This window comes from Arachis ipaensis, chromosome B10 (genome assembly GCF_059453495.1).
Source record: "Arachis ipaensis isolate K30076 ecotype BB chromosome B10, ASM5945349v1, whole genome shotgun sequence".
NCBI classification, from domain to species: domain Eukaryota; kingdom Viridiplantae; phylum Streptophyta; class Magnoliopsida; order Fabales; family Fabaceae; genus Arachis; species Arachis ipaensis.
The window spans coordinates 35,750,051-35,822,139 of NC_142435.1; the positions used below are offsets into that span (position 1 = coordinate 35,750,051).

General features: G+C 35.4%; 1 protein-coding gene across 1 annotated transcript; it reads right to left on the reverse strand.

Annotated features, from left to right (window-relative positions):
- Positions 1-26,595: 26,595 nt before the first annotated feature.
- Positions 26,596-49,876, reverse strand: LOC148579680 (uncharacterized). Its single transcript, XM_088490922.1, has 4 exons — positions 49,730-49,876; positions 37,767-38,178; positions 26,707-26,869; positions 26,596-26,635 (listed from the first exon to the last, which is right to left on the reverse strand). Exons 1-4 carry the CDS (start codon positions 49,874-49,876, stop codon positions 26,596-26,598), a joined length of 762 nt encoding a protein of 253 aa, XP_088347048.1.
- Positions 49,877-72,089: the final 22,213 nt, after the last annotated feature.

Below are 72,089 nucleotides of genomic sequence, written 5' to 3' on the forward strand. Positions count from 1 at the left end.
TACTCAGAATCCTTGAAGTCCTCGAAAAATGAGCTTATAAACTTGAATCTCTAGATGGTACAATGTTACCTAACTCTTGGAATATTTTTTTTAAAGCAATATTATAGCTAAAAAGACAGGGATAGGCTTGTACTCTTTTTTCTACTCACAAGATTTTTTCTGAAAAGGCTTTTGCTCGGAGAGGTTTTAATGAGGCAAGCCTACCTGTGCCCTTGTAAACAAAGGTCATATCATAAATCATTATGGCCAGAGAAAGGTCAATATATATCTACTGTCTCCTTTTTCTGATATATATCAATCATGATTGGATCTATATCAATCATTATCTTATCTATCATTATAGATATATACAATCATTATCAGATCTATATCAACTATCTTCCAATCTATATCAATCCAAACTATGACCATCAACAGTCAACAAACTTAATCAAATTGAATAATTACAAAGTTTATCCACTTGCAATAAATTGTTCAATTCAAATTTGCATCGTTTTCAACATGCGTACTCAAATTCAATCATCACATCAATTATCAAACAAAGACGAGATGTTCTCGCTCTACTACCAAATCCTTATCAAACATAAGGGACCAATATATCAGTGGCAACTATTGCCAAAATTATTCAATCAAGTATCAATATATCAATTAATCAGATATCTATCTTTTAAGCAGAATTCAAACAGTCATCCAAAACATTATCCAAACAGATCCGTCTCAACCCACCACCCATTTCAAATAAGCCAAAACAAACTTGGAAAAAGACAAATCCAAGCTCATCAAACGACGATCATCTCATCAAATGATTAAGTATTACCAAAATAAAGTCACTTTAAAGGCTACCGATTACAAATTCCAAAACAAAGCCAAAAAAATTTTGCAAGATTTAAATATTTCAAACTACCCACAAGTTTCTAAAACAAACTACAACACATTAGTATGCTAGGTTGTCATCCCCATCCGCGGCAGCATCCTCGTCATCCACCAAAAGTCCATCACAAACCACTTTGCTCGGATCCATTACCGAGAAATCACCCTCAGAGGCTAATAACTTGGCTTGAGTCATAGCATGTTCAAATTCTTTAGCAAACGCGTCCAAATTCTCGGTCTCACAACCGCTCTCTATATTTTTCAGCTTCATCATAACTTCAATAACTTGGTTATTCAAATTGGAAAGATCATTTTCCTTTTTCTTCAACAACTCTACATCTCTGTCATGGCTACTCTTCTCCAATTTTAACTCTTCATCTTTTTCAGCCAATTTCTTTTTCAGATCCAAAATAATAATCTCTTTCAGGTCCAACTTCTCTTTCAGACTTACAGATTCATCATTTTTCAACAACAACTTCTTATGCCTTTCCTCTTGGCTCCGACCTATACTTGTCAAGCGAAAACCCAAAACCTAAAGCAACCCAAAAGTTAAAATACATACAACTCATCATTATAACAGTTTAGAGACAACAATTGGTTTTTCTTACCTGAAGATATTGGTTGATACCAATATCCCCGACCTTATCAATCAATGCAACGTCGGACGATGCTTGCACTACTTCATTAGCTACAACCATAAAAGGAAACCTCTTATCTCATACCGAGGAACTATCCCAGTTCTCGGCAAAACCACGAAGCTTCTCTTGCTTATTCATAAATGTCGACAGCTCCTCCAGTGGGATATCTTTTTTCTTCTCAGTAATATCATCACCTAAATTAAGAACATTGGTTTTCCTCTTCTTAAAAACAAAATTTTTATTTTTCGAAGCTGGCTGGTTAATTGATGCACCACTATTTCGTGGTACATTTTGTGCTTAATTGAGTGGATTTTATCCACTAAACGCACACTTATTCATATGATTTGTATGATTTTACAATTCCTTTCTAATTTTGTTCTATGATTGAAAACTTGCTTCCTAAGCCTTTAAATTGTGTATTTTTAATTCCCCTTTATACCATTTGATGCCGTGATCTATGCGTTAAGTGTTTTCAGGCTTTATAGGGCAGGAATGACTTAGAGGATGGAGAGAAAGCTTGCAAAAATAGAAGGAACACAAGAAATAAAGGAGACAACCAGCGAGCATCGACGCGCACGCATGGCTCACGCGTGCGCGTGATTTGGAAATTTGCACAGTGACGCGTGCGCGTACCTGACACGTGTGCGTGAATTGGAGTTTGCACGATGACACGTGCGTGTGCCTGACGTGTACGCGTGACACGCAAGAATGACCAGCGATGCGTACGCGTGACTGACGCGTACGCGTAACATGCGCTACCTGCAGAAATCGCAGAAAATGCTGGGGGCAATTTTGGGCTGAGTTTGGACCCAATTTTCGGCCCAGAAACGCAGACTAAAGCCAGGGGACAAGCAGAGACTCAACATACATTCAGACACAACTTTCATTCAGATAATTTTAGGTTTTAGATGTAGTTTCTAGAGAGAGAGTCTCTCTCCTCTCTCTAGGTTTTAGGATTTCTCTTAGGTTTAGGTTTATTTCTTCTCAATTCCAGGTTCAATGTTCCTTTAATTTAGTTTCTCTTCTACTTTTATTTGTTCTAGTACTTTGGTTTAATTATTTTTCTTGTTGATTCTCTTCTTTTCCAATTTGGTTTATGAATTTTCCAATGTTAGACTTGATTTTCTATTTAATGCAATTTGAGGTATTTCATATTTGTGATTTTAATTTAGCTTTTTACATTCTTAGCTTTGGTTTGATTAATTGGAGACTCTTGAGTTATCAAACTCCTTTGTTGATTGTTAATTGAAAGTTACTGGTTGATTTGGATCCCTCTAAAGCTAGTATTTCCTTAGGAGTTGACTAGGACTTGAGGAATCAAATTGATTAGTCCACTTGACTTTCCTTTATTCGGTAAGGGTTAACTAAGTGGGATCAATGAACAATTCTCATCACAATTGATAAGGATAACTAGGATAGGACGTCTAATTTTCATACCTTGCCAAGAGTTTTCTTAGTTATTAATTTAATTTCTTGCAATTTAGTTTTCTTGCTCCTTATTTCAAAAACCCAAAAAGATACAATCTCATAACCAATAATAACTACACCTCCCTGCAATTCCTTGAAAGACGACCCGAGATTTAAATACTTCGGTTATTGATTTTATTGGGTTTACTTTAGTGACAAATAATTTTTTTTGTACGAAAGGATTCTTTGTTGGTTTAGAAACTATACTAGCAACGAGAGTTTATTGTGAAATTCTTTACCAGCAAAAATTCGTTCGTCAAAATGGCGCCGTTGCCAGAAAATTGCAAACGTGTGCCTTATTATTGGTTATTGTAAATATTTGCTTTTTTGTTTCTTGTTAGTGTTTCTAGTTTTAGGAGTCTATTTTCTTTAATTTTTATTAGTTTTTATTTTTACTTGCTACTATGAATTCTCACCCCCCTTTGGCTATGAGTCTAGTTCAAATTATGTTGCAGAAAATGGATGCTATAATGAGAACATGCATCAAGGTTGGAACAATCAAAGATGGGAGAAACCACAAGGATTTGATCAACCCTCTTGGCAACAACCCCCTCCAATGCGCTATAACCAACAACCATTCTATAATGCATACCAAGACAATAGTTATGGTGGATCTCTTCGTGACAACCAACCTCCACCAAATTACTATGGTCAAGAGCCATTCCAGGATGCGTACCAAGATGATGGATATGTTGGACCACCTTGTAGTTACTAACAAGCCCCACCATATGCTTATGAACCACCTCCTCAACATAACTTTGAACCACTACACTCACAAGCCCCTTTCCACCATTCACCCCCATATGACCCTAATCCTTACCCACCATACCAAGAGCCTTACGAGCCATACTTCCAAGAACCACCACCTCAATATACACCATCTTCATATCCTTATCAAGATGAACCACCTTCCTATCATGAGCCCTTTCTCCCAATAAATGAACCCTCCTATCCACCCCAACATCCGTTGGATAACAACACACTTATCTCTAATCTCATTGGTCTCACCTCTAAACTCCAATACCTTATATCCCGCGGGAACCAACCCTCTACCCCCAATATTCAACCCTCAAGCTTTAGTGCACCACCGGCCTCCATGGAAGAGCACCCACATCCAGCAATCCAAGAGCAACACGATTCCAATTATGCTAGTGACATAGAACAAGAGAGAAGGGATCGTCGTAGGGACGAAATGGATCGGTTTCGCGAATTAATACTTCAAAAGAAGCTAGAGGAGTCTGATTTAGGTAGTAGAGACCCTTGAGGAAAGTTGTCATGAAGAAGAAGACATCAAGGAGGAGTCTGATTTTGTATTAGAGCAAGTGGAGAAAGCCAAAATTATCACAGAAGAGGAAGTGGTTGAAGACGTGAGAGATGCGAAACCTCCATGGGAAATTCCATTTATAGAGCCTCCTTCCAAGGTGTTTGATGTTGATATTGAGGAGGGTGTACAATCTCCAAGGCATATCATGGTTGAAGACTTTGCAGAGGTTGATCAAGAGATGGAGATTAAAGAAGAAGAAGCACAGCCTCCTATACCCTTGGTAGGCAATGAAGAAGAGATTGAATTGGAAGAAAGCTACCAAGAGGAAGCGGTTGAAGTTGAAGAGGCTTGCAAAGAGGTGGAAGTTGTCAAGGAAGAGCTCAAGGGAATGGAGCTGGAAATTACCTTGCCAGAGTTGTTGGAGACCTCTCTCCCAAAGCCATTACCATCTATTCCTTCATTCAAGTGGGTAAATCTTTCATCTCTAAGCTTAATTAGCCCAGTTGAATATGCTTTGCTTGAGACGGATGGGCAACTTAGAGCTCTTTGTGGCTATAAGAGTAAGAGAAAGATGGTTAGTGGTAAGAGTTGTAATGCAAGGTTCAATACGGTTGCATACTCAAAGTTGAAGTGCAAGGATTGGTGTAGAGCTCAATTGAATGGGTCTCAGAAGCTGTATGGGTGCTTAAATGAGAATTCAAAGGCTGAACCACCCGGATAGAATCATGATTATCAACTTACAGACGGGTGTAGAAACAAGATTTGGGATCCGGGCATACATGAGGATCGACTTCGGGAGCTCAAGGCTTGTGGAGAACTTTATCAAGGCTTGGTGAATTTATTTGGAGAAGTTGAAGCTTTATGGAAGTCCAAGCATTGGTGGATGTTCAGAGAGGAGTTCAAGCACAAGCCACCATGACAAGGAGCTCACCAAATGTCCAACTTAAGGATTTTAACTAAAAGTGCTAGGTGGGAGATAACCCACCATGGTATGATCGTCTCTTTTTATTCTTAGTTTTATTTTATTTTAATTTTATCAGTTTTAATTTGTACATTCTGCATCATCATCTGCATTCTGCATTCTGCATTCTGCATTCTACATTAAAAAAAAGATGGATCGACGCGCAAGGATCTACAACGCGCACGCGTCGTTTGTGTATGCGCAACTGAACAGAGAGTTGCGCAAGAGACGCGCGGGATGGGTGCATGGCGTACATGCCACCCCTGCGTACGCGTACCTCATGCGTACGCGTCCCCTGCAGAAAGTTCAACCCACGCGTAAGCGTCAGTGACGCGTACGCGTGGGGATAAAAATCGGCGTAAAGAGCACATTGAACAGAGAGTTGTGTGGCCATGGTGATGGAGTTGCGCGAGAAGGCACGCGTACGCATGACCGACGCGCACGCGTCAGTTTGCACATTTGGCCACCCACGCGTCCGCATGGGAGACGCTTACGCGTCGTATGGCTGTCTCTGTTTTCACGCGTACGCATGATGCCCGCGTGCGTGTCACGCCCTGTTTTTGAATTCTTGGTTCTTTCTTCACTCCTTTTTCCTTCTTTCCTCCTCCTTTCTTACTTCCTTCTTCTTCATCTCTAACATCTCATCCTTCTTCACTTACAGTCTATTTTATTTAATTTATTTGCATACTTTATTCATTGTATTTTCAATTTTGTGCATATTTTTATTTTTTTCTAAGTTTATTATTTTTCTGCTGGTGTTAGACATTCTTATTCAACTGTTGTATCTTTTCTGGTATTATTTTGGTGCTTTGTGACTTGTTCTAAACTATTGGGTATTATTAATTATAAGTCAATGATAATTTTTATGATACTGGTATTCCAATTGCATTGATATGCACTTATATTGTCTTTCATTACCCACACTCTCTCCCCATTGTGCAATTTATGCCCTATTCATATGCAATTTGCTTCTACTGTTTTCTCACTTGCATGTTGTAGTTACCATGTAATTGAGACCCTCATTATCTGGCAGTAACCCAACCATATATTATCTATTTTCTGTCCTTGTTTTTGGGTTACTTTTCTTCATTTTTCTCTTCTTTCAGGATGGCCACCGAGAAGGGAGAGGAAAAGCTTCTTAAAGGGACGACAGACAAGTCCACCTGCACAATCTTTTGAGAAAAGCATCAGTTGGCGCCACCCGTCCACTTGCACATCTTAGCATGCACTGAGGACAGTGCAATCCTTAAGTGCGGGGAGGTCAGTCCTTGACTTCTGGAGGTAACTTCTCTCTCTTAAACACCAACATTTGACTTTTTTTCTTTTGTTAGATATGATAGATTGTATAATAATAATTGTTTGCATGTATGTTTTGCTTGGTTAAAATAATGAGTTCCTTTTCAACACCCTTCTTATAGCATTTCACTAAATTAAATTAAAAATTTGTGTTAAACTTATTGAAGACTGTAATTTGGAACATGAATTATAGCTAAGAACACACAACCCGCGAGATTTTGAGCTTAATTATATGGTTACATTATTTAACCATGAATTTTTATTCTTGTGTGTTTTCTTCCCTATGATTGTAATCTATATTTTGTTCCATTCTATATGTCCATTGTTTAGTGTATTTACATGCTTGCATATGATTGAGGTCATCATTTGTTATTAGCTCACTTATCCCAAATAGCCTACCCTTTTAATCACCTTTGTTTGCCACCTTGAGCCTTTTAATCCCCATTTGTTCTATATTTTACCACATCACTAGCATAAAGCGGAAAAACAATTAATTACCTCGATTGAATCTTTGGTTAGCTTAAGTTAGAGGTTGTGTATTAATTAAGTGTGGGAAACTGTGGAAACTTGGGTTGATGAGAGTGTACAGTGTTTCATTGACAAAATATTAGGAATTTGGGTACCTATTCATGTGATACCAGAAAAATTAAAAATCCATGTGCATTGATATGTGATAAAATAAAAAAAAAACCAAAAATAATAATAATAATAAATAAATAAATAAGGGGACAAAAATTACCCCAATGTTAAATTTAATAAAAGATCAATGCATATGTGATAAAATAAAAGATAATTTGGTACATGAGTATGTGATGTAAAAGTGGGAATTATGGGTAGCTAGGCATGAATTTATAGTTACATAGTGTGTGTGTGTGTGTGTGTGTGTGTGTGTGTGTATGTTTGTTACGTGAGAGTTTAGGTTAGTCAAAGATTCATATTTTAGCTCACTTGGCCATACATATATCTTCACCCTTACCTTAGCCCCATTACAACCTTAAAAAGACCTCATGATGTGTGCATTGGTATACTAAATTTTTGTTGATTGGTTAGATGAAGAACAAAGTCTAGAAAGCATGACTAGAGAAGAGAAGAGTGATTAACCCTAGACACTTGAGAGATTTGAGTGCGTATACACTACTAGTGAGGGTTCAATGCTTGATTCTATGTTCCCTGCTTTCATAAGTTGTCTTCCTACAAGCTTACTTGTCTTTTATTATGTGATTTAAATTAGTGGAATCTGATTTATTTCTGTCTTGAAGAGCTTATTTACTTTTAACCAAGTAGACAGAATCATCTTAGCATATAGTTGCATTCATAGGTTGCATTGCATGAGTCCTGTTGTCCCTATTCATTCTTTCTATCTCCTTGAGCTTAGCATGAGGACATGCTAATGTTTAAGTGTGGGGATATTTGATGCACCACTATTTCATGGTACATTTTGTGCTTAATTGAGTGGATTTTATCCACTAAACGCACACTTATTCATATGATTTGCATGATTTTACAATTCCTTCCCAATTTTGTTCTATGATTGAAAACTTGCTTCCTAAGCCTTTAAAATGTGTATTTTTAATTTCCATTTATACCATTCGATGCCGTGATATGTGCGTTAAGTGTTTTCAGGCTTTATAGGGCAGGAATGACTTAGAGGATGGAGAGGAAGCTTGCAAAAATGGAAGGAACACAAGAAATAAAGGAGACAACCAGCGAGCATCGACGCGTACGCATGGCTCACGCGTGCGCGTGATTTGGAAATTTTCATAGCGACGCGTGCGCGTACCTGACGCGTGCGCGTGAATTGGAGTTCGCACGACGACGCGTGCGCGTGCCTGACGTGTATGCGTGACACGCAAGAATGACCAGCGACGCGTACGCATGACTGACGCGTACGCGTGACATGCGCTACCTGCAGAAATCGCAGAAAATGCTGGGGGCAATTTTGGGCTGAGTTTGGACCCAGTTTTTGGCCCAGAAACGTAGACTAAAGCCAGGGGACAAGCAGAGACTCAACATACATTCAAACACAACTTTTATTCACATAATTTTAGGTTTTAGATGTAGTTTCTAGAGAGAAAGCCTCTCTCCTCTCTCTAGGTTTTAGGGTTAACTAAGTGGGAGCAATGAACAATCTCTTCACAATTGATAAGGATAACTAGGATAGGACGTCTAATTTTCATACCTTGCCAAGAGTTTTCTTAGTTATTAATTTAATTTCTTGCAATTTACTTTTCTTGCTCCTTATTTCAAAAACCCAAAAAGTTACAATCTCATAACCAATAATAACTACACCTCCCTGCAATTCCTTGAGAGACGACCCGAGGTTTAAATACTTCGGTTATTGATTTTATTGGGTTTGCTTTAGTGACAAATAATTTCTTTTGTACGAAAGGATTCTTTGTTGGTTTAGAAACTATACTAGCAACGAGAGTTTATTGTGAAATTCTTTACCAGCAAAAATCCGTTCATCATTAACCTCCCCCTCTCCGTCCATCTTCTCAGGATTAGAGGATCACCCCTCATTCTCAAAATACTTTGTCTTCAACCGAGCTCTCAAGCTCACCGCCGATACCCCTATAACACCCTACCACACAGAGCTTTACGCCTAGTACGTAAATCAAATGTGGTAAGGCACTACGACCTCTAAAACAAAAATGCGTAAATAGATATACATGAAGAATAGTTTAACTCAGAGCCTTGGAAGAAAGGATGACCAAATCAAGACTGAAAACGTGTCACCCTCGAAAAGGCAATTGGATAGAAGGCTTATATAGGAAACCAAAGAGACAAGTATATAAACAGAGTTTCAAAAGATAAATACATAAGCAAGCTCTAAACTCGACCTACAAAGCAAAGGCCAGCTAGAATATATGTATATAGAACCCAAAAAAAAAAAACCAAAAGATAAAAATAAATCCTTTTTCTCCAAGTCAACCTCTAGGAGGGACAAAATACAAAATACAAGGTGGAGAATTTATACACATATATAAATATAAACAAAACACAAACACTAAGTCCCAAGAGTTCTTCGCTTCCAAAGAGTCTCCAGAATGCTCAGTGCGATCCTCGTGTCCTGCATCTGAAAACAACAATATATGTATGGAATGAGAATCAGAGGTTCTCAGCATGGTAATGGTGCCGGCATAAATAATATATAAGATACCGGAAAAGCAAGAGGCAATCCTAGAACTCCAACACTTAAAATTAAAATTTAAAAGGTAAACTAAATTAGAAATTTGGGAGGTTATCTAAGGTATCCAAGTTCTAATCCTAACTCTAAATTTACACTTTACTTTTCGTCTCCTCCAACCCTCTAAAAACGCCGGTGGAACTACCCTCGTCACACTTCTGCCAAACGAGGGATCTCTCAGTGTCTTCATAATCACTTTCAATCATTCTTCTTCATCATTTCTTACCCGGAGCAAGTGGACAATGCCACTGCATCTTACCTAGAATCACAACTCACACCTGGAGCAAGTGGATAACACCACTACATCTTACCTGGTCTCATATATATCAATCAATCTCATCATATCTCATTCAAAGTTCATAATTAACTTAGTTCTCCTTATTCTTCTTTCTCATAACCAACCTCATCGTCAAACACCTCTCAACTCAGCCACATTTCATTACTTATCATTATCTTCATTATTTACTTCTTATTCAACATCACCAATGCCTCATTAATTCAGTTAACACATCACAAAACCCCACCCCCGTATCTCTTCACTTTCTTCCCTCCCCATCCCCTTCCTCATACCCCTTTATTCGAACCCCCAACTCCAATCCCAACCCCGATTCTTCTTCTCTCCCTTTCCGCCGCCCTACTATCTCCGCCCCCGCCTCCTTCTCCACCTTCTTCTCCCTCTCCATCACCAACCTCAACCCTTCCTCTATTGGCATTGGCCTCACCTTCCTCAGCCACCCACGACGACCACTTTCTCGGCGATCTCGGCCCCCTCCTTAGCCCTCAATGACAACCATGTCAGCATCAGCCTCAACAGCGTCGTTTCAGCTCTGGCCACTGATTTGGGTCTTTTACTCCAGTGGTTTCAGCTCTGGCCGACGCCATCACGTCGTTCTCCATCACTGTCATTCCTATCCTCAGCTACAACTGCGACAGTGCCAGCAGCAGTAGCTTCCCACACGTCGTTAATGGATGGCAGCAACACCACCCCTCTTTTGAGTTCTCTATTTCTATCTTCGTTATTCCTTTCTTTTTATTTTTTTATTTTTGAAGAACATAAACATCATTTCTTTTTTTATTTTTTTTTAATTTCTGTTGTTGCTGATTTTGGATCTGAAATTGTGATTAATGATTATTGAATTATTGTTTAATCTGAAATTTTTGTTGGTTTATTTTGTGGATGTTACTGTTGATTTTTTTTGGGGCTGTTGTTGTTGCTAAAAGAAAAGTGTTGGGAGTAATGTGTGGGTAATAATAATTTAGGAAGATGAACGGATAATAGAGAAAAAGAAGGTGTGTTAGTTATGATGGCAGTGGTGATAGTTATGGTGACAGTGGTGATGGTGGTGAGGAAAGGGAGAGGGAGGAGATGCGAAGCGATGATGATGATGTGAAGTTAATGGTGAGGGTGTGGAGATTTTTTTTATCATTTTTGTTTAAGAGTAAAATTATCCAAAAAAAATATTGTTTATGAGACAAAAGGATAATTTTATAACGTTTTGTAACGTTGATGATGATTTTAATAACAAAAAAAAGGTTGAGGACGATTTTGATTTTGGTCTCAGACCTTAGAGACGAAAAAAGTACTTAATCCTTAATAAAATTATGTTATTATTAAACTTAGTATGTTTGGAAAAGATTAAAATGGTTTCAGTGGATATCTTTATTATTTTCAAACAATATTTATATTTATTAAAAGAGCAAACTACCATTTCTATCTACGAAAGTTTAAAATGCTGACATATCTACCTATAGAAGAACGAAATTACCATTTGTACCTATGATAAACATGAACTTTTGCTAACAAAACTATCCAAATCCAAAAAGATTATTTAAAATTCCCAAATTACCCTCTAATATAAACCATCTCTAACTTCTCCTCTTACTCCATACCACCACTTTTCTAATCCCAAACCCTACCACCACCCAAACTCTGCTTCACCACCACTTTCATCTCCAACTACCACCTTCACTCCAAACGCCTTCCGTGCCTCTCATGAATGTTCCAGAAACAACCACGCAAATCCGCCGCCTCTAGTATTCCCTCGCTCCGTATCTCCCCACGTTTCTTGTCGGAAATCTGATTACCCCGCTGCGTGAAACTCCTCCAGTGACGCCCATGACCGACTCTTTTATAGCACGCCTCAGTTTGGTCCAACCTATGCTAGGAATTCCGAGTTCGAAGGCGGACCAAGGCCGTCCAAGAAGTGATTGAACAAGTTCTGGAATTTATCGACGGTGCCTAGGGGCGCAAATTAGTGATAATCCTTTCACGTCCATGGTGTTTGTTGATGTTGCTTAGGACTAGGGTATTGTTAGAATCAGAATAAAATTTTGCAGAAATTTTGGATTGGTGGTTGCAGAGCGGAGAATTTGGGGATTTGAGTGCAATAGTGGAGTAGTGCGATAGGGAAAGAAACTAACGACAATGGTGAAAGCTAAGGTTTTGGATTTGGGAATGGAGAAGAAGGAATTGGACACCACCAACAATGCTATGCTGTTTTTCACCTACTCACGCTTCCTCTATCTCGTTCTACTGATCCAATTTCACATTTTCATTGATCTATTTAATTTAGTTTGCATTCTTGATTGAATTCCAAATGTCTATGATGCAGAACAAATTCTTACTATGGTACAATTGTAGAATACCTGGAGTTCAAAATCATAAAGGCTTGTCTTTAGAGATGGCAATGGCTATTGAGGTTTGGCGGCGGTGAAGCCGCACCTCTCCGTCACAGTGTCGTTTTGCGCTAATTGGTCCAGGAAGCTTGCGGATTTTGAATGGCGCCTAGTTAGGGATGAGAGTGGTGGTGAAGAAGAATTTGGGTGGTGGTAGGATTTGAGATTAAAAAAGTGGTGGTGAAGATAAGGGTAATTTAGGATTTTTAGGTAATTTTTTAGTGTTTGGATAATTTTGTTGGAATCTATATTTCATGGGTACAAATGGTAATTTCTTTTTTGTATGGATAAATATGTCAGCATTTTTAACTTTCGTGAATAAAAATGGTAGTTTACTCTTATTAAAATTTAGGATATTTTTATTAGTATTGTGAAAATTGTTCTCTTTTACTATTTGTATTATTAAAATTTTGATTATCATTTGAGTTGATCAACTGATTTAACTAAAAATTTTGTATAAAATTGTTCTATTTTCACAAATCTAACAAAAATTTTTTGCAATATCTATATAATTATGTGGTGAAAAAAAATTAGAATTATCTTAAACAGCTGAGTTTATGTTCGGTTTTTTTTTTTATATATTCTTTTAATTATTATTAGGATTAATTGTATTGTTCATATTATTATCGACTGATATTTCGTAAGGAAGAAAATAACATCAAAATTACCTACACATACAATTTCTTTCGTATATAAACGTGTATTTTAATTTAACATTATCGGATGTGAATATTAGAGATTTTTTTAACTTATTTGTTAAAAATATATATCACATATGATTCCGTGCAGAGGCTTTGACTAGTATATACCAGTGCAAAATAGAAAACGAAAAATCTCTACATTTTAAAATAGTCCTCTATTTAGATAAAATAATATATTAAAACTAAATATTTAAATGCCTGAATACATTCATGTTCAATAATCAATATACAGTTTTATTTAAACCGAAAATTATTTTGAATTGAATTGAATGAACTTTTTTTCACACACTCTTTTTGTTTTTTTCATCTACTCATGTTGAAAAAGCAATTTGGTATTATTGTAAGTAAGAAACGTTGAGAGTATACGTAAAGCAAGTATAGAAAAGAAAGAGTGAATGAGAAACATACATTCCCTCTTGGCAACACTCTCAATTACATTTTAGTCGTTAGATATACACCAAATTCCATTAATTAATGGAGGAATAATTCTGATTTGACGAATTGGAAAAATAAAATATCACCTCTTGTTGAGCACTTAATTACGAATGCAATAATTATTCTTAGACCTATTTATTTAAAGTTGCTTGTGTTAATTCAATTACTCTGATTGACATTATATGCGGGCCAAATCGCTATAGTAAATTTTGCTTTTTGTCTCCAATTAATCATGTTGGAAATTGCCTTTGATCCAACATCATATAACAAAGCATAAACTGAAAATTGTTGTAAAACAACTAAATAAATAAAGAAGATATAAAATAAAATATGTAAATAGAAGATTCTAGCATTAATATAATTAGTTTAATAATAATATAGAGTGAATATCCCATCCGGTCCTTAACAATTATCTCGAAAGGACAACGAGGCCCCCAAGAAAAAAAAACATCCAATCCGGCCTTTGATAATTTATTTTTGGGACTGATTAGCTCCTGTGCCAAAAAAAATAACATTGATTTTTTTTGGCACAGGGGCCTCGTTGTCCTTTCGAAGTAATTATCAGGGGCCGGGTTGGGTTTTTTTTTTTTTTTGTCAAGGGCCGGGTTGGAGTTTTTTTTTTTTTGTCAGGAGCCTCATTATCTTTCGAGGTAATTGTCAGGGGCTGATTTGGATTTTTCTCTTTATATATATACATTAATATTATATGTTGTAATATGTATATATATATGTAAAGATAGAAAGAAGTATTAAAAGTAAAGAGAGAAAGAATTGCATTTGTTTTATTACTGTAAAGAGAGAGAGAATGGAAAATATTTGTAATTGTGTTAAAGCCTCAGCCTTATTCCCCTATTTATACTAGTGAAAAGTTCCACTTTACAAATATTAGGAAAGCATGCACCGCATATCCTTTAATATTTGTGCTTCCCAATAGAACTTCAAAGGAAGAATAAATCATGCTGAGTAGATGGATATGGACATCCATATCGTAACACTCCCCCTTGGATGTCCATTTAGGATTATGCCTCGTTAAAACCTTACTAAAGAAAAACCTAGTGGGAAAAAAACCTTAGTGAAGGAAAAGAGTACAAAATCCTTTAGTGATAGGGACTGCCTCATTAAAAACCTTGTCAAGAAAAACCCAATGGGAAAAACCTGACCAAGGAAAAAAGAGTACAGTCTCCCCCTCTTGCCGACATCATTTAATGTCTCGAAATTGGCGCATTCCAATCTCATGTACCAATCTTTCAAAGGAGGATTTTGGGAGTGACTTTGTGAATAAATCTGCCAGATTATCACTTGAGCGGATCTGTTGGACATCAATTGTCCCTTGATTTTGAAGATCATGATGAAGAAAAATTTGGGAGAAATATGCTTTGTTCTATCACCTTTGATGTATCCGCCTTTAAGTTGAGCAATGCATGCTGTATTATCTTCTAACAGGACAGTTGGAGCTATCTTATGATCAATCAGTCCACATGATGACAGAATATATTGAATCAGACTCCTCAGCCAAAAACACTCGCGACTAGCTTCATGAATCGCCAGTATTTCAGCATGATTCGAGGAGGTTGCTGCTATCGTCTATTTCGTGGACCTCCATGATATAGCTGTACCACCATATGTGAACATATATCCTGTTTGAGATCTCCCTTTGTATGGATCAGATAAGTATCCAACATCTGCATAGCCAACTAGTTGTGACTTGGATCCATAGGGATAAAACAATCCCATATCAACCGTTCCATGAAGATATCGAAAAATTTGTTTGATTCCACTCCAATGTCTTCTGGTTGGAGAGGCACTATATCTTGCTAGTAAATTCACCGCGAATGATATGTCAGGTCGCGTATTATTAGCAAGATACATTAGCGCTCCAATGGCACTAAGATATGGTACTTCAGAACCAAGGATATCTTCATTCTCTTCTTTAGGACGGAATTGATCATTTTCCACATCCAAAGATCTTACGATCATTGGGGTACTTAATGGATGTGACTTATCCATATAAAATCTCTTCAAGATCTTTTCTGTGTATGTTGTTTGATGAATAAAGATCCCACTTTTTATATGCTCGATCTGCAGGCCGAGACAAAATTTAGTTCTTCCAAGATCTTTCATCTCAAACTCTTCTTTTAGAGTTTTTATAATTGTTGGAATCTCTTCAGGAGTCCCAATGATATTTAAATCATCAACGTACACAGCAATTATAATGAACCCAGATGTAGTTTTCTTTATGAAAACACATGGGCAGATATCATCATTCTTGAATCCATTTTTGGCCAGATACTCAGTAAGACGATTATACCACATTCGTCCAGATTGCTTTAGACCATATAAAGATCTTTGCAATTTAACTGAGTATAACCCTTGCGAATATTCATTGGATGGTTTAGATATCTTTAGTCCTTCAGGGACTTTCATATAGATATCTCGATCTAATAAGTCGTATAAATAGGCTGTTACCACATCCATTAAATGCATATTCAGTTTATTATATGCAGATAAACTGACCAAATAACGCAATGTTATCGCATCCACTACAGGGGAATACGTTTCTTCATAATCTATACCGGGCCTTTGTGAAAAACCTTGTGCCACAAGTCGGGCTTTATAGCGCACAACTTCATTTTTCTCATTTCGTTTTCTCACAAATACCCATCTGTATCCAACAGGTTTTACATCTTCTGGTGTACGGACTACAGGTCCGAAGACTTCACGTTTTGCAAGTGAGTCTAATTCAGCCTTCATGGCTTCTTTCCATTTTGGCCAATCATTCCTTTGTCGACATTCTTCGACTGATCTTGGCTCAAGATCCTTACTTTCATACATGATATTTAATGCCACATTATATGCAAATATTTCATTGACAATTGTCTTATTTCGGTCCCATTTCTCTCCTGTAAAGACATAATTTATCGAGATCTCATCATTTTCACAATTTTCAGGTACCTGAACGTCTTCTGGCGTTAACACTATATCAAAATTTTGGACAACTGCAGGTGTCTTTACTATGTCTTTTTCAACAGGAATCGTATTTACCTGTTTTCTCTTTCGAGGATTTTTATCTTTGGAACCGACAGGCCTGTCACGCTTCTGGCGTGTATTTGCTTCAGTGGCTATTTGTCCTATTGGGACATCAATTCGAATTGGGGCATTTTCCGCCCTGCCACGCTTCTGGCGTGAATTTGCTTTAGTGGCTACTTGTCCTACTGGGACATCAATTCGAATTGAGGCATTTTCTGCTGGTATATAAGATTTGGTTATCCTCTTTGTATCGGAAAATGCATCAGGCAATTTATTTGCTATTCTCTGTAAATGTATAATCTTTTGAACTTCTAGTTCACATTGCCCTGATCGAGGATCTAAATGCATCAACGATGATGCATTCCAATTAAGTTCCTTTTCAGGAAGCTTATTCTCTCCCCCTAATGTTGGAAATTTTGATTCATCAAAATGACAATCCACAAACCGGGCTTTAAATACATCTTCCGTTTGTATCTCAAGATACCTCACTATAGAGGGAGAATCATATCCAACATATATGCCCAATTTTCTTTGGGGTCCCATTTTGGTACGATTAGGTGGTGCAATGGGAACATATATCGCACACCCAAATATTCTTAAATGGGAGATATTTGGCTGCTGGCCAAAAGCTAATTGCATAGGAGAGAACTGATGGTAACTCGTTGGCCTCAAACGAATAAGTGTTGCGGCATGTAAAATAGCATGCCCCAAACCGAGGTTGGGAGATTTGTTCTCATAATTAAGGGTCTAGCAATTAATTGGAGGCGCTTAATAAGTGATTTTGCTAACCTATTTTGTGTGTGAACATAAGCTACTGGATGTTCAACACTTATTCCATTAGCCATACAATAAGCATCAAAAGCTTGGGAAGTAAATTCACCAGCATTATCAAGACGAATTGCTTTGATTGAATTTTCTGGAAATTGTGCTTTTAATCAAATAATTTGAGCCAGTAATCTCGCAAACGCCAGGTTGCAAGAAGATAATAAGCACACATGTAACCATCTCGAAGATGCGTCTATCAGGACCATAAAATATCTAAAAGATCCACATGGTGGATGAATAGGTCCACATATATCACCTTGAATCCTTTCTAGGAATTCAGGAGACTCAAATCCAATATTTACTGGTGATGGCCTTAAAATCAACTTTCACTGAGAACATGCAGCACAACAAAATTCACTAGTTTTAAGAATCTTCTGGTTCTTTAGTGAATGTCCATGAGAGTTTTCAATAATTCTCCTCATCATGGTTGTTCCCGGATGACCCAATCTATCATGCCAAGATATGAATTCATTTGGGCTAGTAAACTTCTAGTTTACAATGGCATGTGATTCAATTGCACTAATCTTGGTATAATACAATCCAGATGAAAGTGAGAGTAACTTTTCTAATATAACCTTCTTATTTGAATCATGAGTTGTGATACATAAATACTCATGATTTTCCTCATTCATTGTTTCAATATGATATCCATTTCGGCGAATATCTTTAAAACTCAACAAGTTTCTCAGGGACTTGGTAGATAATAGTGCATTATTTATTATAAATTTTGTTCCTCCAGGAAACAAAATTATAGCTCTTCCGGAGCCTTCTATCACATTGCCCGAGCCAATAATAGTATTAACATATTCATCTTTTGGCACAAGATGGGTAAAATATATATTACTTTTAAGAATAGTGTGTGAACTCGCACTATCTGCAAGGCAAATATCTTCAAAATATGTCCTTACCATTTTTTTTTCAAAAAAAAAAAAAACAAATGATAATAATAATAAAATGAGTAGAAGTACATGCACAGTAAAATTATTCACATGAATACTTAACAAACACATACATATATCAAACTATTCCATCATTGATCAAATAGCCAATATTTCCTTCAGGATCCTCAAAGAAATTAGATACATCATAATGAATGGTGGAATTTTCATAATTTGAAACAAAATTTGTTTCCTTTCCTTTGTCATCCTTTTTCAAGGATACTTGATAAAGATCAACTAGGTGCCTTGGGGTACGCAGGTACGTGACCAATGGCCCTTTCTACCATAACGAAAGCATTTATCCTCAATTGATTTACTTTGTCCGTTATTTCTTTCTTTATCCCACTTCTGGTGAGATCCTCTCTTTTGTGAACATAATTCATTTTCCTTCCATAATTTTTCTTGCTACCAAAGCCTTGCCATTTACCTCTTCTGGGGTTATGATTTGCCGCATTTGCTTCAGGAAATGGGACGGCGCCAGCTGGGCGCGCTTCATGATTTCTTAAGAACAACTCATTGTTGCGTTCAGCAACAAGAAAGCAAGAAATTAACTCAGAATATTTTTAAATTCTTTTTCTCGATTACTACTGCAGGAGCACATTCGAGGTATGGAAGGTCAAGAAAGTTTTTTCTAACATATCAGGTTTGAGGAAGTATCATATGATTGTATCTTTCTTCAAGGTCTTTAATTTCCACAGATCTGCAAGATCTTTTAATGTGAAATATTCATTTTTCAATCCTATGTCAAAATGACGACGAAGAAAAATCATGACTTTGGCTTTATCCTTCTGGGATGTATTATTTTCAGCCTCAATGGTATTTTCGAGATCCATTGAATCAAGATGGATTTCAACATCTATATTCATGATAAATAATTATTTCCAAATATATCAATAGCATTATATTCAAGATGAAAGAGTTTCGATATAATAAAAATTTGTTACATGGAGTCTTCCTAAAATTTGATCAGAGTCTCGTGCTGATAACGTGTTGTAAAACAACTAAATAAATAAGGAAGATATAAAATAAAATATGTAAATAGAAGACTCTAGCATTAATATAATTAGCTCAATAATAATTTATATATATACATTAATAGTATATGTTGTAATATGTATATATATGTAAAGATAGAAAGAAGTATTAAAAGTAAAGAGAGAGAGAATTGCATTTGTTTTATCACTGTAAAGAGAGAGAGAATGGAAATATTTGTAATTGTGTGTTAAAGCCTCAGCCTTATTCCCCTATTTATATTAGTGAAAAGTTTCACTTTACAAATATTAGGAAAGCATGCATCGCATATTCTTTAATATTTGTGCTTCCCAATAAAACTTCAAAGAAAGAATAAATCATGCTGAATAGATGGATATGGACATCCATATAGTAACAAAAATTAATTTCTTCTCATGAACTAACTATTTTTTATCCACTCCCTACTATTCTCAAGGCTGAACCAATCAGATTGTTATCAATTTTCTTTTTCGCTATTATGCACTTGATATGCCCTTCTTTAATCTGAGACGGTGATTTTGAAATAATTAAAGTTATTGGAAAAGGCTGTGAAATATAAAATAAAGCACATTTTTTTGTTTTGTTTTACTAACTAGTGATCTTCTGACTTTTGAGATTGTCTAACATATATTTGGGGAGACATAAGCAGAAAAAGTATCAACACAATGCTAATGTTTCTAAGGGATATAATCATTCATGGTCGGCATGCTCTTTTCCCTGTGTCTCTTTTTCCACCCTAAGTTATCATGTAATATATGATCCTATTATGCCATTCATATATCTCCATGGCCATGGTATATCTTTCTCATAGTACTCTCAATTTTTCTAGAAGACTTTTTTAATGCACTTTTTACTTTCCCATTAGTTTGTATTGTTTTCTCATAATACTTTCATTGTTGTAAGAAAATCTTGAGATAAAAGATCCGATCCATATATAGGTGTTGTCAAGTATAAAAATATACCACCATATTAATAGACACAAAAAAATTAGTCAACATACAATTAACTATCTATTTTTAAAAATATGGAAAACTAGCTCTCATAGTTATATTTATAGTTTAACTTTATGATATTATATTCAAAATTCATATATATAATCAAATTAGATTTACATTTATAGTTAAAATATAAATAAAGCACAAAACATAATGGTGGCTAATATTTTGTTTTTACATACAAAAAGTTTGATTATTATATTGTGAAAATATTTGATTAGTCTATTTCAAACATTTTGGCTATCCTAATATGATAAATTTAATTATTTTAGTAGTTGATTATTTTAATAGAAAATATATATATCATAAATATATATATTTTGAAAAATATATCACATGGAGATTTCTATTTTATTTAGTCTTAAAAAATATCGATACAATAATTCGTTAATCAACAATAAATCTTTAAATACATCGGTTTAGATTTAAGATGGATTAATTTTTTATTTGTCGAAGTAGCTAGGGGTTATTAAGGAAAACAAAAAAAAAAGCGTATTAATGAAAGAATAAATCTAATTATACTCAAATGATGATTCATTTTTCTTCTACATAGTAATAGTAATTAAGAAGGTTAAATTTTATGAAATTTGCAATTAAGTGCGTATAGTTTAAAAATTTTCGATTGGATCTCTATACTGTACTGTTTTAAATTTTGTAAATTTGTAATTATTAACTCATTGTTATGAAACAAATATTATAGTTAACATAATATTCCTAATCAAATTGAACATACACATACGTAAAGGCTAAATATCCCTAAACCTAACCGTCTTCTCATTTTCATAATATTCTGTTAATATTGGTATTTTTTACACGATAAAAATTTATTTCAAAACGATGTAAATATTCAATTGAAAATTTTTAAACTATAAAAACTTAAATGAATTTAGTAAAATTATGGGAAGAAACAGAATAACTTAATCTAATAAAAGAATATTAGTTTTTTTAATTTTGGAATTTTATTTCCTAAGATTTTCCTCTAAAAACGTTTAACAAAATTTGTGTTCATCGAACATTATTAAACCTCGATAGATGGTTCCTTTTTGAAGTTTTAACTTTAAGCCTTTTTCCCTTTATAAAGACAGAGAGAAGGGAAGTTTCCATTATGTGAAATTCTCCTATATTTTCAATTGGTTAGAGTATTGCTACAATATAGTAGGAGATTTAATGGTTACCTATACCATAATAACAGCATGATGAGATCAATGACTTCATTGTGAACTAAGTAAGCAATGGTAAAAAATGAAGAATAATTCTTGACCCCATCACACGAGCAAATGACAACAAAAACTCCGACATTGGCGAGTGCTCAGAAAGATGAACACTACTAATGATGATCAAGGAGGTTACTACTATTAACATTTTCACTTTATTAGAAACTGACATTAGATATAATAATGTCGGTGTACTATGCTAGGATTTGACACATTATAAGGAGGGAAAAAATATCATGATGATTAAGCAACACACAAACACCACCTGGAATATTACTGATTAGGGTGGTAAATTTGTAGCCATTGTGGGAGGATTTTTCCTATTTGCTTTTTTGCTTTTTGCATTATGGGGATGGCCCATGTCCCTTTGCAAACCTGCCATTGACATTTTTGACTTTCACGAGGTGACACATTCTGACATCAAACACGTGTCAATGATGGGCCATTTTTAGTGAAACAAATTAAAATTGTTTACGAAAGATTATATTTCGGATAACAAAAATATGCATAAAATAAAAACAAAAATTTAAACTCTTTTTTTGTTAAAGATTATCCATAAAAATATGTAATTACCAAGAAATTTTATAAGAAATTAACTAATGTATTAATTAATATTAGGTAAGTTTTTCTTTTATTATTAAAATTATTTTTTAATATTTATCTTTTTAAATGATTTAGAGTTTAAGATTTAGAATTTATTAGAGTTTATGGTTTAAGATACAAATTTAGAATTTAAAACTTAAAATTTAGAGTAGCTTCGTGTTAAGAGTGATGTTGGAAGGAAGAAAAGAAAAAAAAAAGTGAAAAAAGATATCGTAAATATAAATATAAAAAATAAAAAAAGTTTCAAATTATGGTGGATGAAATATTGTTTTTCTAGTGGAAAATATTCGTTTTCCTAGTAGAATTGTATCAATATTATCTAAGGCGTGGTGGTGAATTTGTGTCTGCTGGTCGTTAGGAGAATTTTAATTTTTTTCACACGATCCTGTGAATATGACATGATTTTTCAGATCCAATTCTGATAAATATTCAATTTAACATGTTGATGAGATGCAATTCAAGCTTTCTTTGATCTAATTCTCCTTCATGTTCTCTTGACATTCACAATTTATAGTAGTAATTTCTTTGTTAAACCCACGATTTCAGTCATATCTTATTGATGAACTGATAAGTCTTCAACAGTTTAAGGTGCATGTGAGTATTAGAAAAAAAGAACGCTTCATTTGCATGCCATGATGGCTGAGATTTCCTGTTTTAACTTTTAAGCATGACCATTCCTTTTGCAATAGCTATGTGACAACAATAGTCAAAAGTTGACCTCGTAACTTTTTTTTTCTTCTTCCTAAATTAAATTATTTTAAAGTGTGACAAAAATGCATATTCTTGAATGGAAACATTCAAAGTTAACGAAAAAGAATGATGTGGTAAACAAATTTTTTATACAGCAACTAATTAAGATTCTAACATTAATAAATAAGTCAGGTCACGCTTTTCTATTAATAGAGCAAATCTTTAATTATACAATGCCACATTTTTAACATATTTTTAAATTATTTAAAAGTATTTCAAAAATATTTTTATTAGCGTCAAGATAATTTAAGTATATTTTTTGTGATTTATCTTTTTTTTTTTTTTTTGATTTGAGTTTGCCCTTTAATTAAGAGATTGTTTGTCCTTTTGATAGTGGGCATTCACTATTACATATATGCTGAAATGGGCCTTCAATTGTTGTCACAAAGAAATGGGTCTCTTAGGCCCATTGTTAATGCAAAAAATATTGGAAACAGTATGTTTTCTAGTCGGGTCTCCAAAAAGAAAGTGCAGCAAGATAGTCAAAACGCGGCAGTGTAACCCTTTAATTTAACTATGAAACATCGTTAAATATCAATTATCAAGGTTGCAAGAATTGGACCGGTCAATAAATCGGTAAGTGTAACACCCTAACTACTAAAACTCACGCTTCCGGCTGCGCAACTCTGATAGCTCGGATATTACGACGACGCTTATACTATTTAATACTAAAATATGAGCCTGTTTAAACATTAAACCACAAAACCGCTCCAAAAAAAATACTTTCGTTCGGTAACGTACATCCATAGATACCATACAACTTACAAAACTCATAAAGAGTACATCCATATGTATATATATATAACATTACAAACATTATCCAATACAATTCCTATCCCTCTTACAGAATATATCAAGATAAAGGCGAGGGTACAACAAATAATGATCTAAAGCAATACAGAGCATATCAACAACTAAATAAACTCTGTTGACTTCTGCGCCCATATCCTGAAAGGGAAAAAATGTAGGGGGGTGAGAACATCATCCTCGAAAGGGTTCTCAGTAGAGGGTTTTTAGGAATTACTGTAATAGGATACATGAAGATAAACCGTACCAGTGATTAATAACCGTCTTATGCCTCTTTTCAAAAACAACGGTTTACAATAAAAATGAAGTCGGAAATCTTTTCTGAAAGAGGAACCATTCAATTCTCAAAAACTCAAAAGCCTTTCAAAAAGGTTTACCTATGCTGAAACAAAATAGCCTTTCATATTTTATTCCAAACAAAAAATGCAAAACCGAAATCAACAATCGGTTCATCTCATTCCAACCACGGCCCTAGGCCCAAACAATCCAACCATCAACCAATCACCACAGTCCAACAGAGTCCCAGTAGCAAACACAAATAGGAAGATGCAAGCACAAACAAACAGTTATTGCAAGTAGAACAATTAGCAATTAATCACATAGGCAAACCAAGTATAATATGCACACCCAAACAATGTCACATAGATGCATATGATGCATCCCTGTTCCTAGTGGCTAATGATATCATCTGTCGGTTATAGAGCCAACCCGACAAGTCCTGGTAGCTAACCATTGGACTGTCCCTCTGTCGCGCATCCCCAACTCGAGTTATACTCATCATAAACTTGATCATAATCATGATCCATATCCATCACCCTCACTGATGAATATTTACAGGGGCGAGCTCATCCGGGGATTTCACAGTGCCCGGCCACACTTACGACATAGGGTCAACAGAGTATCAAGTCTCAACCTGAAGCACGTGGTGGCTAGCCACTGCTACTGCCCAGGAAAACTCGTATCTCAGATAGTGGAAGTGCAAAATTACAATTATCAATATCTCAGCATATATGCATTCATTCTCAGCCATGGATCAACATCCATCTTAGCCATCCGGCTCACGGTTCAATCCAGAACCAGCCAATATTGATAAATCATACACAGCCATTCCGGCTCACGGTTCAATCCAGAACCAGCCAATATTCATAAATCATACACAGCCATTCTGGCTCACTATAAAACAGCACTTCCACATTCAAAATCATCAAATTCATGAAATCGGCATTTAAGCCATAAATCACTTTCTCAATTCATTTCACTTTGAAATCAAGTTTCAACTCTTTTCAGCCTTGGCTTTAAAGATCTCATTTCTCAAATTATCTCAGGCTCATAAGCCAATTTTTTACTCAAGGAAAATTCCCTTTTAAAAATAAGCCACTCTCGGCTTCCTCTTTCCAAAACTTCCAAAACCATGGAAAGTTAAAGATTCCTTTTGAATCATTCAAAATCACCCATCCAACAATGGGATTTTTGTAACAAAAGTTCCTCGGCAGAGTCCCAAGTCCTTAGGGGAGAATAGCATAACTCATTTCGCCAAATTCATTTAAAATCATTAAAACCTTGGCTTTCCGAATTGAGTAATAAAATAAGATCTAAGCCAAACCGAGTCATGTAATCATTTACTTCTTTCAAAGCCGTTTCCTTTACTTAGACAAAACCAACTTCGACCCCCATGATAAATTCTAGAACGTTTCAACTGTTCAAAATTGTTTTAGTCTTGCAAGAATTCAGAATTCAAAGAGTACTTAAAACCTTTCTCAAAACATTTCAAAATGAAACTTGTCAATAGACATTCAGGTTCTTTCAAAGTCATTAAAACTTCTTTAATTGAAACCCCCAAGTCAAATTCAAAGGCATAAACCCTTTTCACATCCAAACAGCTTTAAAACACAAGTTTCATCTAAATAACCTTCTCCTGAAAGAGATACAATGCCTTTCTTAAGAAGCAAGACTAAATCACAATTTCCTCTTTATTAGTTCATTTCGAAAGCATGAATCATCCTTTTCTCGATAATTCAAATAAAATAGTAGAAGTCTTTAACTCATCATTTTCCAGACAACATTTCAATAAAGACTTGGATTTTATAGAAATTTCGGCAGCATCTCCCCTAAAACTTGGACTTTTGCCACCCGGTTCGGGTCCCAACTAAACCGTTTCTCATTCCTTTTCAACAGCTCAAGACCAGAAATCAATTCAAAAGCAAGCTAAATCCAACAGTCGTCTCAATGGCATACCTCAAAGAAACCATTTCAAAAATCAACTCAATATCAACCGATTTAACTCATTTATAAAGCTTTAAAGAATCGGTTCAGCAATAAATCATTTATCAAAACCAGAGCAATTAAAGCAACCCAGGCTGAATTTCAAGAGCATTCTATCTTTCACATCATCAAAATAATTGACTCAATTCAAACCAATCCTCAACGGATTAAACTCATTTCAAATATTTAAAGAATCAACTTCAAACATTACATTTCACAAGCCACACAACAATTCAGCCAAACCAACATCCATAGTCATTCGAGTCAATCAATTGATACATAAGGCAGATACAATCACCAAATACACAATATCTCACATCAGTACCCATATGTAATAATTCCAATAATAAACTATAGTTTTTGGAAAGCGCCCCTACCTCAAAACGCAATTCCATAATCCAAACGCCTCATCAAGTCCATTTCCGCCTCAACTCGAACTGACGGCAACCAAAACCTCAGCTCCCAGCTACTTTCCCAATAACCATAGCAACACTAATCACAACATACAATAATCAGGACTCGACCCCACATTACCAAAACTCATATTCATTAACCAAACACAACCGAATACTAACGCGAGGCTTTTCGAAACATAATTTACTTACTGAGCTAGCGAAACGAAGCAGCCGCAGCTCCATATCAACCCGGCAGCGACTCCGTCAGCCACCTCAAGCGGCAGCGGTGATGAAAGACTCCGACAACCGCGACAGCACAACAACGTCATGGCGATAAAACCCAGGAATAGAAAGAAATGAAGACCAAATGCAAGGACCCTTACCGACAGTGGTTTTCCGGTGACTAAGCTGCGTTCTCCGGCGGCAGAGATGGCGGAGCAGCTCGAAACGGCCAGCAGCAGTGGCGGCGCTAACCCAGCACCAACATCCACCACCGTTTTCTGGCAACCAGAGGCACTGCGGGGTTGATGAGCGGATAATTTATACGCTTTTTGGCATTGTTTTTAATATGTTTTTAGTAGGATCTAGTTACTTTTAGGGATGTTTTCATTAGTTTTTATGTTAAATTCACATTTCTGGACTTTACTATGAGTTTGTGTGTTTTTCTGTGATTTCAGGTATTTTCTGGCTGAAATTGAGGGACTTGAGCAGAAATCAGATTCAGAGGTTGAAAAAGGACTGCTGATGCTGTTGGATTCTGACCTCCCTGCACTCAAAGTGGCTTTTCTGGAGCTACAGAACTCGAAATGGCGCGCTTCCAATTGCGTTGGAAAGTAGACATCCAGGGCTTTCCATAAATATATAATAGTCTATAATTTGGCCAAGAATTGACGACGTAAACTGGCGTTCAACGCCAGCCTTCTGCCCAAATCTGGAGTCCAGCGCCAGAAAAGGATCCAAAACCAGAGTTGAACGCCCAAACTGGCATAGAAACTGGCGTTCAACTCCACAAATGGCCTCTGCACGTGCTACACTTAAGCTCAGCCCAAACACACACCAAGTGGGCCCCGGAAGTGGATTTATGCATCAATTACTTACTCATGTAAACCCTAGTGACTAGTTTATTATAAATAGGACCTTTTACTATTGTATTAGGTATCTTTTGATCATCTTAGGATCTTAGGATCATCTTTGGATCTTTGGATTACCTTATGATCCTTTGATCACGTTTTAGGGGGCTGGCCATCTCGGCCATGCCTGGACCTTTCACTTATGTATTTTCAACGGTAGAGTTTCTACACTCCATAGATTAAGGTGTGGAGCTCTGCTGTTCCTCAAAGATTAATGCAAAGTACTACTGTTTTCTATTCAATTCTTCTTATTTCGCTTCTAAGATATCCATTCGCACCCAAGAACGTGATGAAGGTGATGATTATGTGTGATGCTCATCATCCTTCTCCCTTATGAACGCGTGCCTGACAAACACTTCTGTTCTACATGAAATAAGCTAGAATGAGTATCTCTTAGATCTCCTAACCAGAATCTTCGTGGCGTAAGCTAGAATGATGGCGGCATTCAAGAGAATCCGGAAAGTCTAAACCTTGTCTGTGGTATTCCGAGTAGGATTCAATGATTGAATGACTGTGACGAGCTCCTAACTCGCGATTGCAGGGCGTTAGTGACAGACGCAAAAGGATAGTAAATCCTATTCCAGCATGATCGAGAACCGACAGATGAATAGCCGTGCCGTGACAGGGTGCGTGAGCATATTATTCACTGAGAGGATAAGATGAAGCCATTGACAAGGGTGATGCCTCCAGACGATTAGCCGTGCCGTGACAGGGCATTGGATCATTTTCCCGAGAGATGACCGAAAGTAGCCATTGACAGTGGTGATGTATCACATAAAGCCAGCCATGGAAAGGAGTAAGACTGATTGGATGAAGATAGCAGGAAAGCAGAGGTTCAGAGGAACGAAAAGCATCTCCATTCGCTTATCTGAAATTCCTACCAATGAATTACATAAGTATCTCTATCCCTATTTTATTATATAATATTCGAAAACACCATTATCACTTTATATCTGCCTGACTGAGATTTACAAGGTGACCATAGCTTGCTTCATACCAACAATCTCCGTGGGATTCGACCCTTACTCACGTAAGGTATTACTTGGACGACCCAGTGCACTTGCTGGTTAGTTGTATCGAAGTTGTGACAATTATGAATTAAGATCAGAGCACCAAGCTTTGGAGCCATTACCAGGATTTGTTCGAGCCTGGAGATCACAATTTCGTGCACCAAGTTTTTGGCGCCGTTGCCGGGGATTGTTTGTGTATGGACAACTGACGGCTCATCTTGTTGCTCAGATTAGGTAATTTTCTTTTCGTTTTGTTTTCAAAAAAAAAAAATCTTTCAAAAATATTTTCAAAAATCTCTCATATGTTTTCGAAAAAAAAAAATAAAAAAATAAAAATGTTTTCAAAAATTTTTATTCAAAATTTTTAAGAATGAATTCTAGTGTTTCATGAAGCATGTTGAAGCCTGGCTGGCTGTAAAGCCATGTCCTATTCCTTTGGGAATGAGTATGTCAGGCGTGTCATGTCAGAATTACATGCTGAAGCTTGGCTGGCCATTGGCCATGTCTAGTGTTTTGGACCGGAGCTTTCATTGAAAGCTTGGCTGGCTAGTGAGCCATGTCTAATTCCTAGACCGAAGCTTTAGACTAACATGGCAAGATTCCTGGAATTCATGTTAAAAATTTTGGAATCCTTATTTTTCTTTTAATTTTCAAAAAAATCCAAAAAAATTAGAAAATCATAAAAATCAAAAATATTTTGTGTTTCTTGTTTGAGTCTTGAGTCACATTATAAGTTTGGTGTCACTTGCATATGCATCTTGCATTTTTTTTCGAAAATATCATGCATTCATAGTGTTCTTCATGATCTTCAAGTTGTTCTTGGTAAGTCTTCTTGTTTGATCTTGATGATTTTTTGTTTTGTGTCTTTTCATGTTTATCATATGCATTCTTGAATTCTTAGTGCGTAAGCATTAAAGAATTCTAAGTTTGGTGTCTTGCATGTTTTCTTTGCATTAAAAATTTTCCAAAAGTATGTTCTTGATGTTCATCATGACATTCAAAGTGTTCTTGGTGTTCATCTTGACATTCATAGCATTCTTGCATGCATCACATGTTTTGATCTAAAAATTTCATGCATTGCATTTTTTTTGTGTTTTTCTCTCTCATCATAAAAATTCAAAAATAAAAAAAAATATCTTTCCCTTTTTTCTCTCATCAAATTCGAAAATTTGGATTGACTTTTTCAAAAATTTTTAAATCAAATTGTTTCTCATGAGTCAAATCAAATTTTCAATTTGAAAATCTTATCTTTTTCAAAATCTTTTTCAAAAATCAAATCTTTTTCAAAATTCTTAGTTATTTTTGAAAATTCTAAAAATATTTTTCAAAAATCTTTTTCTTATTTTTATACCAAATTTTCGAAAATAACATAATCAATTAATGTTTTGATTCAAAAATTTGAAGTTTGTTACTTGCTTGTTAAGAAAGATTCAAACTTTAAGTTCTAGAATCATATCTTGTGATTTCTTATGAATCAAGTCATTAATTGTGATTTTAAAAAAATCAAATCTTTTTCAAAACTAATTTTATCATATCTTTTCAAAAATATCTTCTTATCTTATCTTTTTCAAAAATATCTTTTCAAAATATCTTTCCTAACCTCCTAACTACTTATCTTTTCAAAATTGGTTTTCAAAATTTGTTTCAACTAACTAACTAACTTTTTGTTTGTTTCTTAACTTTCTCAAAACCACCTAACTAATTCTCTCTTTCTAAATTTTCGAAAATATCTCCCCCTTTTTCAAAAATTTCTTTTTAATTAACTAATTATTTTTATTTTTATTTTTGATTTCAAAAATTTTCGAAAAAAAAAAAATATACTAAACATTTTTCAAAAACTATTTTCAAAAATCACTAACTCTTTTTCAAAATAATTTTCGAAAATTTTCCCTCCCCTATCTTATTCTATTTATTCATTCATATCCTAACATCTCATCTCACATCTCTAGCCTCCTCACAGTTGTGTTTCTTCCATTATATTACATTCTTTGTCTCCCCCTCTTCTTCCACTCACACAGGGATCCCTATACTGTGGTATAAAGGATCTCTATTATTATTATTATTTTTCTGTGCCTTCTTCTTTGTCATATGAGCAGGAGCAAGGATAAGAACATTCTTGTGGAAGCAGATCCAGAACCTGAAAGGACTCTGAAGAGAAAATTAAGAGAAGCTAAAATACAACAATCCAGAGATAACCTTTCAGAAATTTTCAAACAGGCAGAGGAGATGGCAGCCGAAAATAATAATAATGCAAGGAAGATGCTTGGTGACTTTACTGCACCTAATTCCAATTTACATGGAAGAAGCATCTCCATTCCTGCCATTGGAGCAAACAACTTTGAGCTGAAACCTCAATTAGTTTCTCTGATGCAGCAGAACTGCAAGTTTCATGGACTTCCATCTGAAGATCCTTTTCAGTTCTTAACTGAATTCTTGCAGATATGTGATACTGTTAAGACTAATGGAATAGATCCTGAAGTCTACAGGCTCATGCTTTTCCCTTTTGCTGTAAGAGACAGAGCTAGATTATGGTTGGATTCTCAACCCAAAGACAGCCTGAACTCTTGGGATAAGCTGGTCACGGCTTTCTTAGCCAAGTACTTTCCTCCTCAAAAGCTGAGCAAGCTTAGAGCTGATGTTCAAACCTTCAGACAGAAAGAAGGTGAATCTCTCTATGAAGCTTGGAAAAGATACAAACAGTTGACCAAAAAGTGTCCTTCTGACATGCTTTCAGAATGGACCATCCTGGATATATTCTATGATGGTTTATCTGAGCTATCAAAGATGTCACTGGACACTTCTGCAGGTGGATCCATTCACCTAAAGAAAACGCCTGCAGAAGCTCAAGAACTCATTGACATGGTTGCTAATAACCAGTTCATGTACACTTCTGAAAGGAATCCTGTGAGTAATGGGACGCCTATGAAGAAGGGAGTTCTTGAGGTTGATACTCTGAATGCCATATTGGCTCAGAATAAAATATTGACTCAGCAAGTCAATATGATTTCTCAGAGTCTGCATGGAATGCAAGCTGCATCCAACAGTACTCAAGAGGCATCTTCTGAAGAAGAAGCCTATGATCCTGAGAACCCTGCAATAGCAGAGGTGAACTACTTAGGTGAACCTTATGGAAACACCTATAACTCAACATGGAGAAATCATCCAAATTTCTCATGGAAGGATCAAAAGCCCCAACAAGGCTTTAATAATGGTGGAAGAAATAGGTTTAGCAATAGCAAACCTTTTCCATCATCAACTCAGCAACAGACAGAGAACTCTGAACAAAATGCTTCTAATTTAGCAAATCTAGTCTCTGATCTATCTAAGGCCACTGTAAGTTTCATGAATGAAACAAGGTCTTCCATTAGAAATCTGTAAGTACAAGTGGGCCAGCTGAGTAAAAGGATCACTGAAATCCCTCCTAGTACTCTCCCAAGCAATACAGAAGAGAACCCAAAAGGAGAGTGCAAGGCCATTGACATAAGCGCCATGGCCGAACCTGTGAGGAGAGGAGAGGACGTAAATCCCAAGGAGTAAGACCTCCTGGGACGTCCAGTGATCAATAAGGAGCTTCCCTCTGAGGAACCAAAGGACTCTGAGGCTCATCTAGATACCATAGAGATTCCATTGAACCTCCTTATGCCCTTCATGAGCTCTGATGAATATTCTTCTTCTGAAGAGAATGAGGATGTCACTGAAGAGCAAACTGCCAAGTTTCTTGGTGCAATCATGAAGCTGAATGCCAAATTGTTTGGCATTGATGCTTGGGAAGTTGAACCTCCCTTGTTCATCAATGAACTAAGTGATCTGGATCAACTGACATTGCCTCAGAAGAGACAGGATCCTGGAAAGTTCATAATACCCTGTACCATAGGCACCATGATCTTTAAGGCTCTGTGTGACCTTGGTTCAGGAATAAACCTCATGCCCCTCTCTGTAATAGAGAAACTGGGAATCTATGGGGTGCAAGCTGCTAAAATCTCACTAGAGATGGCAGACAGCTCAAGAAGACAGGCTTATGGACAAGTAGAAGATGTATTAGTAAAGGTTGAGGGCCTTTACATACCTACTGATTTCATAGTCCTGGATACTGGAAAGGAAGAGGATGAATCCATCATCCTAGGAAGACCTTTCCTGGCCACAGCAAGAGCTGTGATTGATGTTGACAGAGGTGAAATAGTCCTTCAATGGAATGAGAACTCCCTTGTATTCAAAACTCAAGGATCTCCCTCTGCAACCATGAAGAGGAAGCAGGAAAAGCTTCTCTCCAAGCAGAGACAACCAGAGCCCCCACAGTCAAACTCTAAGTTTGGTGTTGGGAGGCCACAACCAAACTCTAAGTTTGGTGTTGAACTCCCATATCCAAACTCTAAGTTTGGTGTTGGAGAGTCTCAACAAAGCTCTGCACATCTGTGAGGCTCCATGAGAGCCCACTGTCAAGCTATTGACATTAAAGAAGCGCTTGTTGGGAGGAAACCCAATGTTTATCTAATTCTTATTTTTATTGTTTTTCATGTTTTCTTAGGTTCATGATCATGTGAAGTCACAAAATAAATAGAAAAATTGAAAACGGAATCAAAAACAGCAGAAGAAAAATCACACCTTGGAGGAGCATCTGTCTGGCGTTCAGCGCCAGAACAGAGCATGGTTCTGGCGCTGAACGCCCAAAATGGGCAACTTCTGGGCGCTGAACGCCAGAACAGGCATGGTTCTGGCGTTCAACGCCAGAAATGGCACACAAATGGGTGTTGAACGCCCAAAATGGCCACCAACCTGGCGCTGAACGCCCAGAGTTGGGTACAAAGGCATTTTTACATGCCTAATGGTGCAGGGATGTAAATGCCTTGACACCTCAGGATCTGTGGACCCCACAGGATCCACTCAGGATCTGTGGACCCCACAGGATCCCCACCTACCTCCACTCACTTCTTCTCACCACTCTCTTTCACACAACCCCACAAACACTCTTCCCTAAAAACCTTCACCACTCACATCAATCTCTCTTCCCCATAAACCTACCTCATAAACTCCACCTACCTTCAAAATTCAAAACCAATTTCCCACCCAAACCCACCCATATGGCCGAAACCACATCTCCCTCTCCCTCTCCATATTTCTTCTTCTTCTTCTTCTATTCTTTTGTTTATTGCTCGAGGGCGAGCAATATTCTAAGTTTGGTGTGGTAAAAGCATAGCTTTTTTTGCTTTTTTGTTTTTCCATTACCATTGATGGCACCTAAGACCGGAGAATCCTCTAGAAGAGGGAAAGGGAAGATAAAAGCTTCCACATCCGAGTCATGGGAGATGGAAAGGTTCATCTCCAAAGCCCATCAAGACCACTTCTATGATGTTGTGGCCAAGAAAAAGGTGATCCCTGAGGTCCCTTTTAAACTCAAAAGAAATGAGTATTCGGAGATCCGACATGAAATTCAAAGAAGAGGTTGGGAAGTTCTAACAAATCCCATCCAACAAGTCGGCATCCTAATGGTTCAAGAGTTCTATGCCAATGCATGGATCACCAAGAACCATGATCAAAGTAAGAACCCGGATCCAAAGAACTATGTTACAATGGTTCGAGGGAAATACTTAGATTTTAGTCCGGAAAATGTGAGGTTGGTGTTCAACTTGCCATACATGGAAGAGAACGCACGCCCCTACACAAGGAGAGTCAACTTTGATCAAAGGTTGGACCAAGTCCTTATGGACATATGTGTAGAAGGAGCTCAATGGAAGATTGACTCCAAAGGCAAGCCGGTTCAACTAAGAAGATTGGACCTCAAGCCTATAGCTAGAGGATGGTTGGAGTTTATTCAATGCTCAATCATTCCCACTAGCAACCGGTCTGAAGTTACTATAGACCGGGCCATCATGATCCATAGCATCATGATTGGAGAAGAGGTGGAAGTTCATGAGATTATACCTCAAGAACTCTACAAGGTGGCTGACAAGTCCTCCACCATGGCAAGGTTAGCTTTTCCTCACCTCATTTGCCACCTATGCAATTCAGCTGGGATTGACATAGAGGGAGATATCCTCATTAAAGAGGAAAAGCCCATCACTCAGAAAAAGATGGAGCAAGCAAGAGAGCCCAGTCATGGAGCTCAAGAGGCGCAAGAAGCTCACTTCCATGAGATCCCTGAGATGCCTCAAATGCACTTTCCTCCACAAAACTATTGGGAGCAAATCAACACCTCCCTAGGAGAATTGAGTTCCAATATGGGACAACTAAGGGTGGAACATCAAGAGCACGCCATCATGCTTCATGAAATAAGAGAAGATCAAAAAGCAATGAGGGAGGAGCAACAAAGACAAGGAAGAGACATAGAAGAGCTCAAGGACATCATTGGTTCCTCAAGAAGGAAACGCCACCATCACTAAGGTGGATTCATTCCTTGTTCTTGCTTTCTCTGTTTTTCGTTTTCTATGTTATGTGCTTATCTATGTTTGTGCCTTCATTACATGATCATTAGTAGTTAGTAACTCTGTCTTAAAGATATGAATGTCCTATGAATCCATCACCTCTCTTAAATAAAAACTGTTTTAATTTAAAAGAACAAGAAGTACATGAGTTTCGAATTTATCCTTGAACTTAGTTTAATTATATTGATGTGGTGACAATGCTTCTTGTTTTCTGAATGTATGCTTGAACAGTGCATATGTCTTTTGAAGTTGTTGTTTAAGAATGTTAAATATGTTGGCTCTTGAAAGAATGATGACTAGGAGACATGTTATTTGATAATCTGAAAAATCATAAAAATGATTCTTGAAGCAAGAAAAAGCAGCAAAGAACAAAGCTTGCAGAAAAAAAAAAGGCGAAAAAAAATAGAAAGAAAAAGAAAAAGCAAGCAGAAAAAGCCAATAACCCTTAAAACCAAAAGGCAAGGGCAAATAAAAAGGATCCCAAGGCTTTGAGCATCAGTGGATAGGAGGGCCTAAAGGAATAAAATCCTGGTCTAAGCGGCTAAACCAAGCTGTCCCTAACCATGTGCTTGTGGCGTGTAGGTGTCAAGTGAAAACTTGAGACTGAGCGGTTAAAGTCAAGGTCCAAAGCAAAAGAAGAGTGTGCTTAAGAACCCTGGACACCTCTAATTGGGGACTTTAGCAAAGCTGAGTCACAATCTGAAAAGGTTCACCCAATTATGTGTCTGTGGCATTTATGTATCCGGTGGTAATACTGGAAAACAAAGTGCTTAGGGCCACGGCCAAGACTCATAAAGAAGCTGTGTTCAAGAATCATCATACTGAACTAGGAGAGTCAATAGCACTATTCGAAATCTGAAGTTCCTATAGATGCCAATCATTCTGAACCTCAATGGATAAAGTGAGATGCCAAAACTATTCAAGAGGCAAAAAGCTATAAGTCCCGCTCATATGATTGGAGCTATGTTTCATTGATAGTTTGGAATTTATAGTATATTCTCTTCTTTTTATCCTATTTGATTTTCAGTTGCTTGGGGACAAGCAACAATTTAAGTTTGGTGTTGTGATGAGCGGATAATTTATACGCTTTTTGGCATTGTTTTTAGTATGTTTTTAGTAGGATCTAGTTACTTTTAGGGATGTTTTCATTAGTTTTTATGTTAAATTCACATTTCTAGACTTTACTATGAGTTTGTGTGTTTTTCTGTGATTTCAGGTATTTTCTGGCTGAAATTGAGGGACTTGAGCAGAAATCAGATTCAGAGGTTGAAAAAGGACTGCTGATGCTGTTGGATTCTGACCTCCCTGCACTCAAAGTGGATTTTCTGGAGCTACAGAACTCGAAATGGCGCGCTTCCAATTGCGTTGGAAAGTAGACATCCAGGGATTTCCAGCAATATATAATAGTCCATACTTTGGCCAAGAATTGATGACGTAAACTGGCGTTCAACGCCAGCCTTCTGCCCAAATCTGGAGTCCAGCGCCAGAAAAGGATCCAAAACCAGAGTTGAACGCCCAAACTGGCATAGAAACTGGCGTTCAACTCCACAAATGGCCTCTGCACGTGATACACTTAAGCTCAGCCCAAACACACACCAAGTGGGCCCCGGAAGTGGATTTATGCATCAATTACTTACTCATGTAAACCCTAGTGACTAGTTTATTATAAATAGGACCTTTTACTATTGTATTAGGTATCTTTTGATCATCTTAGGATCTTAGGATCATCTTTGGATCTTTGGATTACCTTATGATCCTTTGATCATGTTTTAGGGGGCTGGCCATCTCGGCCATGCCTGGACCTTTCACTTATGTATTTTCAACGGTAGAGTTTCTACACTCCATAGATTAAGGTGTGGAGCTCTGCTGTTCCTCAAAGATTAATGCAAAGTACTACTGTTTTCTATTCAATTCTTCTTATTTCGCTTCTAAGATATCCATTCGCACCCAAGAACGTGATGAAGGTGATGATTATGTGTGACGCTCATCATCCTTCTCCCTTATGAACGCGTGCCTGACAAACACTTCTGTTCTACATGAAATAAGCTAGAATGAGTATCTCTTAGATCTCCTAACCAGAATCTTCGTGGCGTAAGCTAGAATGATAGCGGCATTCAAGAGAATCCGGAAAGTCTAAACCTTGTCTGTGGTATTCCGAGTAGGATTCAATGATTGAATGACTGTGACGAGCTCCTAACTCGCGATTGCAGGGCGTTAGTGACAGACGCAAAAGGATAGTAAATCCTATTCCAGCATGATCGAGAACCGACAGATGAATAGCCGTGCCGTGACAGGGTGCGTGAGCATATTATTCACTGAGAGGATAAGATGAAGCCATTGACAAGGGTGATGCCTCCAGACGATTAGCCGTGCCGTGACAGGGCATTGGATCATTTTCCCGAGAGATGACCGAAAGTAGCCATTGACAGTGGTGATGTATCACATAAAGCCAGCCATGGAAAGGAGTAAGACTGATTGGATGAAGATAGCAGGAAAGCAGAGGTTCAGAGGAACGAAAAGCATCTCCATTCACTTATCTGAAATTCCTACCAATGAATTACATAAGTATCTCTATCCCTATTTTATTATATAATATTCGAAAACACCATTATCACTTTATATCTGCCTGACTGAGATTTACAAGGTGACCATAGCTTGCTTCATACCAACAATCTCCGTGGGATTCGACCCTTACTCACGTAAGGTATTACTTGGACGACCCAGTGCACTTGCTGGTTAGTTGTATCGAAGTTGTGACAATTATGAATTAAGATCAGAGCACCAAGCTTTGGAGCCATTACCAGGATTTGTTCGAGCCTGGAGATCACAATTTCGTGCACCAGGGGTTTCATGGCGGCAGATCTAGCAGGAAAGGGACCCTCGGCGCGGTGGAACGGCGGCGGTCAGTGGCGCGTCGGCGGCGACTGGACGTAGCTCCTCCAGCTCGCGTCTCCTTCTCTCCCAGCGTCGCCCATTCTCGGCCTTGCTCCTCCTTCGAGTTCGACGAAAAGGGACCCACGGCGGCGCTGTGCTTCCTCCACGATTGCGGACCCGACGATGGCGCAGCAGTGAGGACGACGGAGCTGGCGGCCAGTCCCTCTCTGCGCGACACTGATAGAGCGGCTTCTCCTTTCCTTCAACTCGGACCTGACGGCGGACCCCAAGACGGTGCGACGGCTGGGCGGCGATCACAGTGCAGCCCTTCCCTCTCTGCCCGATCTCCCTTCTCAAGCTCCCTTTCCCTCTCTGCTTCAATTTCTTTCTTTCATGGGAATGGGAAGCCGTGCGTGTTGCGTTCTATTGGGGGAAGGGAGAAAGATCTGCTGCTGCTGTTGAATGTGTTGGTTTGAGGAAGAAGGGAAACCATGGGTGTTGCTCTGTGGGTGAAAGGGAAGACAGGTGGGGTTTCGGCTGCTGGGATGGAGGCCTCAGGGTTTCATTCATTTTTGAAAACTAGGGTTAAGGGCATTGTTGCAATTTCATGTAAGAGTAGGGATAATATAGTAATTGAAATCCAAATTAAATCCAACACTATTTGTACATAGAAAATACTATTTGCTCATCAATTTTACAAATTATTTCCAATAAAATGCCCAAATCCAATAACTAGAAATAATATAATTAAATCGTTTATTTTCCAAAACAGCAGTATTAATATTTTAAATATTAATTATTTAATCCAAACCATATAGAAATCTTTAGGGTAAAGTACTAAATTGGTCCCCTAGGTTTGGGCGTAATTCTGTTTTGGTCCTTAAGGTTTAAAGTGTTCTATTTGAATCCAAAATGTTTTCATTTAGCATCAATTTAGTCCCACAGTGAGGTCAAAATTAAATAATTAACAAAATGTCCTACATAACAACAGTTCAAGAACAAAATCGATAATCTGGAGAACAAGTACAAGCTCTAGAGGCACAAAATCAACCATTGATGCATCAATACATTTATTTATCATTTTATTTAGTTTTATAGAAAATATTTTATTTATATTATAAAAAATAATAAATAAATGTATTGATGTATCAATGGTTGATTTTATGCCTCTGGAGCTTGTACTTGTTCTCCAAATTATCGATTTTGTTCTTGAACTGTTGTTATGTAGGACATTTTGTTAATTATTTAATTTTGACCTCACTGTGGGACTAAATTGATGCTAAATGAAAACGTTTTGGATTCAAATAGAACACTTTAAACCTTAAGGACCAAAACAGAATTACGCCCAAACCTAGGGGACCAATTTAGTACTTTACCCAAATCTTTATTATTTCACAACTACCAACTTTATACTCCAAATATAGAAAATAATCCAATAATTGTGAAATTGGATAATAATCATAACTTATCTCAAATCCCATAAATCAAAACTTGCCTTAATTATCTTTAATAAAGTGATTTCCGAAATTAAGGCTATAAATAACCGTATGATTTGAGACTTGATCATAATAAGACTTTTCAAAGATTCTGGGTCTTACATTCTACCCACCTTATAAAAATTTTCACCCTCGAAAATTGATACAAAATGAAAGAAATTCCATAACAGTTCACCCTTGAACACATTTAAGGAATAAGCAAAAATATCTCATAATATAATCATATATACACTTTTTCAAATACTTTGATTGTTAGAAGCATAAGGAGGCAAAGGTAGGAGCATGGTCGCCAAGCAAACATTACAAGATAGGCTCAATGCAAAAGGTGACATGGTTCAAGCAGGTGATAGTAAAGCAAGGCATCGAAGGCTATAAAACATGATGGGGTTAAAACGACGTGCTTATCATCCGCACACTAATCTCATATTAACCTCAAGGCTTCAACTTTCTAACCTCATCAGGCACTTTTCAACCTCATAGCCAATCATAAGCCTAACACCCGCAAGCTCGTTTGCAAGGGACAAAACACCCACAACTCATCATAACATTACACACCTACCGCTTCACCTTTCATATACACATATCACGTCTTAAAGAACTAACGTATCGCGTTACGTATACGTCTACAAGTCGCACGTGATATCAAAACAATTCTCGAGTCTACTCAGACGGATACCAGATTTAGAACGGAGAGACAATTGTCAAGGACAATACTCATAGATTTGAAAGAATATATACAATTCCAGATAAACAAGGATGTTCAAACAATGAAGTTTGCTAGACACAATTCAATTGACAACTTCAAAGATAACCCTTGGATCAAGGAAATTCAATAGGATCAATAAGAAGAAAACCAACGCATTAGTTTAAAACAATTTCAAGCTGAGTCGAAGAAGTATGAGACTTACAGAAAAGAATATCTCAAACCCAAGACAAAACTCACAGAACTTAAGAGCATGATTAAAATTACTTCCAAATACATTGTTCATAAGAGAATCGAAAACTTGCGAAAAATCACTTCGCAATTTAGAAGAAAGCTCAATAGCAAACATTCCTCAAAAGGGCAACAAAAGCAATAACATGGCTTTGCTCTAGTTCAATTTCACATCGAAGTAGATTATGTAGAGTTTTAAAAACAAACTGTACACAGGTTTGGCTAAGAGCAAAAATATTTCCTCAACTATTTTAGAAAGATAGTTAGGTGCACAATCTTAACCAAAAGTAGTTCAGAAGACTCGGAAGAAAATCAAATGCTTGTTCAAAAATTTTCAAAGTTCATATTCAAACAAGCGTGTATAACATTCATAGCAAGGGCGAAAGAGGAAGTTAAACTCCTTTAGAAAAGAAATTCCGAGGTAGAAATTTGCTTACAATTTAGTAAAGATAATAAGTGGTGCGTTACAACGAATCGGTTCCCATTAAACAATGAAGCTTTTCAAAACTTCATTTAAAATAGTGTATGCCAACTTTAAATTAACTTCGCCAAAATTGAACAATGGTTTCAATCTCAATCAAACAACAGAAAATAAATTCTGTTTAAAACTTCTTACAAGAGAATTCAAAACTTCTTTAAAAAGTTCATAACAAGACTCCCAAAAGTGTTCTTAAAATCACCATCTCAGAAGAACATTCAAGAAGTTTAAGATGCACTAAAAAGGAGTCAAGCCTTGCAAGAAAGGATCTTAAACTAAAGTAGTCCAAACAAGATTCACTAGGCATGAGTCATCAAACAAGCTTTTGATTGATCCAAAAGAATACAAAAGTCATAGGAAAAGACAGCTCAATCATTAGTAATTTCTCAAAGGTAAATCTTTAACTAAAAACTCTTGTAGAGAAAATGAGAGAATAAACAATGCATTAATTTGAAACGAATCAAGCTAACTCACATACGGATGAGATTCACAAGAGAGGACAAACCAAGATCAATGGTAATTTCACAAGATGTAAAAGATTAGTTAAAAACAGAATCATGTATGACATTCATAGAGGTGAAAAGCTTAAGAAGGAGCGAGTCTGATCATAAGAAGAAAGCTATGAGTTCAATATTTTCAAAAGAACAACAATAGTATAAACCATGTAGTATGCTAAATCAAACTCAAATCAAAATGAATTAAGTAAAGTTTATCGAATGAAACTCAACCGGGATAAAAGTGAAAAATTTCCTTTCTTTCTAGAATTTTGAAAAATACCCCAAATACATAATTAAATGAAGATGTGCATTGGAACTATAGTAAAATTACTAGAAAGCCAAATATTTGAAGTAAATGCGGTTCCGCAAACCAATAAAATTACAGGTGAGGTATTAGAAATAAATAGTTGTTAAACTGTATAAGAAATCTTCAAAGATTCATATATAGATAAGTACATATCTAATCAACAGCAACTTTATAAAAATCTCAAAATTGGCTGTGATCACTGTCAAGTAAGAGAAAAACTGAATCAACAAGTTCTCTAAGAATGAACACGGAACCCGGAGTTAAAAGTCACAGCACATTAAGACAAGTTCAAGGCTATATCAAAGAATACATGAACCAAGAAGAACTCAAACAGAGAAAGATAGATACAACAAGGATTTCAAATAAGCATATACAATTAGGATCAAACAAGAATGCATATGAATAGAGGAATAGAGTTGAAGTATCAGACTACTTTTCAAGAGGACTAGCAAACAAGAACTTCATGTTAGGATATAAAAGAACAGGTCAACTCGAACAGGATTCAAGACACACAACTGAATCGCCTCGAGAAATAGTTTCTAACGTTCCCAAAACCCGCGATTCACTTTACTCAAAACTCGTATAACATCTATGATAACCCATCAATACCTTCATGTACATAATTCACTAGTATTAAGCCGGCCAAACTTAATACCAAGAATTATGCAATGCAAGACTAACAGCGTTAATCAATAGACCGTCATGTGCATAAAGCTCTAATTCTCGTCATCAGACAAGACCTAATACATGACAAACAATCAGAGTATGCATTTGAAGCATAGTCAGTCCACTCCTCAGGCTCTACAGGAAGAACTGCTCTGATACCATAACGTAACACCCTAACTACCAAAACTCATGCTTTCGGCTGCGCGACTCTGATAGCTCGGATATTACGACGACACTTATACTATTTAATACTAAAATATGAGCCTGTTTAAACATTAAACCGCTCCCAAAAAAATACTTTCGTTCGGTAACGTACATCCATAGATACCATACAACTTACAAAACTCATAAAGAGTACATCCATATATATATATATATATATATATATATATATATATATATATATATATATATATATATATATATATATATATATATATAACATTACAAGCATTATCCAATACAATTCCTATCCCTCTTACAGAATATATCAAGATAAAGGCGAGGGTACAACAAATAATGATCTAAAGCAATACAGAGCATATCAACAACTAAATAAACTCTGTTGACTTCTGCGCCCATATCCTGAAAGGAAAAAAATGTAGGGGGGTGAGAACATCATCCTCGAAAGGGTTCTCAGTAGAGGGTTTTTAGGAATTACTGTAATAGGATACATGAAGATAAACCGTACCAGTGATTAATAACCATCTTATGCCTTTTTTCAAAAACAACGGTTTACAATAAAAATAAAGTCGGAAATCTTTTCTGAAAGAGGAACCATTCAATTCTCAAAAACTCAAAAGCCTTTCAAAAAGGTTTACCTATGCTGAAACAAAATAGCCTTTCATATTTTATTCCAAACAAAAAACACAAAACCGAAATCAACCATCGGTTCATCTCATTCCAACCACGGCCCTACGCCCAAACAATCCAACCATCAACCAATCACCACAGTCCAACAGAGTCCCAGTAGCAAACACAAATAGGAAGATGCAAGCACAAACAAACAGTTATTGCAAGTAGAACAATTAGCAATTAATCACATAGGCAAACCAAGTATAATATGCACACCCAAACAATGTCACATAGATGCATATGATGCATGCCTGTTCCTAGTGGCTGATGATATCATCTGTCGGTTATAGAGCCAACCCGACAAGTCCTGGTAGCTAACCATTGGACTGTCCCTCTGTCGCGCATCCCCAACTCGAGTTATACTCATCATAAACTTGATCATAATCATGATCCATATCCATCACCCTCACTGGTGAATATTTACGGGGGCGAGCTCATCCGGGGATTTCACGGTGCCCAGCCATACTTACGACATAGGGTCAACAGAGTATCAAGTCTCAACCTAGAGCACGTGGTGGCTAGCCACTGCTACTACCCAAGGAAACTCGTATCTCAGATAGTGGAAGTGCAAAATCATAATTATCAATATCTCAGCATATATGCATTCATTCTCAGCCATGGATCAACATCCATCTTAGCCATCCAGCTCACGGTTCAATCCAGAACCAGCCAATATTGATAAATCATACACAGCCATTCCGACTCACGGTTCAATCCAGAACCAGCCAATATTCATAAATCATACACAGCTATTCCGGCTCACTATAAAACAGCACTTCCACATTCAAAATCATCAAATTCATGAAATCGGCATTTAAGCCATAAATCACTTTCTCAATTCATTTCACTTTGAAATCAAGTTTCAACTCTTTTCAGCCTTGGCTTTAAAGATCTCATTTCTCAAATTATCTCAGGCTCATAAGCCAATTTTTTACTCAAGAAAAATTCCCTTTTTAAAATAAGCCACTCTCGGCTTCCTCTTTCCAAAACTTCCAAAATCATGGAAAGTTAAAGATTCCTTTTGAATCATTCAAAATCACCCATCCAACAATGGGATTTTTGTAACAAAAGTTCCTCGGCAGAGTCCCAAGTCCTTAGGGGAGAATAGCATAACTCATTTCGCCAAATTCATTTAAAATCATTAAAACCTTGGCTTTCCGAATTGAGTAATAAAATAAGATCTAAGCCAAACCGAGTCATGTAATCATTTACTTCTTTCAAAGCCGTTTCCTTTACTTAGACAAAACCAACTTCGACCCCCATGATAAATTCTAGAACGTTTCAACTGTTCAAAATTGTTTTAGTCTTGCAAGAATTCAGAATTCAAAGAGTACTTAAAACCTTTTTCAAAACTTTTCAAAATGAAACTTGTCAATAGACATTCAGGTTCTTTCAAAGTCCTTGAAACTTCTTTAATTGAAACCCCCAAATCAAATTCAAAGGCATAAACCCTTTTCACATCCAAACAGCTTTAAAACACAAGTTTCATCTAAATAACCTTCTCCTGAAAGAGATACAATGCCTTTCTTAAGAAGCAAGACTAAATCACAATTTCCTCTTTATTAGTTCATTTCGAAAGCATGAATCATCCTTTTCTCGATAATTCAAATAAAATAGTAGAAGTCTTTAACTCATCATTTTCCAGACAACATTTCAATAAAGACTCGGATTTTATAGAAATTTCGGCAGCATCTCCCCTAAAACTTGGACTTTTGCCACCCGGTTCGGGTCCCAACTAAACCGTTTCTCATTCCTTTTCAACAGCTCAAGACCAGAAATCAATTCAAAAGCAAGCTAAATCCAACAGTCGCCTCAATGGCATACTTCAAAGAAACCATTTCAAAAATCAACTCAATATCAACCGATTTAACTCATTTATAAAGCTTTAAAGAATCGGTTCAACAATAAATCATTTATCAAAACCAGAGCAATTAAAGCAACCCAGGCTGAATTTCAAGAGCATTCTATCTTTCACATCATCAAAATAATTGACTCAATTCAAACCAATCCTCAACGGATTAAACTCATTTCAAATATTTAAAGAATCAACTTCAAACATTACATTTCACAAGCCACACAACAATTCAGCCAAACCAACATCCATAGTCATTCGAGTCAATCAATTGATACATAAGGCAGATACAATCACCAAATACACAATATCTCACATCAGTACCCATATGTAATAATTCCAATAATAAACTATAGTTTTTGGAAAGCGCCCCTACCTCAAAATGCAATTCCATAATCCAAACGCCTCATCAAGTCCATTTCCGCCTCAACCCGAACTGACGGCAACCAAAACCTCAGCTCCCAGCCACTTTCGCAATAACCATAACAACACTAATCGCAACATACAATAATCAGGACTCGACCCCACATTACCAAAACTCATATTCATTAACCAAACACAACCGAATACTAACGCGAGGCTTTTCGAAACATAATTTACTTACTGAGCTAGCAAAACGAAGCAGCCGCAGCTCCATATCAACCCGGCAGCGACTCCGTCAGCCACCTCAAGCGGCAGCGGCGATGAAAGACTCCGACAACCGCGACTGCACAATGTAATACCCGGTCTAACCGAAATTAATTAAATAATAAGTTAAATAGGAGCGAATATGGTTGGAAGATTTGGCAATTGGAATTTGATAATTTAAATATGATATTTGGATTCAGTGAATTTTTTCGAGTCGGAAAATATAGTTTTCTGCGTAAAAGCGCGCAGTAAAATTTTGACCGGCAGTACCGGCTGAGATCTGTCTGATACTACAACTGAGGAAATTGATTATGGGTAAATAAGATTAAGAAATGAGAAATTATAATTAGGGAAGGTAGAAATATTTAAAGTGCAATTTAGAGCGCTAATCTTAAAGGTTTTGGCCCAAAATTGGGCCAATGGGCAAAAATAAGTGAACCGGGCCTAAGTGGGCCCAAGACCCAACATATATAAACATTAGTTGTGAGCATTTCAGCTCATTTTACCCTAAAAAGAAGGGTTGGGGCGCTGATTTGAGAAGAGAGAAGAGAAGAGAGAAAACCTAACTCTCTTTGATCTTCAAACCACCATAACTTGAGCTACGGAACTCCGATTGACGAGCCGTTTGCGGCCACGCGTTGCTCTTCTCATCCTCTACAATTCTATCTAAGTTTGGTGGTGAGTATTTCGTTCATCTCTGTCCATTTTTCGAAATTCCCCACTGTTACACGTTTTTGGGTAGTTAGTGTTGAAATCTTGTGATTTTGGGTGTTTAGGGATACTCCAACATGGATTCTAAGTGGGTTCTATCCCTACTTCATATGGGCTGAGGTAAGAAGTGCTCAAACCCTTGTGACTTGTCATTTTTATGAGCCCTAGGTTGATGTATGTATGTGATATTGGTTATGTTAGTGTATTTGGTGATGTTGGTGCACAATTGGGAGATTGGTATTGCTTGAGGAGCTTTGGTGAGGCTTGGAGCTAAGGTTGGTAAAGACTTCCAAAGAAGAGGATCAATTGGTTTGGCTACAAGAGGTACGGTTTAAGTTTCATTTAAGTACCGTGTATTGTGATGAGAATTCCTAGGCTAGATGCCCCTAGGATTAAGATTGGATTGCGTAAATGGTTGGTGCTAATATGCATAGTTGGTATGTAATGTGAATTAATGATTGGGTTGAGGATTGTGTAGCCTTGTATGCTTGGTGTATTGAGAATTTGATGTACTGGGTAATGAGTATTGATTTGTGGTTTATCCATTTAAATTGTGAAATTGGGCCGGAGGCCGTGAATTTTGGGCCGGAGGCCGGGGAAAGGTAAGAAAGGTAAGTTGATGTGTGCATTGTATGATGACACAAGTGATTGGATGAATTTCAGATAATGAATATATAAATGATTGGGTTGGTTATTGAACAATAAGGTTTGAGGAGTTGAAGTGTGGAATTTGGTAAATTTGGGTGAAATTATATAGATGAGGCATGTTTGGTTTTGGTTGAGATATATTATGTGGTCATATATGTGATTATGATTATTGATGCCTTGGTGGTATTATGATACATTAGAGATATGTATGTTGTGATATATACTTGAGGAGTGATTAAGGTTGATTTGTGGGTGAAACCACGTGATAGTGAGTATGATATTGATTGTGTATAATGATGGTTGATTGGAAATAGTGTTGTTGAAATTTGGCATGAGGAAGAGTATATGATATGTAAATGTGTTTGAGTTTGAGAAAGTGTCAACGTGCGAGTTGAGGAGGCTTGATGTTAATTTTGGTATATTTTGATTGATTTCAAAGAAAAGGCTGAAATTGGCATGTTTTGATTGATTTTGAAAAGAGTTGAAAATGACTTGTTTTGAAAATGGCACTTTGTGGTTTTGTATGGAAACATGGTTTTGGGGCATACTTTGACGGGACATAACCTGGACTACGGATCTCTGTTTTCTGCCAAATCTGTTTAGAAATGAAATTGGATCCGGGATGTCCATGTCGTTCGAAGGACGGGTGAAAAACAATTTAAAATGAGAAAGTTATGTCCGTCGGAAGATTGGGGGTTGAATCTGTAAATTCTGCAACTTTTAACTTAGAAAATTTTTAGCAGAACGACCCTACGCGCGTAGGCACACCTGGCGCGTGCGCGCCGTTCTTCCAGAAAGCACCATCCACACGTGCGCGTGGTGTGCGCGGGCGCGTCGATGCGCTGTACCAAATGCCCAGCTATTTTCCAGAGAGTTGTGCCAGGGTCGTGCCAGTTTTGTGGCTGGGCGCAAGAGCACCCACGCGTACGCGTGGCTGATGCTTGCGCGCCGTTTGGATATTTTTCAACCCGCGCGTTCGCGCGTATGACTCTTGCGCGTCGATGAGTTTTTGGCCATCCACGCGTGCGCGTGGAGTGCGCGTACGCGTGGCCCTATTTTCATGCCAAAGTTGATTTTTGAGTTTTTAAAGCCAAATCTCATACTTCTAAGCCTCCGATCTCACCTCTTATGTATTAAATCATTATGATATGCCTACCAATGAGAAAGGAGCTAGGGGATGTGGTAACTTGCGAGTGAAGCAAGGGGAAAAGTTATGATCAAAGATGATTATATGAGATATGGAGGATGACGGTGGAAGTACTGTGTATGCCATGAGCCGGAGGGCTATATTTATTGATAAATAACCCGTTCTTGATTGGACCATGAGCCGGATGGCTGAGTTATTGCCGAGTTACGGCAAAGCCATTATGGATTATGGTTGAGTATAAAGGCATATATGATAAATTAACGAATATGATAAATGAATAATGATGAAAAATGTTGAATGTAAGCATGCTTGTGTTTTCTCTCTGGTTGTAAGGGTGACAGGGCACCGATACCCTCTAATGGCGACAGGGCGCAGATACCCTCTAATGGCGACAGGGCGCAGATACCCTCTAATGGCGACAGGGCGCATATTCCCTCTAATGATATTAATACGCAACAGAGAGACTGTGCCCGGGTTAGCTACCGGACATGTCGGGTTGGCTTGATAACCGACAGATGATATCATCAGCCATAGGGCAGGCATTCATCATTTGCATATGTTTGAATTGTTTGGGTTTGCCTATTTGTTTTGGATTTCTACATTATATATGCTAAGTTACCTGATTATGTGCTACTTGTTCTACTTGTACCCTAATTGTGTATTACTTGCCTGTATTGCTTGTGTTTGTACAACTGAGAGGCCCCTCATGTTGGTGTCGGTGGAGGTTGAGGGCTGTTCTTGATGAGATGAATTGATGATGCGATTGCATGATGATGGTGATCATTAGTTGAGATGATTTGAGCTCCCTGGGTAGACGCAGTGATGTGGTTTCACTAGTTCCAGGGAGGGCATGATATATTGATATAGAATTGCTGAGACAGCACGACTGATGATGGCTTTGTTTATGATTCTGAAATCTGATTCGTGGGAGAGTCAGCGAGTTGGGAGTCATATGAGATGTGATCTAGATTTAGTATTCCCTTACGACAGATGCCTATTTATAGATTAGTGAGAATCTAGGCTGGATACTTGGTGAAAAGGAGTTTAGGATGCTTGGTGAGTTTTTATTGCAGTGCATTGTATTTATTTGGCACTTTTACCGTACTGGGAACCCATGGGCCCGGGGTTCTCATTCCGTATATATCTCTTGTTTTTCAGATACAGGTCCAGGTGCTCAGAAGTGAGTTTGTGGGTCGTCTGAGAGACGGCGAAGATCTTTATTTCCTCTACTTTGTGTTTGATTAGAATCTCTCCACCTTTGTTTTGGAAAGTTTATATTATGTATTGAACTCTTTGAATTTGCCTATAGAGGCTCTCATGTTTCCTTCGGGAGAGATTAGGATATACTGTTGTCAACTAATTTCATAATGTACCCTAGCCGACCTAAACTTCGCGGGTCGCGACTAGTGGCTATTTACTTATGTTATATATATCTATCTGTTATCTATCTCTTAATCTCCTCTACGCCTTGTCCGTATATCGTTTTCGGCTTCACGGTTTATCTTTTGTTGTCGAAACGTGAAAGATACGTCTTCGCGATTTTATTTCTACTCTTTTCAGGCTTCTCGATTAATACTCCTTTCTAAATTACCTATATTTATTTATTAAAAATCCACCTGAGAGTCGTACCACCGTAATATCATTGACTTATGACTCGAGCATAAGGATTTGAATATTAGGGTGTTACACACAACAACGTCATGGCGATAAAACCCAAGAATAGAAAGGAATGAAGACCAAATGCAAGGACCCTTACCGGCAGTGGTTTTCCGGTGACTAAGCTGCGTTCTCCGGCGGCAGAGATGGCGGAGCAGCTCGAAACGGCCAGCAGCAGTGGCGGCGCTAACCCAGCACCAACATCCACCACCGTTTTCTGGCAACCAGAGGCACTGCGGGGTTTCATGGCGGTAGATCTAGCAGGAAAGGGACCCTCGGCGTGGTGGAACGGCGGCGGTCAGTGGCACGTTGGCGGCGACTGGACGCAGCTCCTCCAGCTCGCGTCTCCTTCTCTCCCAGCGTCGCCCATTCTCGGCCTTCCTCCTCCTTCGAGTTCGACGAAAAGGGACCCACGGCGGCGCTGTGCTTCCTCCACGATTGCGGACCCGACGATGGCGCAGCAGTGAGGACGACGGAGCTGGCGGCGAGTCCCTCTCTGCGCGACACTGACAGAGCGGCTTCTCCCTTCCTTCAACTCGGACCTGACGGCGGACCCCAAGACGGCGCGACGGCTGGGCGGCGATCACAGCGCAGCCCTTCCCTCTCTGCCCGATCTCCCTTCTCAAGCTCCCTCTCCCTCTCTGCTTCAATTTCTTTCTTTCATGGGAATGGGAAGCCGTGCGTGTTGCGTTCTGTTGGGGGAAGGGAGAAAGATCTGCTGCTGCTGTTGAATGTGTTGGTTTGAGGAAAAAGGGAAACCATGGGTGTTGCTCCGTGGGTGAAAGGGAAGACAGGTGGGGTTTCGGCTGCTAGGATGGAGGCCTCAGGGTTTCATTCATTTTTGAAAACTAGGGTTAAGGGCATTTTTGTAATTTCATGTAAGCGTAGGGATAATATAGTAATTGAAACCCAAATTAAATCCAACACTATTTGTACATAGAAAATACTATTTGCTCATCAATTTTACAAATTATTTTCAATAAAATGCCCAAATCCAATAACTAGAAATAATATAATTAAATCGTTTATTTTTCAAAGCAGCAGTATTAATATTTTAAATATTAATTATTTAATCCAAACCATATAGAAATCTTTATTATTTCACAACTACCAACTTTATACTCTGAATATAGAAAATAATCTAATAATTGTGAAATTGGATAATAATCATAACTTATCTCAAATCCCATAAATCAAAATTTGCCTTAATTATCTTTAATAAAGTGATTTCCGAAATTAAGGCTATAAATAACCGTATGATTTGAGACTTGATCATAATAAGACTTTTCAAAGATTCTGGGTCTTACAGTAAGATCACTGGTTTAATAGTTTACTGGTTCGATCGGAGTTCAACCGATTTAATTAAATATTAATTAAAATTATTAAAAAACTTATATATAATTTTAAATATATAAATTCAATAATTTCTAACTTAATAAAATTAAAAATTTTATAATTTTAGATGATAAATTATTCATAATTTAATATTAGAAGTTCACAAACATCAGATTATTAGTATACAAGGGTAAGGATAAATATCACATCTCAATTGTTATTAATATCTATTACAAAGAATATAATAAAAATTAAACAGTTGCAAAAAAGGCTAACCAAAGAATTGTTTAGATTAGCATTCTTTCAATGTACTGTTCTTGCAACCAAATATGACACCACCAAGTTGATTCTTTCTTAGATTTCGACAGAATGGAAAACTGGCCTCTTATTCTAGTGGGCAATAGGCTGTGTTTTCCTACTAGGAAGAGAAAAGATTTTTTTTCACTAACAAGAATCAGTGGCATAATCAAGTGCACAAAAGATATGTATCATTCAGATGAGCAAAGGTTCAAACACCTTCAGTGCATTATGTAAGTGTAAGTTATCAATTATCAATAATCATCTGGTGGCTGTTGACCACTTTGTGATTGTTCCATCTTTAACATACAACAAAAAAAATCATGAACAAAATTAACTCAGGAAAAAATATTGAACAGAATCATTCAGCAACTCACAACTCAGACATTCAATAAATGACTAAATTCAAAATCCAAATCCAAATCCAAATCCAGAGAATCTAGAAACAGAAAACCTAACCAAAACAATCCAAACTTAACCTCCAAACTAAATTCAAAACCACATGAGCAGCAATCCAACTCAGAACACAATCCCAATTTAGAAGCCAGAATCTTAGAAATTGAAACTGAAGAAGCAGTGACTTAATTATTACCAGAGACAGGGCAAAGGAGGAACGGCGGTGACAGAGTAAAGTAAGCTCGGAAGAGGATCATTTTGCGACGGCGAGTCCCCGAGCAGTGATTTCACGGCGAGGCTCTGGGTAGAGATTCACGGAGGAGAGATGCGCTTGAAGAGGATTGAGTAACCATTTGCGTGACTGACGTTAGGATTTTTGTCAGTAAAGAATTTTAATAAAACCGTCGCGTTGTAGATATAGTTTCTAAACCAACAAAAATCCCTTCGTACAAACATTTTTGGTTGTCACAAGTAACAAACTCCTTTTTAAAATTGATAACCGAGTATTTAAACCTCGGGTCGTCTTCTCAAGGAATTGCAGGGAGATATGTTCTTATTATTGGTTATGAGTCTTGTAAATTGGGGGTTTTGGAAAGAAGGAGCAAGTAATGTAAGATAACAAGTCGTTAAAATAATAAATAACAAAGCTCTTGGAAAGGTATAAGAACTGGAAGTCCTATCCTAGTTATCCTTATCAATTGTGATGAGAATGGATTTTTCTTCCACTTTGTTAACCTCTAACTATGAAGGTAAGTTAAGTGGATGAATTAATTTTGATTCCTCAGGTCCTAGTCTTTCCTTGGAAAAGGCTAGAGTTATTGGAACTTGAATTAATGAAATGAAGAAATCCAATTTTCAATCAACAATGAGTTTGATAACTCAAGTGTCTCCAATGACTCAACCAAAGCTAAAAGGGAAGAGAATCTACTTGAATGAAAGTAATTTGAATACATAAATTAAAGAGAGCAATCGTAATTCTGAAATACCTCAATTAGCACTAATAAAGATATCAAATGTAACATGGAATAGTTCATAAATTAAATTAGGAAAATAAATAAAAAGAACATTGAACCTGGGATTGAGAGGCACTCCTAAAATTAAGAGAAATCCTAAATCCTAATCCTAAGAGAGAGAAGAGAACCTCTCTCTCTAAAAACTATATCTACTCCTAAAATTGTGAATGTGAAAGCTTATTTGAATGAATGGATTCTCTGACTTTATAGCCTCTAATCTGTGTTTTTTGGGCCGCAAACTGGGTCAAAAATAGCCCAGAATTCGCTGGTTGCGAATTCAAACACGTTGATTTTTCGTCACTGCGATGCGGCCGCGTGGAGGACGCGTTTGCGTCGTCTAGCGTCAGGGCAACTATGGCATATTATATATCAAATCGAAGCCCCGGATGTTAGCTTTCCAACGCAACTATAACCGCGTCGTTTGGATCTCTGTAGCTAAAGTTATAGTCGTTTGAGTGCGAAGAGGTCAGGATGGACAGCTTAGCAGTTTCTCCAACTTCTTGTATTCCTTCCACTTTTGCATGCTTCCTTTCTATCCTCTGAGCCATTCCTGTCCTGTAATCTCTGAAAACACTTAACACACATATCAAGGCATCTAATGGTAATAAGAGAGGATTAAACATAGGGAACTTAAGGCCAAAGAAGCATGTTTTCAATCAAAGCACATAATTAGGAAGGCAAATGTAAAACCATGCAAATAGTATGAATAAGTGGGTAAAGAGTTGATAAAAACCACTCAATTAAGCATAAGATAAACCATGAAATAGTGGTTTATCAGTGACATAGAGGAGAAGAAGATCGACGACGAGGACAACGACGGCACCCTCTGTCACTGCCAATGACAACGATCACAGACGCGGGCTTTACGACGAGCACAGAGACGGTGAACACAAGAGTGGCGGCGGCTGGGGGTGACGATGGCTGGTGGGGCTTCGCGACGAGCAGAGACAGTGAGGAAGAGAAGAGTAGCGGCAGCTGGAGGGGCTGACGGTGGCTGGGGGGACTGACGGTGGCTAGTGGGGCGGTGGCTGGGAGCTGATGGTGGCGGCGGTGTTTTCTCTCAAAGGTTAGACAAATTAGGGATTTGGTTAGAATGTGAGAGTGAGACAGAAGGGAAGGTCGCGTATTTTGGGAGGTGGGATTTTTACGTTTTTTTTTTTTTTGAGAGAGAACCGGTCTTTTGACCCGACCGGTTCAGCCAGTTCACCGGTTAACCACCAGTTCGTCCGGTTTTTAAACCAATTTTTTGCAAGGCGATTTTGCGTATCAACCGGACCGGCCATAAGATCGGTTCCCGGTTAATCCGGTCGAACTGGCCGATCCGATCCGATTTTCAGAACCATGTTAAATATTGATACAAATTACTATTCATACCATTAGAGGCGAAGTTTCATAGACAGGAGGGGAGGCAGTGAACCCCAAAAAAATTTCTTTATAAAAAAAAACTTAAGAATACTCTCTCGCTTTAAAAATTTATGCCTTTTCCACTCCCTAGACTCTATGGACTTGCCAGTTTAGGCCATGGCTAATTATTATCATAAGAAAAAAAAAGCCTAATAAGTCATATGTAGTTTCTAATGTACACGTTTATAATTTTCAGATTAAATCAAAACTAAAAAATCACTTCTTTTTTCTCTTTCTTAACTCTACTATCCGACAAAAAAAAAAAAAAACAGAACAGTCGAGCAGTCATTTTTCTCTTTTCGTCTTTCTCTCATTTGGTTTACAAAAAAGTCATCGGATATCATTAAATTTATCGATGAATTCACCAAAAAAATTTGCCAATAACTTATTTATTGTCGGATTTAGTTGCAAAATAAATTTGACGGTATAAACCTCACTGGTAATTGCTCATTGGCAAATTTTTCGTCCGTCACTAATTACTGGCAGATTTAGCGGTGGATATAAACTTTTAATTGCGAAATTCTGGAGTTTGTTATCGTCGGATTTTTACCTCGGTAAATCCGACGGTAATATATTATTGTTAAATCCGCAGTAAACTTAAATTTTAATTTTTTTTAAAAATTGTTAGAAATTTCAATATATATTTTTAAACATTTAAATTTAATAATTTTTAAACTAACAAAATTCAAAGTTTTACGATTTCTTATAATAATTTGTCTATAATTTTTAGTTGAAAGTTCACAAATAAGTTTGAATCGCAAAGTCTACTTAATATACTAAAATTGGGTTTTCCCCCGACTAATGGAAGTGATGTGTCGATTCCTCATGAATCCATTTTTCTGCCAAAATGAACGTACCATTTTCTCTTCTAAGTTTATTTTATAAAAATATTTTTATTATAATTATACCATAATTAGCATTTAAGTAATAATGCATAATTATACTAATTTAAAAAAGTATCTTTATTATAGTTATATAAAATTAATATTTAATGCATTATTAAACTACTTATCAATTATCAATCAAAAATATTTTTAATAATAATAATAATAATAATAATAATAATAATAATAATAATAATAATAATATGATATGATAATGATATGAAGTTGGCCTCGTTTACTCTATTCATGATAAAAAATAGGTTTAATTACTCTGTTGGTCCTTATAGTTTTGCGAAATTTTCAATTAGGTCCCTATACTTTTTTTCCTTTTAATTGGGTCCCTATACGTTAATTTTTTTTTCAATTTAGTCCCTATTAACGTTAAACGTCAAAAAAATGTTAGTGAATTGTGAAATTACTTTTATACCCTTAGGGACCTATTTGAAAAGAAAAAAATATAAGGACTTAATTGAAAATTTGGTGAAACTATAAATATTCAATAAAAGATATTCCTATAATCTCTATTCAATGATTCTAAGACATGAAAAATATTCCTATAACCCTTTTATTTTATCACTATAACTCTTTTACTTATTTATATACAAATTGTACCAAAAGTATATTTTTTTTTTTTTACTTTTAAAATACCTTATCTTAAGAACCTAAAAAAAAAGAATGGAATTGGAATTGGAGCTACCAAAAGAAGAATGCACACAAAAGTAATGACAGCATAATAAACTTTACATTAATACTTAAGAGCATACTTACATCTAGTTTGGAATTGGAGGAATGCATCCACCAATTGATATTGTATACAAATAAGCAATAATCGATGTAAAATAAAATACTACAATTTTATGTGCGCCCTTTAGCAAATAAGCAAAAGATTATCACTATGAAAATCCATACTATGCCTAATGAATGCAAAATTGGGTGACTTCAATTTAATAGGTAGCTACTCATGCCTGTCTAAGAACTTCTCTATAACGACTGAGAATACCGCAAAGCCAGCACAACCAATACATGTTGCTTTTGGACCACCTACAATCACAAACCAACACCAAAGCATTTTGAAACAAAGGCAGAGAACAGATTTTTGAACTAAACAAGAAACATTTAAATCTTAATTGAAAACAGTGTATTCATGCCACATTTAGGATAAAAATAATTATAGTTCTTCAGATCATCCTAGGAATTTCTAACCCATTTTTATCCTCCAACCAAACATACTCTAGTATTAAATTTTTAAGGTAATTTGCACGTTCACAACTACAGATTATGTCAGAGGCAGAGCAAAGCTTGAAATCAATACCTTTCTAAGTTTATCAATCTCCCAAACAGAAGCATAAGACTAGAGATAGGGCTTCAAATCAATGGCTAGCCACAATTTTGTTCAATGGTTATCTAAAGGTTTAGGACCTTACCACCTAAGAATGCAAAATTCTTAGGCTTCAGTTGCCACTTCTCGTGTATAAACAGATTCTTCTAAGCACCAAAAACGTCAAGAAACTAAATTTATAAAGCAGAAATTAATCTAACTATTAGCCCTTTTAAGCAGATATGTTACATGCAATTAGAGCTACAAAGTACCCAGTTCCAGCTCTGATTAACTTTGTTTAGTTTCTCACCTAAATCTGGTTTCTCTGTCGCATGAGACAGAGAAAGCTTCTCGATTTCAGTTCCTAGACTCTGCAGAAATGCGAATCTGTCTAAAATCCAAATAATGGCGACATTTCAGAGCTTCTGTCTCCGACTATGGCTGTAAAATCCAGTCGGCCACGATCGTCCTAAAATGAGAAAGACACATAAGACAAAGAAGAAGAAGAGGGAAGGGTAGAGAAGGAGCTGGTTGTTTTGGTTTCTTTTCTGATAGAACGAAAATGGTGAGAATGAAGGTGAGAGAGAGAGGCTGGAGTAGAGGAGGGAGACAGAAAGGTGGAGGAAGAGTAAATGGTTAATTTTGTCTTTTTCAAAATAAAAAGGGAGACATAATTTATGAATTTAAAAAATTTGAGAGAATATTCAATTTAGGAATGGAATATTCTGTTAAATCAAACGGTTTTGTTATGGTAGGGATCTAATTGAAAAAAAAATTGTGTAGGGACCCAATTAAAAGGAAAAAAAGTATAGATCTAATTGAAAATTTTACGAAACTATAGGGACCAATAGAATAATTAAACCTAAAAAATAATGATTCTAATCATGATATGATATGATAAAATCATATAATTTTAACAAAACAAATATATGATGCATAACTAACGTAAATAATCAAAAATTACTTTAATAATAACTAATTTACATATTTATTTTTTAATAAAGCCTATATATAGAGTTTTTTTGTGGTACATGAGCCTAGATCTGAGAGTCAACTCATTTTCTTTAAATTTATTATTCTTCTTTTACTACTTCATAGAATGTATTCTTTGTTTTTCATCGAAGTTGATCTTTTTAAGGTACAATTTATAATTTTGTATAGTATTTTTTATATACTCATTTTATTATATTATTCTTTTCATAATTTAATGATTGTTTTTACTCCAACGTATTCTTTTTGTCTAATGTTCCAGTGCGATTGTCTTTTGCCTCAATAGTTTATAATGCATCACATCCATGAAATACCTCATTGAGTTGTATTCACTGATTCGGGTTCTAACTACATGGATGTAAGCGTCCAAATAAGAGGCAGTAAACTCTATTTTACCGAAGGATGGTTTGATCTACTCACATATTATGACCAACCTAATGGAATGTGGGTAAAATTATTTTTCTTAGGAGGAGCTCAATTTTTTATTGAGGAACTGTTTTCATGGAGCTTTGTAGGCCAAGTTCAAGTTTCATCCCCTCCATACTTTCTACGCCTGTCCGGAGATCTTCGAAGTGGAGCACATAATGAGATTGAATTCGCTCAATTTAAGTTCATTTTTACTAAATTTGTGTCAAACTTGGATATGCAATTTCAACGATTGGCAATATATTTAAATTTTCTTATCTTAAGTTTTTTTATATTAAAATAATTTTATAACATATTGTGATTTTTTTCAGAAATTACCGGCCCTCTTTTGCATCAATGCAATGCCATGGAGGAGAATAAGGGTCAGTTTAGTTTTTCGATGTAGCAATTCTATACCTTACCGTATTGCATGGATAGCAGATGATGAAACTTATTTAACAAAATGATGGTCTGAATTTGAACGAATTCTAAATGCCCAAACTTATGATGTTTCAGTTGGTTGTCGTTACAAGAATGACTCTAATCTATACGTGTCTAAGGACTAGAATAGATTAAATATTATTTAAGTAATTTAGTTCTTGTAAGACCCAGAACTTTTGAAAAATCTTATTATGAGCTGATTTCAAATTTATTTATTATTAGAGATTTTATTTTCAGAAATTATTTCTTTGAGAATAATTAAATCAAGTTTTAATAATTAAAATGAAGATTTTATTTAATTTCATAATTATTGAGTTATTTTCTATATTTAAATTATAACGTTAGTAGTTATGAAATAATTAATAATAATTTTATATGATTTGGACTAAATAATTAATATTTTAAAATATTAATACTGATGTTTTGAAAAATAAAAAAATTAATTATATTATCTCTAACTCTTGAATTTGAACATTTTATTGAAAATAATTTGTAAAATTGATGAACAAATAGTATTTTTATACATTATTATTGCTGGATTAAAATTTATTTTTAATTATTATATTATCCCCATTTTTATTTGAAATTACAAAACTACCCCTAAACCTAATTTTACTTAAACCCTAACCCTCCCCCACTCTTCTTAGCGCCGCACACTCTCATCAAACAACACATCATAGTTTCCCTTCACCCATGAAAGAAAGGGAACAGAGGAAGCAGAGGGAGGGAGAAGAGAGACCGGGAAGAGAGAGGAAGTCGCGCCATATCGCCATCTAGCCTGCCTCGCCACCGCCGCCGTCCTTGTCGCCAAGGAAGAAGGACGCCATCAACGCCGTTCAGGGAAGAAGGAAGAGCCGCACGACAGTCAGTGGAGGAGGGAGCCTCTGCTGCGTTGCCACCGCACCGTTGCCGGGCCTGGGTACTGCTGTTGAAGCCACTCCTGCCGCCGCTGCGTGAAGCTGCGCCGCCGTGTGCTGTCACCGCCACGTTTCACCGCCGTCGTCAAACTTCCATCGCCGTCGCCACTGTTCAACTCGCCATCAGGGAGAGCCACGTCCATCGAACCCTAGTCGTCACTATCGCCTTTGCACGCAAGAAAAAGAAGGAGCTGGTGCCACTATTGCCGTCGATTTGGAGTTGCCATAAACGCGGTTGTTTCTACTGCTAGTATTCATTCTTCTAATTGTTGGAGTTGCTGCGGAATGGGGCTACTGGAAGGGTGTTGCTGCTGCCAGAACCACCACGGAGGATTGCTAGAAATCGCTGCTGTCCTGTTCCCGTTCTAATTAGGTTCGACATTCATTGGTCTGGGTTAGCCTTTTCCCCTTATTTCTGCTCCAATTGCACGCCCTATTCTGCCAATCTCTTATTAAACTGCTTGTTCTTATTTTAATTCAACTTTGGCCTGTGCTCTGTTTTAAATTACCAGAGCTATTTCTGCTTTTCGATTCTATTGAGTTCGAAATCTTCATTTCGCTGCAACCATGATCTCTATTGTGGGAGCTAATGCCACCGCTGTCCTGGATGTGTTGAGATGTAGTGCCACTGCTTTCTTGGCTGAAATGGTTGCATGACTAGTAGAGGTCTAGCTAGCTATCTCACCACAATTCTGTCTTCGATTTCTTCGTAATTTTGACATCGAGGTAGGGCCTTTTCTAAAAAGCTATTTTATATTTGGAATTGTTATAAATGGATATTGATGTGGGAATTATATACTTTTTAGTGGTTGTACAAGTCGTATGTATTGTCTGGCTATTTTGGATGAATATGATTATATGTTTGATTGAATTATTGTTTGGTTTTGATAAATGGATTGTTGCTGAACTATTTCTTTAAAATTTTGGAAATGAGTTTAATCAGTTGATAGTGATTTGATCTTGAGACGGTTTCCTTGAGATATGAAAATGAGGTGAATGTTGGATTCAGTTTGCTTTTGAACTGATTTTGGGTTTTAAACCGTTGAAAAGGATTGTAGAATGGTTTGGTTGGAACCCGAAAAGGGTGGCAAAGTCCAAGTTTTAGGGGAGGTGTTACCGAAATTTCTATAAAAATCTTAGACTTTGTTTGAAAAGTTGTTTAGAAAGGTTTGGATTTGAGAAATTATATTATTTGATTTATTAAGAAAATAGTTATGTTTTCGAGTTTAATTTATTTAAGAAAGCTATATGTCTTGAGTTCGATTTATTTAGAAAGGAATTACTTTACCATTTTGAATCACTAAAGAAAAGTATTATGTTTTAATATTGATTTTAAATATAAAAATGGCTTATGCTTTTAGTTAGATTTAAGGATTTCGTTCAGATGAGCTGTTAGTGATTTTAAAGAAAATTGAACTTTTGATTGAATAATTGCATTTGTGACATTTCGGAAGAAGTCAGAGAATTGGTTTTAAGAAGGAACCTGAAAGTGGTTTTGATTTAAATGGATTGGCTCCGTTTCAAGCGAATTGGTTTTAGATTGGGTTGGGACTTGTGACTTTATATGATTCGATTTTATAATAAATTCTAGTTCTATTTACTTAAACCAAGAATCTATGACTTCAAGAGTTTCAATAAATTTTTAAGAATTTGAGATAGGTTGCCCTTTCCTAAAGTCTTGAGACTCTGCTGAGAAATTTTTATTATCAAATTTTGTTTTAGGATGATTGATTTTTGGATCTTTCAAAAGAGATTTTTAATTTGGCCTAGTTGCTGAATCGTTTGGAAGTTTTAGAAGGATGTTGTGGAAATGTGGGTTATTTTGAAAGAGGAAATTTCTTTTAAGAAAGATGGCTTATAAGCTAGAAGTGATTTGAGAAATGTGGATTTTTGAAGTTAAAACTGAGATGAATTGAATTTAATTTCAAAGAAAAGTGATTTGAGAAAAGTGATTTATAGCTTGAATGATGATTTTATGAGTTTTATGATGTTGGATGGTGGAAGTGCTATTATGTTGAGCCGGAATGGCTGTATATGATAATGAATTATGGCTGATTGTGAAATATGTTATGATATGAAATGGATGTATATGATAATGAATTATGGCTGATTGTGAAATATGTTATGATATGAAATGGTTGTATATGATAATGAATTATAGCTGATTGTGGAATATGTTATGAGCCGGATGGCTGAGTATGAATATGGATGATTATTGAGTTGATAAAGTGATTGTTGCACTTCCAATTATTTGAGATACAAGTTTCCCTGGGTGAAGGCAGTGGCTAGCCACCACGTGCTCCAGGTGGAGACTTGATACTCTGCTGACCCTATGTCGTAATTGTGGCCAGACACTGTGAAAGTTCCGGATGAGCTCACCCCCGTGGATAAACACCAGTGTGGGTGTTATGTATATGTATTGATGATTATGATTGAGAATAACTCGAGTTGGGGATGCACGACAGAGGGACAGTCCAATGGTTAGCTACCAGGACTTGTCGTGTTAGTTTTATAACTAACAGATGAGACTCATCAGCCACTAGGACAGGCATTCATCATATGCATCTATGTGACATTGTTTGAGTGTGCATATTGTACTTGGTTTGCCTATGTGATTAATTGTGTTTAATTACTAATTGCTCTACTTGAAGTAACTGCTTAATTGTACTTGAACCTTTTACTTGTGTTTGAGACTGAAAAGTTGGTTGTATTGTGGTGGATTGGCTGCTGTTTGGATTGTTTGGGCCTAGGGCTGTGGTTGATTATGAGATGGGCCGAGGGTTGTGTTTGGTTGTGTTTTTGGTTTAGAAAAGTATGAAAAACTAAACTGGTTCAGCATAGACTTAATGAACCTATGTTTGGAACAGCTTGGTCATTCATACTGCCTAAGAAAAACTTTCAAAAAGGCTTTTGGTTCATTTTATTGAGGAATTAATAGTTTTCTCTTTCAGAAAGGATTTTGAATTTCTGATATTAAACCTTTGGTTTTAAAAAGATGCATAAGACGGTTATTAATCACGGTAACGGATTTATCTTCACGTATACTGTTATAGTAATTCTCAAAAACCCTCTACTGAGAACCCTTTCGAGGATGATGTTCTCACCCCCTACAGATTTCTCTTTTCAGGATATGGATGAGGAAGTCACGAAGAGTTTATTCTGTTTTCCGTTTATATGATGTATTGTATTGTTTTAGATATTATGTTTTTCCTCGCCATTATCTTTATACATTCTGTAAGAATGATAGGAAATTGTATTAGGTAATGCTTGTAAAATTATTACTATGTATATATATAGGTATTCTTTGTAAGTAGGGGTGGCAAACGGGCCTAAACCCACCGGGCCGGCCCACGTAACCCGTTAAAAAAGGCAGGCTGGGCTGGAAAATTAGGACCGCCAAATAGCAAAAGCCCGCCTAACCCACACCGCTTAAACCGCGGGTTTTGGCGGGCTTTGGCGGGGCGGGGCGGACTTCCCCGCCGGGCTTAGTATTTTTTTATCAAGGGGTATTTTTATAATTTTTTTTTTGCCAAAATCCAACTTCCCCCAACCCAACTTACAAGAGAATAAAGATGAAAATTGAGTGTTTTGGATTATGTTTATTTTGTTTTAGAGACTATTTATAATTATGTTTTGGATTATATTTATTTTGCTTTGGGAACAATATTTATAATTATGTTTTGGATGAAAACTTGGTTTATAATTATGTTTATTAGATATTTATAATTACAAAGACTTTAATGTTTGTGAATATAAAAATTATAATTTGTTTATACTTTTAGAAATTATAATAGTTAAAAGTAAAAAATAGAAGAGATTTTTTTATGCTTTTATATATATTATTTAATAGTTAAAAGTTAAAAAAAAAAGATATTTGGCGGGCTGGGATTTTGGGACCGCCTCACTAGGCGGGGCGGGGCGGGGCGGGGCGGGCTTTCCCGCTTGCCACCCCTATTTGTAAGTATTAATATTTGTATGGATGTATGTTATCTATTAAAAAGTCTCTTGAGCGGTAATATGATTTAAGTTTTAAACAGACTCATATTTTAGTATTAAATATTATAAGAGTCGTCGTAATACCCGAACTATCAGAGTGGCGCAGCCGGAAGCGTGACATTTTGATAGTTAGGGTGTTACAGTTCTAATATTGGTATTTAATTAAATTCATTTTACATTAATTTAAATTTAAATTGTTGCCTCGATTTATATATTACGACTATTTTTATTGGATATGTTATTTTTAAATGTTTTAATGTAAGATTTTTTTCTGATATTTAAGTTTATTTTTTTTGGGATATATGTATCACCTTTTTTTTTTCTCTTTTTGTATTCTAGATTAGTAATGCAATTCTTAATAAAAGTGTACTTAAAACAAAAAAGAAAAAAAATATCACTATTTAAAAGAAAAAGAAAATGTACATGAAAGAAAATAAAAAGAAAAATTAAAATTATTCTATTAAAAAAAATTGTATACAGTTTGCGTATGAATGGGGCTGAAGCTTATTGCACGCATTGTAGAATATATATATATATATATATATAAAACAAAAAATATTTAATATATATGATTTAAATATTTTTATGTATAATTAATATATATGTATATATAAATAAAGAAATATTTAAAATTATTTAACAAAATTAATATATACGTATACATAAATAAAGAAACTATTGTAATTTATGAAGATTACACATGACTTTTTTTTCTTTCAAATAAATTTATTCTAATTGTATTACAATTAGCTCATGAATAATGCATAATTATATTATTTTAAAAAAATATCTTTATTATAATTATATTAAATCAATATTTAATGCATTATTAAACTAATTATCAATTATCAATATTTTTATTCATTATAATTATATTAATTGATATAGTTCTAATTCTGATTCATGTACAATAATTTTATTAGTAGATAATTATATTCACAATAATTCATGCTATAATTCTCACACATCCTATTAATGGTTCGTTAATTATATGGTTCTTTATCTTCTACTTTAATTAGTGAATAATAATAATAATAATAATAATAATAATAATAATAATAATAATAATAATAACAATAATATTGTATAGATACAAGATTAATTAGTTAACAAATTAAAATTTAATTATTATGTTTTGTTTTTTACTCATATTTTTATTTATTAATTATTTTAATTTTTATATTTATAGTAAATATTGAATGTAAAAAAGAAAAAAATAATATTGATTGTTATCTATTTTATTTATTTAGAGTTATAATTAAATTTGATATAATTGTAGCAAGTATCTATAATTAATAGTAACATGATACTATAACTTTAAGTTGTATAATATAATAAAAAAGAATATAGCAATTTATATTTGCTTCCTATATAACAATAATATTATATATATTTATATATATCTTCTTTTAGGTAGCTATTTCCTAAAAATATTGGCACATAATTAATGTAGATATATAACATATATACTGCGCAATTATCTCTATTGAATTAATCATAAAAGTTAATAAAAGATAATAACATAATTTTTACTTAATTGTAGCAATTATCTTCATTAAAAATTAAAATTGCTTTATTAAAAAAATTGTATACAGTTTGCATATGAATGGGACTGGAATTGGAGACTACATATCGATATCAAACATAAAAGCTTATTGCACGCATTGTGGAATAAAATATATATATATATATATATAAAAGAAAATAATTATAATAAAAAAGTATTTAATATATGTGATTTAAATATTTTTATATATAACTAATATATATGTATGTATAAATAAGAAAATATTTAGAATTATTTAACAAAATTAATACATATGTATACATAAATAAAGAAATTACTATAATTTATGAAGATTACACATGAATTTTTTTTAAATGAATTTATTTTAATTATATTACAATTACCTCATGAATAATGTATAATTATATTATTTTATAAAAATATCTTTATTATAATTATATCAAATCAATATTCAATGCATTATTAAACTAATTATCAATCATCGATATTTTTATTCATTCTAATTATATTAATTGATATAGTTCTAATTCTCATTCATGTGCAATAATTTTATTAGTAGATAGTTGTATCCACAATAATTCATGCTATAATTCTCACTCATTCTAATAATGGTTCGTTAATTATATAGTTCTTTATCTTCTGCTTTAATTAGTGGACAACAACAACAACAACAATAACAACAACAACAACAACAACAATAATAATAATAATAATAATAATAATAATAATATTGTATGAACACAAGATTAATTAGTTAACAAATTGAATTTTAATTATTATGTTTTATGTTTTACTCATATTTTTAGTCATTATTTATTTTATTTTTTATATTTACAGTAAATATATTGAATGTAAAAAAGAAAAAAAATATTGATTGTTATCTATTTTATTTATTTAGAGTCATAATTAAATTTGATATAATTTTAGCAAGTATCTATAATTAATAATAACATTATACTATAATTTTAAGTTGTATAATATAATAAAAAAGAACGCAGTAATTTATATCTGATTTCTATAGAACAACAATATTATATATATATATCTTCTTTTAGTTTTTTCCTAAAAATATTGGCACATAATTAATATAGATAACATATATACTGAGCAAGTATCTCCATTGAATTAATCATAAAGGTTAATAAAAGATAATTACATAATTTTTACCTAATTATAGCAAATCAAGTATCTCCATTAATGTGTGTGTGTGAATTGTAAAAATTATTTATCATCTAAAAAATTCGTACATAGTTCTTTTTCTGTTTATTATTTTTCATACCTAATGGCCTACGATTTTATCAACAGTATTACCTATAATAGATTATGTAATGAAAAAGTTGGAAAATAAAGGCGAGAGTAACGATTAAGATGGTCTGCGAGTGCTGTTACAAAATCACAGACATTTGGAAGATAATTGCACGATGAATGTGGTATATAGAGAAGTTTTTGAGAGCTTATAATGAAAAGGTAATAACAAAATCTCTTAATTAAATTTATTAATATATTAAAATTTATTACTGTCAATTTAAAAAATTAACAAATTATAAGTGCTAATGGATAATGTATTCTTATTGGACATATATAGCTTGAGAATATTAGAATTATCATAAAAATTTGTATTATTTTATTCTCCTGATAAACAATTTTATAATTACATTATTAATCATATGATTTTGTATACTAACATTGATATAGTATTGTTTCAGGTATATATTTTGCAGTCATCAAATGATAGTGTTGAGTTGTTACTTAGTGGGTTTACATTATTTATTGTTTATTGGAGAACTTTTTGCATTAAAATTCTCTAATAATTTATTGTTCATTTTCAGCTAATTTTGATATGATCTTACATATATAACAATTTGTTAGTGGATTTAGGTATTACTAGATTATTCATGGTCACATTCAGTATATATGTTTGATTTATTGAAGAAAGTAGATTACTAAAACCGGTTAATAACTATTTTAGAGTTAGTACAATTAACACTAAATTAAGAAAAAACAAATAATGCATCGCTCATTATGTTTTTATTAGTTAAATTATTATAATTCAAATTAATTTTAACAAAACAACTTAAAATTATAATTTCAATTTTATCACGTGCATGGCATAGAGTAATTACACTTGTTTATTATTAAAAAAGAGGAGAGAATTCAATTAAGTAGGAAAATCAGATTTAAAATGCACCAAACTCTCAAGTACAAAAGTTGAACGAAAGTAAATCAGAAATCAAAAGAGCAATACTGATGAGTATTAGAGATTATGTTATACTTATACTAACACATTACATAAAGAATCAACTATACCAAACTATTAATGATACTAACAATTAACTAATTTATCGTCCACAACATCAATCATACATTGTCATAAATTAAACCAATACAATAGTTAAATCAAACATTAATTCATAACCAATAAAAATTTTATTGTCAATTATCATTAATATTAATGATATGAGATAATTCTAAAAGTTGAAAAGTAAATAAGTTTTTTTAGTTATCAAGATTCAATCCTGGTTCTTCAATTAAGTTTGATGTTGTTTTGTAGAAATCAGCAACAGCCAAAAAGAGTCCAATAAAAAAATAACAAAGAATAGAAAAGATAAAAAAAACTACAGGGACACTAAATTAATAATCAATAATAAGCAGTATATTAAATAATGTGAAACCTATGTATGAGTTACTTGAAAGAGAATAAATTACTATATATACTCATTTTTTATTATTAACTTCTGCCTTCACATCTTCTAGCTTTTCGAGTCCATTATAAATCATTCTAATCATGGCAAAAAATAAGATGTGCCAACAAATCTATGATTACTATTTTATACCAAACAATACTTAATTTAATGCAACAACAAAATGTTGGTCTAGACTTAGAAAGATGTTCCACATACATATATAATTTGCAATGCATCTCAAATCAATTGTAATACTAGAATATATTCCATGGACAAACCAAAAAAACAGCACGGTAAACCACAAACATAGTGTGAACTAACCACAACATAAAACTAATATTAAGGCCACTAAAAATCAAAATTCTAACAAATAACTTGCATCAAATACTTAAGCAATAGTAATATAATACTCCAGATTTTTAGAAAAATTAAATAATAAATTATTTATAATTTATTATATTTATTCGTAATTATATTTTCAGAGGATTTTATATTAAACCGGCATTTTCTTATTTATGATTTATAACTTTAGAAATTGAAAAATAATGAGAGTTTTATATGCTTAATTTTGAATATTTAGATTTTGAGCTTTATTTTATAATTTTAAAAGAAATTGATTTTATTATCTCTAATTCTTGAAATAGAGTAATTATTTGAAAAAAAATTTGTAAGTTTATGAATAAATAATGCTTTCTTTTAAATATAATTTTGTTGGATTAAAATTAGTTTTTAATTACTATATATCCCTAATTTTTATTAAAATTAATTACCAAACTACCCAAAAATTCCCAAATTAAAACCCTAACCCTAATTTAACCTTAACACAACACATACTTCTTTACTCCCCAAAACCCTAGCCACACACCCCTTTTTCCCCCTCAGCACCAAACACACCCACACGGAGAAAATAAAAAGGGAAGGGAGAAGATAGAAATTGGAAAGAAGAGAGGGAGAGATATGCCAGGAGAAGAGAAGAGAGGAGGGACGTGTCACTGGCTGCTGCCGCCGAGCCTACTCCATCGTTGATCGTCGCGTTCTGCTGCAGTCATCGCATGCATCGCCGTCCGAGAAGCGCCGCTGAGCCGTCACGCTACTGTTGGGTTGTCATCGTCGTCAACTTTGCCAGGAGGGGAGGACGTGCGAGAGAGAGGTTACGTCGAGAGAAAGCAATGCCAAGAGGGAGAGAGGTCGCCATCTCTAGAGAAGCAGAAGGCGATGGAGGGAAGGAAGCCGCACCGTTTGTTGCTGCTTGTGCCATCATCCGTTGCTTCCAGTTGCTGTTTGTGTCAGTCGCCGCTGCCATGGTGGTTGTCACACCTCTGGTCGTCGAAAACCGCCACTGGACCCCTGTCTTTTTTATAATCGTTTTCATTTCCGAATCCCTTGAAATCGGTATTCTGTTCTAAGTTGTTAAAGGATCTGAGGTTTTGGTACCGTATGATCGAGTTTCAATTATTGCGTGTTGGTGAATTTAAGTGCTGCCGTGGCTGCGGATATAGTGGGGCTGTGGTTACGGCTGCCGCTGTTGCAGGCCGGGAGAAAAATGAGTCTTGATGTGTTTTGGAGTTTCCGAGTTTCAACAATCGAGGTAGGCACGATTTCTTAAACTCAATTTACTATCAATTGTTACAAGTCGATATTAATGTGAAAAATATATTTTTATGATTTTCGTAAGTCTTATGGACTGAATTGAATTATTTTGGATGACTCTAATAGTCTGTTTGATTGAAGTATTGATTAGTTATAGTGGCTAGAAATTATCATTTTTAATTGATTATGTTGAAGTTGATTTAAATTGTGATTTACTAGAACTGGTTTAATTTGCTGGTAATGAATTAAGATTTAGAAATGATTTGAAAAGAGTCAGAGAAATGGTCTTGATGGGACCCAAGAAGGATGGCAATGTTTGAGTTTTAGGAGAGATACTGCTAAAATTTTTATAAAAATTTTGGAAAGTTTTATTTTGGTTAATTTGGATTGAAGAATTATTTTATTTGATTTTGATTTATTTAAGAAAAGAATGAATTATGTTTGAGTTTAAACTATTGAGAAAAGAATTATGTTTTGAGTTTCATTAAGAAATTACATTTGAAAAATTTTAGTGAATTTTAAAAGTAATTGGTTTTTTATTGAATAATTCCATTTTGTGACGTTTTGGAAAAGTTGAAGAATTCGAATTTCGTTTTAGCAAAATGGGACGATCTCTGAGCCTTTGGGAATGTTTTAAATTTAAGAATGAAACTGAAATTGGTTTTGCTTTAAATAATTTGGTTTTGAAATTGGTTTAAATAATTTAGTTTTGGTTTAAATAATTTGGTTTTGGTTTAAATTTTATTTTGATCGATTCAAATTCAGAAGCTATGATTTTAAGGATTTTTAATGGATTTAAGGAAATGAGATTGATGATCGTTCCCCTAAAGTCTAAAGGCCTTGCCGAGGGGTTTAACTAATATATGATTTTCTTTTGTCTTTTGAAGAAAGAATTGGTTTTAAGTGAAATTGTTTTGAAGGTTTTGAAGAATGTTACAAAGAGGTGGTATTGGTTTAAAGGAAAAAGAGATTTGAGATTTGAATTACCTGGACAGTACGTAAGGGTTGTGGTTTGTCCCACTTGCTCCGAGTCAAGATTTTAAAAGATTGTAGTTTTGAATGTGAGCTTTGACCTGGCAGGGATCGTGGTGGTGTATTGCTTGTCCATTGTTGCAATGTGTGTGAGGATCATGGTGGTCTACCACCCACGGGTGTGTGTTTTCCAATTGAAAATCTTGCGAGGATCGTGGTGGTGTACTGCTCGCAATGGTGGGGATTGTGGTGGTGTACCGCCTACCAGTTTTCAAGAGGATGATATCTGGGTTAGCTACTGGATGTATCAGGTTCTGGCAAAGTAACTGACACGTGAGTTCACAACCCAGTAGGACAGGCATGCAGCATACTGTATTTATTTTCTTTGTCTGGGTTTGCTTAAGTGTTTTGGTTTACCTATCTAATGATTTCTGTCTAATTGTTATTTGTTATACTTGCTGTAATTGTTCTCTGATTGTGTTTGTCTTGTATTATTGGTACCTGTGATTCATTCTATTTTGGAATTGAATTTTGATGGTGATTTGTTTTGAATTGGACCGAAGGCCGAGTTGATTTGATTTGATTTGCATTAGATTCATAAATTTATTTCTCTCAAAGTCCATCCAAGCACTCTTTTAGATTATTTTTTGAATCAAATTGAATGGAATGCAATTGCTAAATTGAATTGAATTGAATTGAATTGAATTGAATTGAATGTACGCAGGTGTTCTGAAATGAATTGAATTGAATTGATAATCTCTAAATTGTAGATACATGTGTTTTGAACTTGATTTTATATAATGGATAATGTTCCATTCATTTAGTACTATACAGTTGATTCAACTTAATAACGTCTTCGGTTCATTATGCAGAAAGCTGTTTTGAATTTGATTTTATATAATGGATAATGTTCTGTTCATTTAGTACTATACAATTGATTCACCTTAATAACGTATTCAGTTCATTATGCAGAAAGAAGTTTTGAATTTGATTTTATATAATGGATAATGTTCTGTTCATTTAGCACTATACAGTTGATTCACCTTAATAACGTGTTCGGTTCATTATGCAGAAAGCTGTTTTGAAACTAAATACTGATAGAAACATTTTTTTAATAGTGATATATGCACTTTTTTGGTCCATCCATTGTATTAATTTCGGTTCATTTGGATTTTTAAGGCTATTAATGTTTGATAAATACCTTGATTTCCATTCACTGTGAACCCGGAACAAAACAACAGCCAAACAATTCCAACAGATATATACATTAACATTAGATTTCCAATAACATTTACATTCATATTCACATATATACATTGCAAGAAACAGTGTTTGCTTTTTTTAAACAAGTTAAACAAAATAGTGTTAATTACAACCAGTCAAACAAAGTATATCCTATTTACTATCTAAATCCCTAGATGTGAATTTACAATAAGGCTGGAGAGGGTAGCAGATGGCTTCGGGAGTCTTATTGCTTCAGATGCCCGAATCACTTGGTCTCTAATTTTGTACATATACTTATGTTATAACGCGGCTTCTCGTTCTTTGTCACCATTATCTTCTTCATTTTTGTTGTAAGGACAAAAAAATTTGGTCAATAATTCACTCAATACACTGACAAGCACAAACATGCACATTTTAATCAAGTGAATCAAAATGAACAACTCCAGTGAACAAAATAACATCCATGTGCTGAATAAAACATGATAAACATTCATTCATCAATAAAATATTTCTGCATGCACAAGGACTCAACTGAATGCACTAACAATCAAGTGAATCAAAATGAGCAATTCCACTGAACCGAACAACATTCATGTGCTGAATAAAACGTGACAAACATTTAATCATCAAGAAAGAACATTTCTGCATGCACAAGGACTCAACTGAACACACTAACAATCAAGTGAAACAAAATGAGCAACTCTACTTAATCGAACAATATTCACGTGCTGAATAAAATGTGATAAATATTCAATCATCAAGAAAAATATTTCTGCATGCACAAGGACTCAAATGAACACACTAACAATCAAGTGAATCAAAATGAGCAACTCCACTGAACCAAACAACATTCATGTTGTAAGAACCGGAGTTTTTCACGTAAAATCATTTTAATAAAACAATTTTAGTGCCCAGAATAGATTCAAAATTTAGTAGTTTTAATTTGAAAATTTAAAGGTGAAATTTGATTTCAGTGAATTTTTCTGAGTTGGAAATGTATCTTTTTCGAAAATTTTTTGTAGAAATGCGTACTATCGCTTAAGTCGGTATGAACCGGCTCTAGTCT

Excerpts from the sequence above, each read along its gene's own strand:
- LOC148579680 (XM_088490922.1), bottom strand. The coding sequence starts at position 49,876 with ATGAAACCCCGCAGTGCCTCTGGTTGCCAGAAAACGGTGGTGGATGTT. Across the intron at positions 38,179-49,729 it reads TCACCGGAAAACCACTGCCG|AACGCAACACGCACGGCTTC; the intron begins GTAAGGGTCCTT and ends TTCCCCCAATAG. Across the intron at positions 26,870-37,766 it reads GACCGCCGCCGTTCCACCGC|CGTATAAATTATCCGCTCAT; the intron begins GCCGAGGGTCCC and ends AATGCCAAAAAG.